General features: G+C 44.0%; 1 protein-coding gene and 1 pseudogene across 1 annotated transcript; one reads left to right on the top strand and one right to left on the bottom strand.

Moving 5' to 3' along the window:
• Positions 1 to 1,530: 1,530 nt before the first annotated feature.
• Positions 1,531 to 58,661, bottom strand: NSG2 (neuronal vesicle trafficking associated 2). The gene is made up of 5 exons (XM_060006786.1): positions 58,498 to 58,661; positions 57,456 to 57,606; positions 41,560 to 41,643; positions 4,082 to 4,192; positions 1,531 to 1,808 (listed from the first exon to the last, which is right to left on the bottom strand). Exons 2-5 carry the CDS (start codon positions 57,582 to 57,584, stop codon positions 1,617 to 1,619), a joined length of 516 nt encoding a protein of 171 aa, XP_059862769.1. The 5' UTR covers positions 57,585 to 57,606; positions 58,498 to 58,661; the 3' UTR covers positions 1,531 to 1,616.
• A 2,328-nt stretch (positions 58,662 to 60,989) lies between these two features.
• On the top strand, positions 60,990 to 61,560 carry LOC132421938 (large ribosomal subunit protein uL11-like; annotated as a pseudogene).
• Positions 61,561 to 72,089: the final 10,529 nt, after the last annotated feature.

Below are 72,089 nucleotides of genomic sequence, written 5' to 3' on the forward strand. Positions count from 1 at the left end.
CCCAGACACATCTATCTTTATTTGTTTCCTGTCAGAAAAGTCCAAGGATTACACCAAAAAATACTTCAGCCTCTGCTACCTACCGACAAAAATACACCACAAAATTATAAAGCGCTCAGCAGTTTTGCTAGGGACAACTTGTTATTCCGCTTTAGATGACCAATGAATTTACAAGTGACTCGAGGTGACTGAAGGGTGGGGAGGGAGGAAAGGTCAGATGATAGCTTTCAGCAGACTAGTTTGAGCTACGCTTGTCTTATTACCCAGCTATTATGTACGATGATTTCAGCATCATAGCAAAGCCACACACAACAAAATGCCCTTTAAACGGCCTGTTTGAGCTTCGAGGGGAGCCAGTACCACATCTCATACAGCCTCTCCCAGCCAGTGCTGGTTTGCTGGACCTGAAGCCAACGCCACACAGAGGGGCTCTCCCCAAAACGTTTGCGGGAGCGCCTGAGGTGGGACCAGGGCCACGGGAGGCCTGGGCAATGTCGGATGCTGCCACCTGGCTAGGAGCTTCCAGAACCAGACTGCGGAGTTTGGACGGTGCCCCCTGTCAACACAAAGGAGTGGCCAAAAGACGGCCACAGGTCTTAGCTTCCTTTAGAAATGATTTGGCTTTGCTGCAGCTCCAGTGAAAAGTCTCCCTGGCTGTCACCTGAGGTTCCTGGTTAGGACCCTTCCTGTTCTTCCTCGTGTTATTAGCACTTTGGGAAACAGCAAACAGACACAGATTTTAAACTTGGTGCTGTGCTTATAGCTTGGCCAAATGTCACATGCCCACGCTGGGCTTTCTTCCCGCAGCCTCTCCTTTCTTCTCTTTCTACACTTTCTGTCTCCTGGGCAGTACCCAGGTGTAGGGCTAGAAACACAAGAGAAAGACAAAGGAAGTCTGTCCGCTGCTCAGTGTTTCTTATGCCCTACACATCCCTAGGCCATGCAGCCCGGCCCCAGCTCCGATGCCCATACAGATGAGTTTGTGCTAACTTTGCAAAACACACGACGTGGTGGAGGCTTTTCTCTCTGGGTTGCATGCATCCTGGGCTTATAAATGCCAAAATCAGTCCTTCTCTCCAACTCAGAAGTTCCTAACTTCTGGTATTCCTCCCCTGCAGACCGGAAGCCAAGGCAAGCAGCCCGCCTGCATCACTCACAAGTTCTGGACCTTCCGAAGCTCACACGGAAGCTACCCTCTCTCGTCTAAGAGGCCCAGAGCATCTGTGCTCTTTACTACCCTTCAGTGTCTTCCAGGTGCAGCCAGTCTCACCCTTTTTTGTTCATTTTCTTTGTTTCTTTCCTCTTCCGTTTTTAAATTTTCCTAACAAATAATAAGCAGTGGCTTTGAAAATATCTTACATGGGAACAGTCAACACGAAACATGCCTTTGTACATGAGCCTGACTCGGGGACGAATCAACCATACCAAAGGACGAAAAGAAATATTGATTCAGACAACTCCAGTGCAGGAGATTTTCGGTGAGATACCCCCACCCCCACCCCCGGCCCCACCCCCGCCCCCATATCCCGGGAGTACAGTGTTGTCTTGTAACTGGAGCTTGGCTTAGCCCGCGGGGGTCCCCCTCTCCGCCCCCGATTCTGGCTGGGGGTGGGCATCTAATGGCCCTGGGTCTTGGGCGGCTTGGGCTCGTGGATGACGGCGGCTGCCGACAGCCACGGCCCGATGGCCCGGGCAGTGCTCTGCTTGGCCACGCTGTAGTGGCTGATGACCGTGTAGAAGCGGCTTCTGGAACTGGGGTCCTGGGATGAGTAGTAAGCATCCAGGGAGGCCGGGATACAGCGCTTGTGCTGGGGAAGAGAGAGACAGAGTCAGGGGTAGCTCGGTGGACTGCTTCCGACCCGCCCTGCAACACGGCCACCCCACCTGGGGCCCACAGGCACGCCAGGCTCTCAGCCAGAGGGCGGGGGATGGTACCTGGCCTGCGCCTGGCCCTCATCAGGCCTTCCCCAGCGTCATCACCATCATCAAAGCTGCCACCTACTTGAAGCCAGAAGAAACTAACCTGATGCTAGGTTGTAGGTTCCCAGAGGTGGAGAGGTGGTAGGAGAAATGGGTGAAGGTGGTCAAAAGGTACAAATTTCCAGTTATAAAATAAATAAGTCCTGGGGATGTAATGCATAGCATGGTGACTGTAGCTAATAATACTGAAAGTTGCATTTTTGAAAGTTGCTAATAGAGTAGATCCTAAAAGTTCTCATCACAAGAAAAAAATTTGCAACTATGCAGGGTGATAGATGTTAACTAGACGTATAGTGGTGATTATTCTGCAATATATACAAATATTGAATCATTATGTTGTATACCTGAAACTAATATAATGTTATATGCCAATTACACCTCAATAAAAAGTAAAGAAGAAAGAAAGAAAGAAAGAAAGAAAGGGAGAGAGAGAGAAGGAGGGAGGGATGGAGGGAGAGAGAGAGGAAGGAAGGAAGGAAGGAAGGAAGGAAGGAAAGGAGGGAGGAAGGGAGGAAGGAAGGGAGGAAGGAGGGAGGGAGGGAGAAGGAGAGATGGAGGGAGGGAGGGAGAGAGAGAGGGGAAGGAAGGAAGGAGGGAAGAAAGAGAGAAAGAAAAAGAAAGAAAGAGAAAGAAAAGAAAAGAAAGAAAGAAAGAGAGAGAGAGGGAGGGAGGGAGAGGAAGGAAGGAAGGAAGGAAGGAGGGAAAGAAAGAGAAAGAAGGAAGGAATGAAGGGAGAAAGAGAGAGAGAAAGAAAAGAAAGAAAAAGGGAGAGAGAGGGAGGGAGGAAGCTGCTGATGATACTAATTCAAGGTCAACATCCTCTGCTTACTGACTGTGGGGTTACAGTAGACACTTGGTAGCTCTTTACCTGGCTGATTCACCCACCCCCAACTCCTCCTCTGGGCCATTGCCTGCAGCCAACTGCTGTCCATTTCATTCCCTTGATTGGATAGTTGTAACTCTTTTCTCTTATACCAAAAGCTTTGGTTCCTGACAACATTAATATAATTATATATTTGCATTATCCTACAATATATATCAAATGGTCACAAAATAACAGCAATATTATGAGTAATAGTTAGACTACTGAAGGAACTATAGGATTTCTCTGCAGCTCTCTGTGTCCTTAGAATATATGCCACTAAGGGTGTACAGTCAATATACTGCATTCTACAGTCATTTGGAATATTTATTTTCTTGGTAAGTTTATGTTCCCAACTTGATATACAGCTAGATTTTAGCTTGTTTTTAATTTCAGGAATTATTTTTTTTTATTTATTTTTACAAATACATCAAACACTGATACACATCAAGGACGAATGTAGAGTAAGATACATCCAGAGCAGCCTTGCTCCCCAGCCCTATTCTTTCTGTCCCCTCTCTGCCACCTGAGTCACCATTTTTCTTAGTTTTTTTAAATTTATCCATCCAGCATTTCTTTCTGAAAATAGAAGTAAACATCCCTGACCTCCCCTTTTCTCACTCCAATGTAGCACCTTTTTTTCTTCACTATTATCCTGGAGGGTATTCTGTGTCCATGTCTGGAGCCCCCCCTCACTCATTTTCACAGTTGTTTGAAATTCCATTGTGCGGATACATCGTAGTTTATTCCACTGTCTCCTATTGACAGTTGTTGCCAATCTTTCCGAACCTCAGCTTCTAACAACTAAAAATGTCATCTTAGGAAGTCATGTAGCATAACCAAAGGACATGTGTTTTTTTGTTTCTTTGTTTTGTTTTTTTTGCAGTACACAGGCCTCTCCCTGTTGTGGACTCTCCCGTTGCGGAGCACAGGCTCCGGACGCACAGGCTCAGCAGCCATGGCTCACGGGCCCAGCCGCGCCGCGGCATGTGGGATCTTCCCGGACCGGGGCACGAACCCGTGTCCGCTGCATCCGCAGGCAGACTCTCAACTACTGCACCACCAGGGAAGCCCTCAAATTAGTGTTTTCATTTTCTCTGGACACACCTTACATTTTAAACAGTCTGTAGGGAGGTTGCCATACCCAGAATTTAAATGCTGATGAAAAGAAGACATTGATAAACCCTTTAATTGAAGCTGACAGTCACCTGGGCCACTCCCCTGCCAGAAGTCCCTTACCTTATAGACAAATCCTTCTGGGCAGCTGTGGTCATAGGTGAAGGCTTTGTAAACCACCAGGAACACGATGCAGGCGAGGAAAGCTAGGGCCAGGCTGACGAGGATGGTGACCTGGAGAAAACAAAACAGAATCCTCCAGCCTCAGCTTGCCTGACTTCATTTCACGTGGTGCAGCCTTCGAAACCCAGAGCCGATAGGCAACCTGGTATGTTAGAAAGAGTAGGGGGTGGCCAGGGGCCCAAAGAACCAGCTCTGTCTCAGCTCTGTCACCAACTTGGAGCGTGAGCCTGAGCAAACCATCTGCAGTCTTTGGGTCTCGGTGTCTCCTTCTTCCAGAAACTCTCGGAAGCTCCGTCTTGGCCCAATGTGTGATTTCCACCTCCTCCCCATTTACTTTTCCTGTTAACTCTGTGGGGGCAGAGGGATGACCATTAAGCCCTCACTTACGGTGTTCCTGCCTCCCATCACCTCCCTCCCTGCCACTGCTGAATTCCAGTCTCAGGTATCAATGCTCATTCCACCTCCACTTGGATGTCCAGTACTCACCTGAAGTGCGTTCTCAAACAAAACTCCTGCCTCCCTCCCATCCCAAACCTGCTCCACGCCCTGCATTTTTACCCATCTCAGGAAAGGTCAACCTCACCTTTGCAGTCACTCAGGCCAAAAAGTTTGAAGTCATCTCTGACTCTCTCTTCTTCTCACATTCGACATCCTAGTTACTGGCAGAAGCTGTCATTTCTGCCTTCCAACACATCCATAATCCAATCACTTCTGACCCCCTAAATCATCTCTTTTGCAGCCAAAGCCATCATCACCTCTCACCTGCAGTACTGAAACTGCCTTCTAACTAGGGGCCTCCTCTACCACTACATGTATTCACACACAGCAACCTGAGAAGTCCATTCAGACTTGAACTCAAGGCATGTTCCTTCTCTGCTCAGAAGCATCTAATGGTCTCCAAATTGCTCATAGTGAAAGCCCAGCTCCTAACCGTTATCAACAAGTAAGCTTTAAAAAAAATACAACACCAAACAAACTGAAGTCACCAACAGGATTTACCAGAAAGGACTAAGTAGCTAATTTCAGGGGCACCTCCAGGTTCGCACTGGCCCCATCCCACCGCCTGTGTACAAAGTGGTAGGGTAACCCCCATGATGCTGGGCACCTAGTCTTATAAGCAGACTTTTTTCATGTTATTTTTAAAGCTGCTGGGCTTTTGAGTCAGTTGGCCTAGAAATATGGTAGAATTCCTATCATGGAGAGAAGGCTTACTGTGATTCAGAAGAAAAATAAAATCAACTTTGGAGTGTCGGGGGTGGGGGCATCCCTATCCCATCTCCTTCCCACCTCAGGACATGGTTTATAAGGACAGGAGGAGATGGGATTCTACATTACTCCAAATGGAGTCATTGGTTAGCAGCTGTAAATACTGGATGGAAGGAATTTGAAAAGGAAAAGAGGAAGATGGGTGTGGGAGACATCCATCTGAATCCTATGGGCAGACATTGTCCGTGAGAAGTTCCTGTGCATGTGTGTGTATGAAGTTTTAGGACGATGTGCTATTGTGATGTAAGAAATATATCTATTTGGTCTTGTTCCCAGTTCCTGGCACAGAGCTAAAACACTTGTAATTTCCTAAGTGATAAGAGCAGGGTAGCAGCATCTTTTGTTGTAATATTTGGTTTTTGTGCCCAGTTCCTGAAATAACTGATCCATAAAGGTGAAAGGAGCAGCTTCTATTATTCATAACAACTCCTTTTCAACTACACCTGAGTTAATGTTATGTTATATTATGTTATGAGGTGACTTTTGGAAAGTCCCTAAGTATGGGGGCCAGTTGCCAGAGGAACTAACCATTGATTGGAGGGTTGTAACTTAACTGCCTCCCCGACCTCCAGGGAGGGAAGAGGGGCTGGAGATGAAGTTAACCACCCATGGCCAATGTCTTAATGAATCATGAAGCTTCCAGAAAACCCTAATCGAAGGGACTCAGAAAGCTTCCAGGTTGGTGAACAAGAACACATCCATGCCCCTGAGGGTGGTGTACCCCAAACTCCACTGGTACAGAAACTCCTGTGCTTGGGACCCTTCCAGACCTCACCCCATGTATCTCCTCATCTGGCTTTATCATCCTTCATAATGAACCAGTAATACTAAGTAAAGTGCTCTCCTGAGTTCTGTGAGCCATTCCAGCAAATTACTGAACCTGTGGAGGAGGTTGCAGAAGCCCCCAGTTTATAGCCAGTCAGTCAGAAGTTCAGATGTCAGCCTGAGATTTGTGACTGGTATCTGAAGTGGAGGCAGTCTTGTGGGACTGAGCGCTCGACCTGTGGGGTCTGTACTGACTCAGGACAGTTAATGTCAGAGTTGAGTTAAGTTGTAGGAAATCCTCCACCAAGAATGGGAAAAGTGCATGGTATGGAAAAAAACCCCACACATTTGGTGTCAGAAGTGAGAGTATAGAGAAAAAATGTTTTTTCCTTTTACATGGTGACACATAAAATTCAGTTCTAAACTACTGTCCACACAGTGTGCTGTCCACCCTCTCCATTCACATCCCAAACCCTCAGCTGCAGCCTGTTGCTCACTCATCAGCCTCCTCCCCAGGACTAGGGTGGTGACAACATGGGGTGAGATGGTACAGAGGTCAGACTGGAGTCACCCAGCAAGATGTGGAGAGAGATGGAGATGTCAGAGGCCAGAATTTGGAGCAAGAGGTACCCCCAAAGACGCATGCACCCCTTAGAACCTCCAAAGATAGTATTTGATTAGTACAGGGACAGGAGCCACCCAAGACCACTACTCATTGCTGAGGACCTAAGAACACCCAGTCAGCAGGTGTTTGGCGTATAGATGTAAAGAATTTTAAATGCCCAGTTTTCCCAATAGCCAAAAGGTAGAAATAGCCCAAACACGATCAACTGATGAGTGGGTAAACGAATTATGGTCTATCTGTACAATAGAATATTATTCAGCAATAAAAAGGAATGACGTTCTCGTACAAATGTGGATGGGCCTCAAAAACATGCTAAATGCACGGCCACCTATTGTATGATTCCATTTGTACAAAATATCAAGAATAGGTAAATCCGTAGAGACAGAGTGCAGACTGGTGGTTGCCAGGGGCTGGGGTGCGGGGAACAGGGGATGACTGCTAATGGGGATAGAGTTTCCTTTGGGGGTAATGAAAACCTTTTGGAACTCGATCGAGGTGACAGCTGCACAGCATCGTGCATGCACTCAATGCCACTGGGCTTTTCACTCTACGTTCTCAACTTTATGGTATGTGAATTTTACCTCAACTTTCTAAAACATGCCCAGAGCTCCGGCTGACTTTGTCAAATGGACCTTAAACTCCTGCTAGCACCCCCTCATCAGAGCTGCCCCCATGACAGGGACAGACACGCTCACAGTCGCCTCCACGGTCGCAGACCTTGAACATGCAAAGGAAAAGTCGAGAGCTGCAGCCCGCCCTGCCACCACCTGAGGCAGGATCTGGGGGAACCCTCAGAGAGCTCCCCCTCCAAATGACCCATACAGCCCCAATCTCCGACTGAGCAGAGAGCCAGGTCTCTTCACTGACTCGGAAGCAGGACAAGACTCCAGTGTGGGCATCCCCAGGCAGGGCTGGACGCTTCCCCTGGTGCCCAGCAGGCTGGTGGTGGAGCTGGGAGCTGAAGCAGGGCCCGGCAGGCTGGCTGTGAGACAGTTTCCCTTTATGGTGGGTTTTTTTGGTGGGGGGGGAACCTCTTTCATTCCTAACAGCCCTGAGTTAACAGCCTCCACCTAGGAGGGGCAGGATCTGATTCCCCATAGCACTCCTATGGCTTGATGGGGTGAGCATAGCAAATGTTTCTGAAAAAAGAAAAGAGAGGGAGGAGAGGAGAGAGAGAGGGAGGATCCTAAAGGATTCAGTGCTGATGCCTAGATGGCCACTACCCCAGTGGATTCTGATTTATCTGGTCAGGGATGGTGGGTCCAGGACACTCTCCAGGTGATTTTAATGTACAACCAGACATGAGACCCGCTACTCCAGTATGACTGTGTATGAGGGTCCTTGAGCTTAGAATCACCTGGGCAGCGTTTTAAGCGATCCTGATGCTCTGGCTCCGTCTCAGACCAATTACATCAGAATCCCAAGGCAGTTGCTGTGTGCGGGCAAGTATTGAGAAGAGTGCGGGACACAGACCCCAGGCAGGGTGGCCTATATGACCATCAGAGTCAAGGTCTGATGCTGACTGGGACGCCAGGGGTGCAGCTCACCTCAGGGCATTCTTCCGAGCAAGGCTAACTTCTGCCACGTGTTCCGTGGCCCCAGCACGAGGGTGATGGGAGGCTGTTTTAGGCGAAGATAAGTCTGCCTCCCCGCCCTGAATCTTGGTAACTTCTGCAACAACTAGAGGTCGGTCATTCCTTAAGAGCCTGTGGAGGTCAGAGAGTTCAGGGCTGTGAATCGGGCACAAGCCCTCCCTCAAGTCTTCACAGCCCACAGGGCGGGGGAGAGGTGGACAGGAGGACACAGGCACCTTGTAACACAAGGTTGGCACCATGAGTGAGGACATCAGTACAGAGGGCTGCTGGGCCTAACCAGCCTGCGGTTGGGGAGATCAGGGAAGGCCTCCTGTGGGAGGTGACTCCGGAAGTAACTTCAGGGAAGAATGCCAGGATAGGGGAGGAAGAAGGTTCTGAGCGGGGAAGTCACACCTGCCACAGTGCAGAAGCTGGGGCTGTTCTGGAAACATCATATAGTTTGTCATGGCTGGTCCGGAGGATGCAAGTGAGGGAGAGACAGGCCTCAGGCAATGGGTAGGTAGGAAGAGAATAGATAAGGAAGGACCAAGCTAAAACTTGGGCTTTATCTCCAGGGTGGCAGAGAGCCCCTGAAGGTTTTAAGCAGGGGAATGACAGGATTAGAATTACGTTTTGGAAAGATGGTATGGTGGGGTAAGGGAGGAGTGAGGTGGACATGGAAGCAGGTTTGCAGGGGCAACGCCGGAGGCAGGGAGGCTGATGCACCAGGACATATGCCCTAAATAGGCCAGACCTGGGGCTGTAAGGGTGGAAGGGGTCAATGGCTTGAGAAGGCCTGGGAGGTGAGCAGAGTGGTGTGAAAAGGAAGGAGGAAGGAGGAGGTTGAGCTGGGTCTGGATTTCTATTCTTAATGACTGAGTCAGTGTTGGCTATTGGCTGGGGTGGGAGGGGGAGACCAAGGTTTCTGATTGGTTCCAGGGTGAGATTTTTCCTGAAGGTGGGTCTCCGTGGGGCATCCTGAAGCTGGCCTCTCCCTTTCCGACAGATTAGATTCTTGGAAGTCAGAGGTCCTAGTGCTTGCTCCCTGCAGCAAAGCTCCCGATGTGGCAGGGGAGCCTCAGAGGACCCGGGAGAGCAGTCCCCACTTCCCTCACACAGCACCTCTGAATGTGAAAGCCAGCAGCACATCAGTATTGATTGACTCAGTTTATATAGCCTTGTTGCTTGGAAATATTCTAAAGCCCTTGACTTTACCTCCTGAACGTAACAGCCTTGGATTAGAAATAAACAAGTTTTCAATGCTGATTTGAGTGTTTCCTTAGAGATTGGGTCCTCTCTGCTCCCCATCTCCCTGCTCATCCCTTCATTCACTCAGCACATGTTTATTAGAGGGCCCACTGTGAGCCAGATGCCGCCATACAGTGGGAGTTTACAGCAGGGAGAGGGTCAGACGCCGAACTAGCAAATCACCAAATAAATAACTTCAAAACAAGACCACAGCAGGATCTGGAACATTGAATAGGAGGGGAGCCTCAGATATGGTGGGCAAGAGTGGGAGAAAGAGCCCCACCCAAGAAGACCCTGGGCCAGAGCCACCTAGACCGAGGCGCAGCCCCAAACCCCTAAAAAGAAGAGGAGCTCAGGGTCTCAGTGGACCTGGAAGAAGCGGTCTGACTGAGATGGGAGGAGGGGCAAGGGGGAAAGAGTGCTGAGGTGAGACCCTATAGGCCTTTGGAGACCAAGATCACCCTTGTCCTGCCCAGGAGAGGAGCTTCCTCCAGCTTCCATCCAGTGTTTTCCAGGTAATGTCCTGCTCAGCCTTGCGTCCCTCTGCCACCCTCCAGCCTCTTAGGCCACCGGTCCCTGGCTCACAGTTTCCCCTCCAGCCACCCCCCACCCCCAGGCTGCTGAGGGCTCCTTCTGTCATGCTTATCCGTGCCTTGCCCAGCCCTGGAACACATCATCCCCACTACCGTGTCCTTCCTCATCAACCTCCTGGTTCAGCCCTGGGGCCCCTTCCCTGAACACCTGATCCTGCCCTGCTCTGTACCTGGGGCCTGCTTGGGCTGCCCTGATGGGATCCACCATGTCATCCTTACCTCCTCATACCTCTGAACCCTCCCTCTGCTGGGAGTGCACTGGGCAGCCAGCAATCTCATCCTTTCCTCTGTACCCAGCATCATGGCTCCCACGGTGGGGGTCACCCGTAAACACTTCCTGAACTGAAATGCTGAATTGACTTAAGACCTGGAGGATGAACACACCCATATACACATGCACACACACACATGCACACCCTTACTCCCCACATACACACACGCAGACACTCAACCTGGTCCAAACCACATCACATGGGATGGGGTGGGGCACTGAAACATCTGTACTTCTCCAGCCCCTAGTCTCAACCCCTTCCACCACCCGCCCATACACATGCTCAAAATAAGGTACCTTAACCTTGAAAAAACTCAGGGTTTGGGTTAGCATCAGCTAAGACCTCCCCAAGATCTCTCCTCCAGCTTTTGGGCATAGGTCAGGGAGACAATAGAGGAAGAACTGAAAACAGAGTGTGCAGCCAGGGCCTCTGGTGACGGTGCACTGAAATGGCAGTCATCGTGACCACCCTATGATCCACACCTCCATCTAGTGATAATAGCAGCAGCAGTGGTAGTCACAGTAACAAAAGATGCCAAGAGTTATTGGGAGCTTACTATATACTAATATCACCACCATCATATGAAGAAAGTAGAATTCTTAACCCCATTTTGCTGATGGAGAAACTGAGGCTCTGAGAGGTTAGGTGACTTGCTTCAGGTCCCACATTTAGTAAAAGGTAAGTCTGAACAATGCTTCAAGGTACCTCAAGGGCACCTGCTGTCTTCCCCTCAGCTGTGGTGGGAAGCAGCTCTGCCCACTCGCCTCTGGACCTTGCAGAGGTCCAGAGGCGAGTGGGTTGTCCTGCAGCCAACCCTGCCAGACCTCCCACTTCTGTCCCCAGCCCCACCCGTCAGCCACCGGTTCCTGGAGCTTCTGCCTCTGGTGTGGTTTGTTCATTTCTCTCCACCATCTTCATCATAACTTCCCTGGGTAGGACCACCATCACCTCACCCCTGCATGCAGTGGCCTCCCTGCTGCTCTCCTGGCCTCCAGCCTCCCGGCTTCTAAGACCACCCTAGACTTTCTAACAAACCAGCCTGAGCATTGCTGCTTCCCTGGTGAACGAGCCATCACACCTACAGGGTCAAGTCTGAACTCGTTACGGAGCAGACAAGGCCCTTCCTGACGGAAACTCGATGTGCCTCTTCGGCCCCGACCCCTCCCCCTGCTGCCTGACTGCACGCTCATTTCCCCCACCTCGAAGCTCCGGCACTGCTGGGCCCTCTGCCCGGAATGCCAGCTTCCCCTCCCAAGTCCATTAAGATCCTGCTCATCCTAGACCCAGGTCAAGTTTCTTCTCTTCCCCAGAGTCTTCAGGTGGTATTTAGCCACTGCCCTGTCTGCTCACCGCTCCTGACACACTTTTCCCAGAGCACTCTAATTAACCACCACCTGTATGCCTCCCCTCCTGAGAGGCAGTGTGGAATAACACAACACACTTCCGTTTACTAAGCACAGATTGTGTGCCAGGCACTTTTCTCAGCACTGGACGTGGATTTATTCTTTTTTTTTTTTTTTTAAACATCTTTATTGGAGTATAACTGCTTTACATTGGTGTGTTAGTTTCTGCTTTATAACAAAGTGAATCAGTTATACATATACATATGTCCCCATATCTCTTCCCTCTTGCGTCTCCCTCCCTCCCACCCTCCCTATCCCACCCCTCTAGGTGGTCACAAACCACCAAGCTGATCTCCCTGTGCTATGCGGCTGCTTCCCACTAGCTATCTATTTTACATTTGGTAGTGTATATATGTCCATGCCACTCTCTCGCTTACCCTTCCCCCTCCCCATATCCTCAAGTGCATTCTCTAGTAGGTCTGTGTCTTTATTCCTCTCTTACCCCTAGGTTCTTCATGACATTTTTTTTTCTTAGATTCCATATATATGTGTTAGCATACGGTATGTGTCTTTCTCTTTCTGACTTACTTCACTCTGTATGACAGACTCTAGGTCCATCCACCTCACTACAAATAACTCAATTTCATTTCTCTTTATGGCTGAGTAATATTCCACTGTATATATGTGCCACATCTTCTTTATCCATTCATGTGGATTTATTCTTAAAACAGCCCTACAAGATGGTCCATTTTCACTTTTTAGACTAAGGCACAGAGAGGTTACATAATTTTCTCAAGGTCACACAGCTAATTAAGTAATATAGTCAGGAGTCTAACTCTCTAGAGTATGGCCTGGGCTCGTAGCCTATGCTATACTTCTCGTAAAGCATGTATTCACTAAATATTAAGCGCTTACATGTGCCAGAGAGGATTCTACACACTGGGCGTACAGTGCTGAGGAGGACAGTGAGGTTCCTGCTCTCGTACAGTTTACCTTTAACTGTTTCAACAAGTGTCCACTTCTGCAAAGGGGAGTAATAGTAGCATCTGCCCCTCAGAATTCTGAGGATTAAATCAGATAATGGATGGGAAGCCCTATAGTGCATTGAATGGTGGCCTCTCAAAAGATATGTCCACGTCTTAATCACCAGAACCTGTAAATATGATCTTATTTGGAAAAGACGTCTGTGTAGATGTAAGTAAGCTAATGCTCTTGAGATGAAATCATCCCTGGATTGTGCAGGTGGGTCCTAAATCCAAGGACAAGTCCCGTTATGTGAAACACACAGAGGGAGACAAACACACAGAGAGAAGAGAAGGGCATGTGAATAGGGAGGCAGGGATTGGAGTGATGCAGCCACAAGCCAAAGGACACCTGGAGCTACCAGAAGCTAGAAGAGGCAAAGATAGATCCTTCTGTAGCCTTCAGAGGGAGCATGGCCCTGCCAAAACCTTGATGTTGAACTACTGTTCTCCAGAACTGGGAAAGGATGAATTTCTGTTGCATTAATCCAGTGTGTGGTCATTGGCTGTGGCAGCCCCAGGGTGCTTTCCCACAGTGTCTGGCATATGTGCTATATAGATGTGCACTCCTCTGTCTCGCCGTATCATCTGCCATGCTTCTCAGCAGGTACTTCAAAGGCTCCAACCACTCAGGAAGACTGCCATTTCTCAACATGTATTTCTCTTGTATACCTTTTCAGCCCTTTTTTCCTTGGAGAACTCCTAGTCATGCTTCAAAGCCCAACTTACAACATCTAACCTCCTCTGGGAAGCCTTCCCTTGCCAATTTGTGTTCTCACCACACTTTTTTTCCCTTCACCACTTAGCACGCAGCCCCCTGTATCACGACTATCCATTCTATTGTATGTTTGCCTCTGTGGTCCCAGCTCAAGACCTGGCACAGAGCAGAAAGTACATCCCACATTCCCTACCCCCACACCTCTTTCTTCATTTTTGGCACAAAACACTACCAAGAGTGAATTTTAGGGCCCCTTTTAACTGTTCCACACCTGACAGGGTAACTGGATAAAATCATTGCATTGGGTCATCTGAAGTAGTCTGTATGATGCTGGGAAATGATTAGTTTTGCCCCTGAAACAATCTCCTTGTCTGCCTGCTATGCCCTAAAAGACGGGAAGCTCTTCTCTGATGGCTGGGTGAATTAGACCTTCATTCTAGTCAACGTCCGTGCAGTTCTCTGCAGTAGCTGTGGCCCCATCCCTACAAGGTTCCCATTCTGCTTCTGCCTCTGATGAGCTGTGTGACCTTCAGCAAGATGCTTCACCTCTCTGAGCTCCCGTCTCCTCTTCTGTTAAATGGAAACAAAAATCCCACCCCACAAGATTGGTGTGATGATTCAATGAGATGATGTCTATAAATTATCCAGTGCTGTCCTGGCCCCTGGGCTTAACCAATAATAGCAATCACTTATTGACTGTAATAGTGCACTGGTACTGTGTCAAGAGCTTTTCATATAATATCTCCTTTAATCCTCATGATAGCCCTACAAGCCTAAGTATTACCCCCATTTTACAGTCCCCCCGTGCACACGAAGGCACAGAGTAACTTGTCTGAGCTCACGTGGTTATTGAAGTAGCAGAGCCTGACTGGAACTGTGGAATATCTGATTCTGTAGCCCTCAATCTTAAACACTACCTTAACAGACTTTCTGATAAATATTCCTCAGTCCTGCTGCTGCATTTGCTTTCAGTAGTGCAATGAAGCAAGGCGATGTATACTGTAAACTTATTCTAGGAGGATGTGTCACCACAGACATGAAACCCCAGGAGTTAGGAAGAGAGAGGAGAAAAACAAAAACCCTCCCACTTCTGCCAAGCCAGGGTGCTGATCTAGGACCCTCATTATGCCAGCAAACATGAACTTCATTAACATTCACGTACTGCAGCATCTCGGCACCACGATACCGAATAAACCGTCCTTCTTTATGAAGAATGCAAACTCTGGAAATCTCAAAGCAATAGAACCACTCATAACAGGGAAATTAAACTTTGTGGGGAGATAAAAACAGAGCTTCCCAACAGACATTCATCTTTTGTATGTGACAGCTGGAACCTCCAGAGACAGAATTAGACCACCCGGCACCCTGCTCCTGGCTCTGCCCCAAAGATCCTGACAATAGGGCTTAAGAGGAAAGTGCAAGAGAATCACGGAATCCATAAATCCTGCCCAAATGACACCCTGGTTTCCCTGGCCCTCTCCCTAGCACCCAGTAATGAATAGAGTCGAGTCTTTGGAGCTGGATCGTCAGTCTGAAAGCCCAGCTGTGTCACTTATTACTGTGTTCCTGGGCAAGCTGATTGTCCTTTGGAATCCTCTGCCTACTTCTCTCCACCGGCTGTTGTGAGGCAGAACGTGCTAGCGTCTGAAGCCCTGCAGCATAGGCCTGGCCCAAAGTAATGACCTTCGTTAGCATCCAGGGGGAGCACACACACGTTACATCATTTTGTGTCCTCACAATTCTATGGGGAAGGCACTATCGATGTGCCCATTTTACAGATGGTCTATCAGAGGCAAATGGAAAGACTTTCCCTATATGAGGTGAGAACTGAGTATTTGAACTCAGGTCTGTCTAACTCAGAAGTCCAGCTGCCTAACCATATGCTATATTGCCAGTAAATCTATAACTATGTTAGAGTTCATTTTTATTAAAAATGTATTGTACCATTATAAGAACAATATTGGAAATCCAAGAGGAGAAACGCCCATTACAATTCTGCCACCATCTCCAGTCCGTTTTTACACGCTTGTTATTTGTTCCTATCCACGTGCCTCCCTGCATAAATCTTGATTCCTTCTGCTTCTTCCCATTTCACCCATTTGTGGCCCATCCAACTTTCTCTGATCACGTAGAATATCGTCACAAGCCTAGTCTGAGCCACCCCAGAAGAAGAGAGGCCTCAACTTCACCATCTGCAAAGTGGCCCCAAATCATTACACTGATCTACACAAAACTGTCGTGAGGTACAACCGAGATGAATAACGCAAACAGCAAATTGCCACGTAAAGGCAAAAATGATAAGCTAATGCTTCTTGTTGCCACCACTGTTATCCTTACAATTGTACAACATCAGAGCTGAGTGTGGTTCAGTTATTTCCTCAGCACGAGGACCTTCAGCTGTTACACTGTGTTACCATCACCTGTGACCTGTCCTCCCAGACCAACTAACAGCCGCCCCTACAGGGCAGGGCAGTGTCCTCTGTCTTTGGGCTTCTGAGGGCCTGAGGGTCCTACTATTTAAAGGATTTGCTGGTGATTCATGTTGATGGGGGAGAAAAGCATCTCTGCCATGGGCCATCTCCTCCCTAGTCTCTGCTGCTTCTCACTCCCAGTCCACCGTCCCTGCTGGCCACCGATGGGATCTTCCCATATTAAATTACCCCTCTGAACCTTTCACGGTAGGGCTGAAGATCCCACGTGAGCCTGCTTTGGGGCAGATTTTGTGTCCTGACACAGTGGGTCCAGGACCTTACTGAGCATCAGAGCCCTGATGATCAAATAAAGGCGATCAATGAGATGCAGAGCCCTGGACCCTGCACCCAGAGATCCGGGTTCCCTCGGTCAGCCCAGCACTCACAGGTCAGCATGTCCACACCAGTCCAGGAGGTTTGGATGCAAGTGACCTGGAAACTGTAGTTAAATCAAGATGAGGGCCAAAATGCTTTGGCTTCTGAGGAGAAGAAAGCAAGGATCTCACATCCCTGATGGTCAGATACTCAGCATTTTCCATAGATGATCTCACTCAGTCCTACCCAGTGTCCCATAAAGTGGGTACTGCCCATATTCCTGTTTCTCAGATGATGAAACTGAGGATTGCAGAGGTTGCATAACTGTCAGGATTTTCCAGACCATCAGTGGTGAAGCAAGTCCCAGAAGCCAGGTCTGTCTGGATCCAAAACATATTTTCTTCCCTCAGCACTGCACTGTCTTCATCCTCTGGCCCCCCACTTACCTGTCCAACAGCACCAATTGCTTCGACCCTAGGAGCCCTCACACACACACAGAGAAATGCACTGAGACACACACAGAGACACACACAAACACAGACACACACAGACATATATAGACACACACAGAGACACATGGGCACAAACACACACAATAACAAAGACACACAGACACAACAAACACACACGGACTCACATAGACATATCACACAGACACACACAGACCTATGTAGACACACACACACATACACACACACAGTACAGTCTTAGTTCCTGAAAGTTCTAGGCTTTCTGCCACTGGCATGCCTTTCCACTGTCTTCCCCTGGAGGGTGTCACCCCCACACACCAGGCAGCCTCCGCAGATCTCTCCCTCAGGAGTGAGGTCTCTCTGGGTTCCCCCTCGCTCCATCCTCACCACCGTCATGTGTTGCTCTGTGTTATGACGACTTCTAGACCTGTCAGCACGCCCTACTGCACCGTGAGCTTCTCAAGGGCGGGGATCGTACCTCACTGACCTGCCAGCTCTCAGCTGGGGCTCAGGACCAAGAGCACATGTGTGAGCTTCGAAGGCCTCACATCCATTTGCTTCAGCCAACCCAGAGCCAGGCCCCAGTGCAGGGCAGGTGGTCTCCTGCCCCAGATGGCCGACTACACGCGTGCTGGCCACAGTCGGAGGTGCACCGCTGCCTCACCACATCCCAGGCGAACCTTGTCTAGATGCAGCCTGCATCCGCATCTCCATGGAAACACCAACCCTGCAGGCCAGATAGCCTGTTCCATTAAGCTACTTTCATTTCTCAATCCCCTTTCTTGGCAGAAGAATTGATAAAAAAAAAAAAAAATCAGGTCAACAAAATTGGTTTGGAAAATTAGAAATCATCTTCTCCAAGTTCCAATGTGTAGCACTGCTAGGCGTGCCAGCGGGGGGTTCTGAGCCAGATAAGCTACTCCGCGTCTTCCTATAATTCCTGCAAGGCTGAGAACGAATGCCTGCCAATGACACAGCAGCACACGCAGCAGGATCGCCTCTGGACAGAAGGTGGCCATCTTTGGGGGAGGAAGCGTTCCTGCCTCTCCTCAATTTCTGCCTCAGAAACTACTCAGAAGTAGTAGTTTCTGCTACTTTTGTCCATGAGGAGGAAGGAAACTCTATCCAACCTTCTACCTCCTCACGCCTCCCGCCTTACACACGTACACCCACACAGACACAGACACACACTCCCTACCTGGGAGGAGTCCTGGAGTGTTTTCACAAAAGAGTTAACACAGCAGACCCGAGACAGCTGCCCTTGGAAAAGCCCGCTTGGGAGGCTGAGCCCTGGCTGGCGTCCTGGAACTTGGACGTCGGGAGGGCTCCCACGATTCCCAGAACTAATAAAAAGGGCTCACCGTACGTAAACCGTGCAGACAACGTGGTTTAGGCTGAACACCTGCCTTCCTTCTGGAGTCCGGAACTTGGGTACGTGCTAGGCAGTGGGTGCCAGCCCCCAGCAGAAACCTTGGGCACTAAGCCTCTAATGAGTTCCCCGGTCCACCACTCTCCATGAGTGCGCTCACAGCTCGTTGCTGGGGGAAGCGAGCGTGTCCCACGTGACTCCACTAGAAGAGGTCTCTGCAAGCTCCTGTCTGCTTTCCTCTGGAGGTCGCCCCCTGCACCTTTTACCTTTGCTGCCTGTGCTTTGTACCCTTCCGCTGTACTAAAGCGTAGCCAAGACTACAGCTCCACCCTGAGTCCTGTGAGTCTTTCTAGTGAATCATCGACCTGGGGGTGGCCTCAGAGACCTCCAACACAATTCCCCTTGCTGTCCCCTTTTTGGTTTCCCCTGAAGGAGAGACACCGTGAATCTTATGTTTCAGAGGCTGGCAGCAATGGCTATGCTACACGATGGATCCTGTGCCTTAAAGGCAGCACCAGCTTCTAGCTGTGAACTCTTCCCTTCCTGCGCCCCAGAGCCCAGGCCCCATGAACACCTCTTCTCTGACTCCTTGCCTCATGGGTCAGGATGGCTGTAAAGTTCTCATTCTTCCGACATGGAAGAAGCCTGGGCCATCTCTTTCTCGTCCATCCCTCCCCTCCCCTGCAGCATCTTGACCAAGGTTATCACTAGGTGAACCCGATATTAGGAATTAGGAACAGACACTCTCTCTCCTACCTCCCACCTCAATTTTCCCTCCAGTGATGAGTATCCATCAGTATGAGATCTCTTCCTGGGGTGAGGGTGGAAAAAACAGGGTGAGAAGCTAGAGAACCACTTAGGCCTCCCACTCTGAGCCTCATGCCCAGCTGTGCTCATGGGAGAAGATGCTTCTTGGGTTATTGGGTGCCCACCAGGTGAATAAGGCAGTTCTTCATCTGCCATTTGGGGTCCATCCTTATGTGCAGACCTCCTTGGCAGGGAGCCTCAGAAGGAAACAGCAGAAGGATTCCGGAACCAAAAACTCTTCCAACCCCTTGTCAATCTACAGCTGTGGGTATGTAGGCTGACCCCTCAGCTACTTGGCCCTGTCAAGGGCTCACCATTCTCACCGTCAAGCAGCACCTAGAAGGTGAATCTACCCTCCAAGCCCAAATGTTCTCAGATCAGCTATGCCTGTGTCACTGTGGCCTCAGATGGAAAATTTTCCATCAGTCTGTTCCGTTGCAAGAAAGAGAGAAAAATGGGGTGGTGGCCAGAGCCTTGGCTTGGAAGCCAGAAATGTCCATGTTTGGATTCTAACCCCAGCACCTCCTGGTTCTCTTATTACATTTCCTGGGCCTCAGTTTTCTCTTCTGGAAATTGGGATCCTAATAATTATATTGAAGCCCCAATGTAAAGATGAAATGAGATCGCTATGTGAAAACACAGAGGGCAACACCTGGCACAGAGCTGGTAGCCGGAGATATTCGTCCCAAGGATCTGGAAAGAATGAACACGCCTCAGGATCTAAAACCACGTGCCCTCTGCCTGTCCCATGGTTCCATGCTTTGAGTGATTTCTTTTTTCATGCCAAACAGATGGCATTCGCTCCATGTTAATGAATTCATTCTCCTATTTTGGACACATCAGACTCACGCACATAGCTGTGAATGGGAAATAACCAGAGGGGCCAAAACAACAACCCATGGTGTTTTTGTTGGTTTGTTTGGACTAATCAGGAGAAAAGAAACCATTTCCTTTGGGTTTTATGAAATATTGGGACGAGGCTGCAGACGGCCATCACTACTAACCAGAGCCAGTCTGGAGCTAGTGCAGACTCTGAGAACATACATGCTCTCCATTGGCAGCTCCACCCCTCCTATCTGTGTGACTTCAGACAAGTTCTGTGACATCTCTAAGGCTCAGTTTCTCCATCTATGAAATGGGAGTTACGATGATCCCTAGCTCCCAGAGGCTCTGAAAGGCAACATGAGGTCATACAGATCACCTGCCTGGCTTTGGTCCGAAGCAGTGTTCGGTAAGTGCCTTCTAAGTGAATGTATCAGAATGATTTCTGTTGAGATGTTATCTCTTGGGTAGAAAAGCAAACGCTGAAATGGCAGGTCAGGTCTGGAGGGTGAGAATCCGTTCTGTTTCATTCCTCACTTGGGGTCAGTTCCTGAAGAAGGAGTTGGCTTTGCTTATGGTTTTGCTTTATTTCTTATTGAAAACGTTTAAAACCAATCCTATAAGGTAGGTCTTATCATTTTTCCTGTTTTATAAATGAAGAATGTTGTAAGACCCAAAGAAGTTAAGTCACTTGCCCAAGTAAACTCAAATAATGAGTGGAGAAGAAGCTGAACTCAGATGTGAACCCCAAGGTTGTGTGTACATACGCTTCCTCTGGAATGGCTGCTACCAGAGTGGCTGTTTGGAATACAAAGGTTCTCTCCATCCCAAATCAAAAAGATTATGTTTGGTCAGACTCTTTGGTCAGCTTCCCATGGAAGCCCCCCAAAAGCCATTAAAGAAGCCCATTCTCTAGGGCCCCAGTGAATCCCGCTGAGGTAATTGCCTTTTGAAAGGAAAGGGAAAATGAAACATCTGTGGCCTCAAACTTTATATGAGCAAAAATTCAAGAGTCTCTTTCAGAACCCAGAAAGGGCAACTCCCCACGGAAGGTGGAGCAGTACAGAAGTGTGATCCCGGCCAGAGCCAGGAATTCATTTATATTAGTGGAAACCTTGAAAGAGAAAAGGCACAATTTAAATTGGAACATTCCAAAGCAATAGCTCATTTTCCAATTGAATTTGCTATTGGCATAATCATTAGAAAGAAGAAACAGGGGCCCTGGGGCCCAGGTTATGCAGGAGATAAATCTCTGGACTCCTGAGGTATTTTTCATTTTGCAAGGGCAAACCATTGTTCAGCTTGGGCCAGAGGATATTAAGACCTTTGAGAGTAAACCTTTTACAGGTTGGAGAAGCTGAGGCCTTACTTCACAAGGCTGTGTCTTTATCAGCCGATAATCAAAGGCAAATGCAGAATAGAGATCTTAACCAGGGTACCTAGATCTAAACAGCCTATCAAAGAGAGAAGCCATCCTTTCCTGGTCACCTACTATGTGCACCCACACAGCAGACAAGCCACATAACTGAGGCAAGAGGGCCAGGGGTGGAGACTGGAGGGAATGGAGGAAACATGTCCCGTCCACATGGGGTAGTTGCTCAGCCCCAGACAATTGTCAAGGATGGGAATGAGACCCTAATTGGCTGTTCTTCTCCTTTTTCAAGAAAAGACAGAGATTCTGCCCACAAGTGAAATGTCTCAATTTTTAAATTGGGGGCAGCAGATACAACACTATGGTTTCTTTCATTATTCATTCTAAACCTTTCAGTGACTCTGTAAAGTCAGTCTTTTTAACCCTATTTCATAGGAAATAAGGTTCCCAAAAGTGGTTGGTCCAGGGTCAAACAGCCAGTAAAGGTTGAATCCAGGACTCGCTCCCAATTTGTTCTGGGAGGGAGGTAACGAGGTCCAAGGTGATGAGCTGGGGAGTGTGACTGGTCTGGGGCTGAGTGGAGAGCCAGCCCAGGTGGCACCCAGAGCACCTGTGACACTTACTGGACACGGCAGGGTGGGGGATTAGAAGGGTCTGAAGCACATGTCTAGGAAACAGCTGCAAAGAGGCCCAGCACTGTCTATCATGGAGGAAGGATTTGGGGGCACGGAGAAGGAGGACCTAGTATTTATTGAGCAACTACTAGAAGCTAGGCCCCAGGCTGTACATGCCCTGCTTTACTGAATCCACACAACTATTTGAAGATGTTATTATTCCTGTCTTCATGAGGGGACTTCCCAGGACCACACAGCCAGCCCGGGTTGAGCCTCTTTGTTCTAACATTTGCTCAAAACACCTGGACCTTCCTCCTGCCCAGGTTTTAGACAAGGAGAAGCCTGGAGCTTCCACTGCAATGTGGTCAATCACCAGTATTTTGTAAAAACCGGTCTGGGCCAGAAGGCCTCACAAATCTTACCAGGGTTATTTTGCACAAAGTGGAACTCAGTGAATTAAGATGTTGCACAAGCCTTGCTGTTTCCATGGGGAGGGATCATAGCTACAAATCTGTCCCCACGTGCAGGCAAATGGGCTTTGAGCAGATAGGTCATGAAGTTGGTTTACTGCTGCTGTGATTATGATTTTTGCTTATTATTAAGAAAATGAAAGGCATCCAAGTGTCCAGGGTAAAGGCGGTGTGGCTGTCCAATTTCAGCTCTGCAGAGACTGGGATGCAGGCATCTAAAAGGGAGGCAGTGCCAGGTGGTACAAGAGGGAGCAAGCCTGGATCCAGTCTCTGCTCCACCACTTACGGGCTGTGTGACCTTAGGCATGTGATGCCACTTGTCTGAGCCTCCGTCTCCTTAGCTGCAAAAATGGGATTAATCATAACAGCCACTACCAGGCACATTGGTAGGACTCCCAAGGACTCTGGATGTAAAGCTCCCAGCAACGCTGGATATCATCACTGTCGTTATCATTAAAGTACATTCCGTACGCAGTCGCCTATAAAACCACCTGCTTGATGTCCTGTCACTAAAATAGCATGATGCCTGGCTGGACCTCTTAATTTCATCAAAACGGTCTGTTGAGTCACAGCTTTAATTAACTTTCCCATGATTTCACTGGGAAACCATGTTTCAGGCCCTTGCCTCTTGCCCCCTATCCCTGGCTCCAAACAATGGAAGTTCATGTCTCTTATAAACCAATTCTGACTCTGCGAAGACGAGCAAATCACCCATTGACACACAGGATTGCACACACAGCTAGTCTGCGATGCTGCAGAGACCTTTCCACAGAGCATTAAGGTAAGGGCTTGGAACCTAAGGAAACTGCCTTTCCTCAACGAGTTCCCCATAGTGGCTGCAATCTGGGTCCCTGGTTTGTGTGCATATTCAACTGTGACCGCCTGCTGTCTCTTCCCAGCAGTCCTGGCAGGATGAGCTGGGCATGGTGACCCAGAGCAAAGGATCATTGTGTTTCATATATATGCGAAGCTGCTCTTTGCAGTGTTGCAGAAAACCATGGGGCTGGGGGTGAGGTTCAGGTCAGGGTTGCTTCCTGGGTACAGAAAATAAAGCAGGACAGAAGAGGCAGAATGTTCTCAGCTAGAGGCTCCGTGGTGGGAAACCACAAGCCTGCTGAGAATGCCTATGGGGGACTTGAATTTTGACTGAGCTGTTTCCTCCTTGGGGGCCCCAGCCCTGAGGATTCATCTTGGTAGCCCCTGCATTTGGCCAAGGCTTGACTGCAGTAGGTGCTCAATAAATCTGTGCTTAGTAAATAAATGCCCCTAACTAGTTTCATTCATCTTATTTTCATTACACCCCTATCTTTTTCCAGAAATGATTTAAGGTGCATGATTTAATAATCATTAACATTCGCTAAGTGCTCCCAGTTTGCCAAGTTTTGCCCTGAGCATCTTATATGGTTTCCCCATTATGTCTTCACAGCAATCTTTGTGATAGGTATTATTATTACAGTCCCCATTGCACAGATGAGGAAAGTGAAGTAAATGAAGTAAACGAAAGTGAAAGAACGAAGTAAATGAAAGGAACAAGGATGGACATACATCAGAAGCAGGTGTTATAACAGTGCCTGTACTTGCAGCAGGGGGGGCAAAAAATTGGTACAAGATTTTCTGGACGCCTAGCCACAGACAGGAACTGGATCCTTTATAACATTCAAGAGTCCAGAAGATAAAAATAAACTGACTGCTCAGGAGATGCACAAATGGCTCCTATCTAACATGTGTGGCCTTGGTCAAGTCACTTCTTTCTCACCCTCCGGTTCTTTGGTTGTTTTTGGTTTTGTTGTCTGTACAAAGAGAGTGATTACAATAATGTCCCCAACACAGAGCAGTTACGAAGGTCAAAGGAGATGATAAATGAGGCAAGCCCAGTGCCTGGAACCCAGAAGATGCTCTATCAATTATTCACCCTGTCATATTTCTGGCCTTTTCTCCCCCTGCACTTATTGAAGGAGGCATCTTGGAGTGTGGGTGTTTAACTGTAACATCATCAGCGAGGCTGCCCAGCCAGCTCAGTGTTGCCTAAAAAGAAGAAAGGAGCTATGCAGGGCTTTTCAAGCAGGCCTGCTCCTAAATTTCACAAGCAGTGGGTGGCTGAATTGTTTGGTGAGTTCCAGCCTGGGCCCCACTTAAATCCACTTTAAAATGAAAGGTGCCTCTAACGTCCCATTATAGGGCCTTGCCCTAGGAAGCTCAGGAAAGTCATGCTTTTCCATCGTCTCCTGCAGCCAAGAAATGCAATTGATTCTCCTGGTCTTATTTTCATATTTTAAAGAACTGTTTCCCCCGGGCTCCTCAGAGAACCGAAATGGAGAAAATCTCGTTCATATTTTACCAGGTAACCCAAAGACTAACCATGCACCTGACAACAGATACTAGTGGAACACCTGGTCCATAGCAGGTCTAGGCCAGGCACATGGGATTCAGGGATGACATATGTGTGGTCTCTGCCCTTAAGAAAGACTTTAGAAGACAAAGTGAGAAGCACTGTGCTGGAGAAAGCACTGGGGAAGGGGTCCTTAAGCCAGCCTGGAAAGAGATGGAGAAAGGGTGATTCAGGCAGAGAGAACAGTCTGTACAAAGATATGGAGGTGTGGGTGGTACATGAAAGATGACGCTTAAAAGGTAAACAGAGGCAAGCTCAAGAAGGAGCATGGGTGTCAGACTAAAGAGTTTATTGTGAGCACTGGAGAGCTAACAGATGTTTGACATCTGGTATTCACTGACATGGCTCCATTATTATTTTAAAATGGAAATTAAATGGATGGGTGGAAATTGAATTGGACGGGATGAAATTGGGAGGTAGGAGAATCAGAACGAGGGCTCTAAAAATAGTCCAGACCTAAACGAGTATTCCATGAATGTCTTCTTCACAGCCCAGTACTGAGCTAGCTACTTTGGGAAATACCGAAAGAAATGGATGCCAACTGTGTTTTGATGCTTTACATTTACATACTCATTTAACTATCACAAAACAGGATTAGTATCTCCATCTTACAGATGAAAAAGTCTAAAGTTCAAGGAGGTAAAGAGAAGTGAGTCACACTGGGAAAGCCCGGGAGTAAGGCAGGTCTGACGGGCTCCACTCACTGCTGACCAACGTGGCCCTACCCTGCAGACCAGCATCAGAAACGGAGCAGGCTCAAATACAGAAAGGAAAGACAAATTGTTACATCTCTGTGTGCAGCCTGGAGTGAGATGTTTTACTCTAGATCCAAGAATAACTAATGTGTGCCTAAAGGGTGATCTGTAAATACAGAGCCCCGAGCTCTATTAATATTCAATGATGAATGATGTTTCTTTCAAATCAAATTCACATGAATGGAGGTTTCAGCAGTATGCCAGCTCCTGGGAACATTTGACTGTGGGCCATGTCAGGTACTTCCATGAATCACCTGTACCACCTACCTCAAGGCCAAGGACACAGTGGCTACTCTACAAATACTTGTTGACTGAATAGGGCCACTTTGAGAAAAATCACTGAAGGGAGTTACAATTAGGAGAATGACAGTGGGTGCATTTCATAATGTCATCTTTTAAAGCTTTAGAGAGGTAGCTGGGTACAAATGGAATTTTTTTATTAATTCTTCGCATATTTACTGAAAACTACCCACACCCTCCCAATAACACTAAGCCAGAGGATTTTGTGAGTTAATTCTGTTTTATAAAAGACTCAAAGAAACATTATTTCTCTACTCTTTCCAATTTTCTAGAACATGGAGAAAGGAAAAGCATGTATATTCTCTTTACAAACACAGCATAACACTAACAACCTTACCTGCCAAAGACAGCGCAGAAAAGAAAACTCAACACAACCTCACAATATTATTAAAGCAACAATTTAAAATAATATATTAGCAAACAGAATTCAGTGGTACACCATGACCAAATGAGGCTATGTAAGAATGCATTAATATTTAAAAGTCTATCAGTATAATTTACCATAATACTAGGTCAATGAAGACAAACCATGTGATCATCTCCATAAATGCAGAAAGGGCATTTGAGGAGAAAAAAATCCATCAAAATTTAAATGGTGAAATGCTAGAAACAGCAGATCTGAAGGTATTCACCAATGCAATTAGATAAGAAAATGACATTAGGAGTCTAAAAATTTCAAAAAGGAAATAACATAAGAAAACGAAGTTTCAGAAAAGGGAAGCTATATTAGTATTATGGACAGATGATACAATTATATATGTAGAAACCCAAAGAATCAAAATTTTTAACAAATTATTTGGAACAACAAGAGAAGTTGGTAACTGCCTAGTGGCAAATAAAGGTACAAACTTCAAAAACATTTTTATTAAGTATAAATAAAAACTTAATAAAAATTAAATTAGAAAATATAATGGAAGAAAAGGGCCTTTTACAATACCAACAAAAAATAGGTAAAATACTTAAGAATAAATTTTTTTTTTTTTTTTTTTTTTTTGCGGTACGCAGGCCTCTCACTGCTGTGGCCTCTCCCGTTGCGGAGCACAGGCTCCGGATGCACAGGCTCAGCGGCCACGGCTCACGGGCCCAGCCGCTCCGCGGCACGCGGGATCCTCCCAGACCAGGGCACGAACCCGTGTCCCCCGCATCGGCAGGCGGACCCCCAACCACCGCACCACCAGGGAAGCCCCGGAATAAATTTAATAAGAACTGTAAAGATGATTTTAAAGAGCAGTTGAGAACCTCAAAAGAAGATGTCAACAAATGCAAAGTTAAATCTTGTCTCTAAATAGACTCAATACTTTAAAGATGTAGCTTCTCTTCAAGTTAATCTTTAATTCATGTAACCCAAATTTAAAAAGTTAACAGGAGTTTTTTGGACCTAAAATATATGTTAATATTTACCTGGAAAAGTAAATGTGCAAGAATGGATTAGGAGTTCCTGAAATGTAAAAGGAATAAGAGAAGAAGACTTTACACAGATTTTAAAGTGTATTATAAAACTACGTAATTGAGACAATTTAGCATTGTCTCTGTTATCAATAGCAAATAATTGTCAGATCCATGGAAGGAAAGAGAGCAGAGAAGTAAACTCAAATACATATGGGAACGCAGTATCTAAAAACTGTGGCATGTCTAGTCAGAGAGAGAAAGGATTAACTAATAATCATCGATCAACTGTCAAACTGCCATTCAAAAAGAAGTCAAGTTGGATTCCTACCCTGCTCTTTACAAATTCCAGAGGGATCCAAATTTTAACATAAAAAAAAAATCATAAACGCAGCAGAAGAAAACATGACGTTAGGGTGAGAGAAGGCTTTGATTTTTATAGAGTCAAATGTACCCATAATTTCCTTTATGCCTCCTGGAGTGTGTGATTAATTTGAGTTATAAAGCAAAAGTAAGAATTACTGAAGATATAAAAAAGAAGTTGCACCATTAACAAAACAAAAAGGCAAAGGACAACTGAGAAAATACTGAATAAGTGAGAATGACTAAGTTCTCAGCTTTTGGAAGAGGCCACGCAAATCAACAAGAAGGAACAGCAAGTGATCCAACCAAGTAGGATGTTTTCCGGGAAGGACACAAACAGGCAACTGGTACATGGAAAGAGGCTCGATCTCACCAGTAGTGAAAGACATACAAACTTAAGCAAAGGTGAAGAGCCATTTTCTATATATCAGATTGGTGAAACTTTTAAAGTTTCTTAAAACAGGTGCTGGCAATGTGGGGAAGAATACATTCGCAGGCACAGTGGAGGATGTATATGTGGTGGAAAATTTTTGGAGGTAATTTGGCAAAAGCTATTAAAACTGAAAATTCATATTCGCTTTGGTAAAGTTTTTAAGATAAAGATTCTCATACCTTACAATTATACTTGTAAAATATATGAAAGATGTGTGTGTGTGTGTGTGTATGTGTGTGAAAATACACATACTAGGAATATTACTGAAGCAGAGTTCTTAGCAGCAAAAGACTGAAAGCTAAAACAATAGGGGACTGATTAAGAAAGATTGTGAAAATCCTCAGTCTACAGTCATTAACAAGAACAAAAAAGGATCTCAGTGTGGTGATGTGGAAAGGTCTCCGAGATATATTATTAAGAGAAAAAAAAGCAAGGTACAGAAGAATGTATATAAAATGGTCCCATTTGAGAAAATGAAAAAGAATATCAAATGTGCATAAGCATATATAAATACAAATATGCTGACACGTAGAAAACGCCTCTGGATAGAAACATAAGGAGATATTCCTAGGCTGTTCTATAGAGCTTTCTGCAATATGGAAATGTCCTATAAATCTGAGCTGTCCAATATGGTAGCTGCTAGGCTCACGTGGCTATTGAGCGCTTGAAATGTGGCTTGTGTGACTGAGGAATTAAATTTTGAATTTTATTTTATTTTGACTGATTTAAATGTATACAGCCACACGCGGCTCGGAGCTTCCAATCTGGATAGCGCAGACTTAGACAATGGATAGTTTGGGGGAGAAGGATTATGAAAGGAGAGAAAGGGAGATCTTTTTTCAGTTTATGCCTTTCTATAGTGTTGGAATTTTGTGCATGTATTATATGTGTTACTTTTTTAATAGTTTAAAGCACATTTTATTTGCCTTCAACTTATCATCTGTGTAGAATATACTCTACACCGCAATCTGAATGCTCTTCAATGGGCATTTGATTACACAGAATCTCCAAAACTTTTACTTTATTTTTTTTTCTTCCAGTTTTATTGAGATATGATTGACATACAGCACTGAATAAGATTCAGGTGTACAGCATAATCTTTTGACTTACGTACATTATGAAATGACTACCACAATAAGTTTAGTGAACATCCATTCTCTCATATAGATACAAAATAAAAGAAAAAGAAAAAAAAGTTTTTCCTCGTGATGAATACTCTTAGGATTTACTCTCTTACCAACTTTCATACATAACATCCAGCAGTGTTAATTATATTTATCATGTTGTACATTACATCCCTATTATTTATTTATCTTTTTATAAATGGAATTTTATTCCTTTGACTACCTTCATCCAATTCTTACTCTTATTTAAAAAGTTACTGACCACCAAGGTCCCAGGGTCGATAGTCATAGTAGAGGATTTAGAAGTGAATCAAAGGTGGTGTCTGTCCTCAAGAGTCCAGGCTTTCTTAGGGCCATGGGAAAACACATGTAAGGAAATAACTGCACAGAGGAGGTCAAGTTGACAAACTCCCCAGTGAGTAAGGTCCCCAAGGAAGAAAGGGTCAGTTCCACATGACAGTGGGGAAGAGAGGAGGGGCTATGAGAACAGGCTTCACCCAGAAGGTGATGTGTGAGCCAGCCTACGAGACGAAAAGGTGCCCGCTAGACCGTGGGGGAGAAAAAAGCACTCAGGGCGGAGGAAACAGCTATTTGGAGGAGTGGAGGCAGGATAGGGCAAAGTATGCCTAGGATTCCACGAGTAATTTTGGTTGGTGGGAGGGGTGTGAAGTCAGAAAGGAGAGGAGGTTGAAGAGAGAAGAAAGAGGTTCTGAGGATCAGGGACAATAGACTAAGGAGTTCAGATTTCACCCTGAAGGCCAGGGAAGCCCCAGAATGGCTTTAAGCAGGAGAGAGAACTGATCACACGTGACTCTCAGAAAAGACGTCTGTCTGGCTATGGCTTGGAATGTCAAAATCAAAGACAAGCTGGAAAATGAGGGATGCAATTGAAATATTTTTATCCTATATATATAGAAAAATAATAAAGCTGTTTATGGATTTAAAATTGCATTTTGTACATTTTACTTTGCCCATGAACAATCACCTTTGAGCCATGAAGAGTTATGCAGAACCAAGGGGAACGAAAATTCAAAGGAATTAATTTTTCCCACCTCCTGTGACCATCTCATATTTTAGTAAGTCCCTTAGGACCTTGAGAGGTCTTTTGTCTTTTTACTAATTTTTCTAGGGCTTCAAATCTCCAGGAGATGGCTAAGATAAGAAACTGAATATTCAACAACTCTGACATGTCGTGGTGGGACATAATTCCTATTTTCAGGCAAATAAATATGACGATAAATCCTAGGCCAAGGTTTTCTCAGCCTTGGCACTATCGATATTTTAGGTAGGATAATTCTTCATTGTGGAGGGCTGTCCTGTGCATCATAGGATATTTCACAACATCCTTGACTTTAACCCACTAGATACCAGTACCACATATACGTACAAACACACACACAGAATGGTGACAACCATAAATGTCTCCAGACATTGCCAAATGTCCCCTGGGGAACAAAAGCATCCCTGATTGAGAGCCACAGTCTTAGAACATCTCACACAGAAGAGCCCTTGGAGACTGTCCCACCCAACTTCCTCATTTTACAGATGAGAAAACTGAAGCTCTGAGGCTGAGACCAGAAACCAGGTTTCCTTACTCATTTTAGAACTTTTTTTTTAGAGATCAGATATATTTCTTTTTTGCTTTTTTTGAACTTTTTCTCCAGTTTTACCGTTTATTTTATTTATTTTTTGGTCACGCCGTGCAGCATGTGGGATCCTAGCTCCCCCAACCGGGGATTGAACCCACGCCCCCTGCATTGGGAGCATGGAGTGTTAACCACTGGACCGCCGGGAAGTCCCGAGATCAGATGTCTTTTTCTTAGCCTCAGAGAAATGCAATTTTCCACAAAAAAAAAAAGTTGGAGGAATTTTAAATCAAATCAGTTGCACATGGATGGACCTGGAGATTATCATATTAAGTGAAGTAAGTCAGACAGAGAAAGACAAATATCATATGATATCACTTACATGCAGAATCTAAAAACAAAAAATGATGCAAATGAACTTATTTACAAAACAGAAACAGACTCACAGACTTATGGTTACCGGGGGAAGGGTGGGGGGGAAGCTATACATTGGGAGTGTGGGATTGGCCTGTACACACTGCTATATTTAAAATGGATAACTAATAAGGACCTACTGTATAGCACAGGGAACTCTGCTTAATATTCTGTAATAACCTAAATGGGAAAAGAATTTGAAAAAGAATATGTGTATGTATATAAAAGAATATATATATACACATATATATACATATATATGTGTATATATATGTATATATATAACTGAATCACTTTGCTATACACCAGAAACTAACACAACATTGTTAATCAACTCTGCTCCAATGCAAAATAAAAAAAATTTTTAAAGATAAGGAAAAAAATAAATCAAATCAGTTTTATCTAGCTGAATATTCATTTATTTTTTCTCTCTCTCTTCTCTCTTTTCATCTCTCTCCTTCTCTCCCTGATATACATGACTCAGCCTAGAATTTCGATTTACTAACTTGTTTTTCTAGCTACAAATGCTACCAAAATTAATAACAATAATGATGATGATAATAATAATAAAAGAATATGAAAACATCCATCCTTCTCTAATTTAGCATTTTTCTTCTTTCATTTGTTCACAGTGAAGAGGTGAATGGGAAGACGTCTAGTATATATCAGAGTTCCTGTGTGTCAGGCACTCTGCCAGGCGCATCCTAAACACAGTTATTACAACAACCCTCCGAAGTGGGCGTTGGCATACCCATGTTACTAAAGAGGAAACTGAGGCTCATGCAAGTGAGATGACTTGCCCACGTAGCCACTGAGTTCTAGAACCAGCATTCAAACCCAGGTCTGTCAGATTGCATAGTAAAACTGAGTTCGGGTTGTGGAGTCTTAGAGTGCATTCATGATTATCGCCCAAGTGAGAGTTGAATCCCCTCTGAGAACCAAATCCACCTGCAACTGCTCAGATCACAGAGCCGAGGAGCTTGCCAGCATCTCCAGGAGGAAGCCAGGCCTATGTGGCAGTTGCTATGACGACTAGTTTTCTTATAATTATAGAACATGATGGTGACACAAAAAGCCACACAGTCACTTTGTTAGGACCTGTCTTCCTCTGACAGTTCCAGGAGCTTAAACATCATAAATTTTTTTTTAATCCTGTTTAAAATAATCACACATTGCAGCAGCAGAGGCCCAGAGAGCAAGACAGTCAGGAGATTAATCCTCCCACTGCGTGAGGGGACCGTGAGACAAGCCACATGACAAGCCATGAGGAAAATGGCATGTCTTCCTTGGGAAATGTTTGCTTCTCTCCTCTCTTTTGGATCCATGCATTTAGGACTTGGCCAAACAGTGTATTTAAAGAGAAAAAAGAAGAGAGCCAAAGCAAAATTGGCCTAATGCTTGGCAAGTAACAGGGATAGGCAGCAACATTTTAGTATTCTAGCAACCACTTTTCAGTTTAGTTTAAGTTAGCCAATTACCCATATGTACAGGGTTTCCTGATTTGGAAGCTGACAGAGACAAAAGAACACACACATACTCTCATATACATACCATAGACATACATACCCCTCTGGTCCAGAAAAGCCTGACTCTTGCCACTTATTGGCTGCATGACCTTGAATACCTTCATTAAACTCTCTGACCCTTGGTCTCCTCATCTGGCTATCAAAAATAACGCCTACTTCAAGAGTTAAAGATAAAATAGAAAATGACTAGCAAACTACCCAGCATATAATAGGAGCTCAGTGAAATGGAAGTTATTGTTATTAATTAATTACAAATAATAAATCTTGTTTTACTTTCCACAAGCATCTTCCTTTCATTACCCCAACATGGGATGTGAGAAACCTTTATGAAGCCCTACCTTCTGCACTACTTTCAGCAATCCAGCCAGGTAGCAGGAGAACTCTAGTTGAAGCCAATGTGGCATCTCAGAGCAGTGGTGGGTTCAGGCAAAGGCTGGGACATTCTCCAGATGAGAAATTGACTTGGGGAATCAAGGACAGGTTTCTGGAGGAGGTGAGCTGGTCCACAAGGTGGAAAACGTGGGCTGGCAATAGAGCCAGAGGAAACTGCACGGGCAAAGACCTGGAGGGGTGAAAGGGCATGGTGGTTTTACAGAGCCATGAGAGGCCCGGAGCACTGAGGACACAGGAATGGTGGAGGGACTTAGCAGCAAGGACCACCTTTGCAAGAGCCTGCAATATCACACAAAAACCTCACATTTTTGCCTGTCGGAGTGGGGAGCCATCAGAGATTTCTCAAGCAGGATCTGATGATCATTCTGACTTCATAACAGGTAGAAAGGGGAAGATGGGATGAAGCTGGAAGGTCAAAAGCTGGCCCGGCAGGAATGGTGGGCGAGGAGGAGCAACTGAGCCAGGGCAATGTCAGTCGAGACAGAGGGCCTAGTGAGATGGAGCCAGGCGTGGCTTCCCACTGAGACCCACCCTGGGTGGAAGCATTCCGTCTAGCCGGATGACCAACACCTCAGCAATGAAACTATCATGTAACGACAAGAGGCAGCTCACATTGATCAAGCTACCATGGGCCTTATATTATCTCATCTTGTCCTCAGGCCAGGCCTATGATGTAGACAGCATTATCTCATTTTACAGATTGGGAAACACAGGTTCAGAGAGATGAAATGACTTGCTTTAGCTCATACATACCCACAGTGTCAAACCCCCAGCCCATGTATTTCCCCTTTTCCATACTGTCCTTCACACAAGTGTGCTGGTAAACCCTCCTGGGCTGAGAAAGGGGGGTGATGCATGATTTACACTGTTTGCTCATTGCCATGGTGTAAATACTCCCACCATGGTTGGTTACAAACTTCCAACGGTTTAACGAGCAGTGTGCAAACTTTTAATCAGCCAACTCCTACAGGAGTCCCATAGGAAATAAGAATATTCACTAAACTCTAGAAGTCATCTACACTAAACTTATAAACAAGTGACTTGCTTTATTACAGCATTTATTTGCCAATGTTTGAGTCAATGAGAATGAGAACCTGGCAATAAAAGCAGCCCAGTCATTAGGTTGTGGAGTGGTCATTGAATCTCCCAGTCCCACATCCAAACCCTGAGCCCATTCCTCCTGAGATAGCACCACAGATGTTTTCTCTCCCAGGGAAATGTTTTGTTAAAAAAATTAAGCCACATTTGCTTTTCAGTTCTCAATAATATATGTTTTTGAAGGTCACTCTAATAGTACCATTCCATGAGGCCAGGAGAAAGCACCCAGCCATAAACATAGGCCTACATCTTTATTCTGATTTTTGATAAAACCCTAGCCAGAAGTGCGATCATAAACATCAAATACTATTGCAGATTTTCTCCACCAAGCGCTCACATGTAAATTCTTTCTGTTCCAGATGATGACTCTGCTCCTAAGCCAGCAGGCAGTGTTTTTAATAACTTACCTTAAATGTTCCTCAAAAGTTAAAAAAAAAAAAAAGAGGGCAATAAAAACCAAGACAACAGATAATAAAGTAAAATCGCTTATCCCCATTTGCTGCTGTCAGCAAATATTAGAATCCCACCAATGGAGGGCAGCCCCTGGGGTTTTGATGAAAAATTGGTAGAAGCAAATGGCAAAGCTATAAATGAGGTCTCACCTCCCAGGGAATGTGACACCAGGAAGAGGACATTTATGAGAATGTGTCATCGGCAAGAAGCTTAGAAGCAAAGATAGAGCCCCGATTTTAAATAAAGATATTGAAAATGAGGCAGCCAGAGCTCTGGTGTTTATCAGTGTGTAGTTTTCCATCAGCCAGCTATTTTTGCTTGCTCATTAACCTGTTTATTTAGTTATTAAAGACATCATTTGCTGCCAAGTGTGGGCCGGCACTGGCTAGTTTCTTGGGGAGCAAAGATAAAGAAGACACCATCCCAGCCTCAAGTCAGTGGGAGACAGAGCAGGTAACGTTGATGCCAACACTGTATAACTGGAGGGTTATATAGTAGGTGCAGAAACCCCGAGGAGGCAGGACAGACTGCGCAAGGGCTGGCAGGCAACCCCTCACAGGCCAGAGCCATTTGAGTTGGGTGCTGAGGGATGAATAGGGAGTTTGCCCAATGATGGAGGTGGGAAGGGCATTCCAGTGGGAAGGGACAGCACGAACAAAGACAGGGAGGCATACGAAGTATGGTGTCATAAGGGAAGGACCAGGGCTTCGAGCAGGTCAGGGAGAAGGCAGGTGAGCAATGGAAGCTATGGCAGGGTTAGAGGATGGCAGTGTCCTTGCAGGATATGCACGTTAGAAAGAGTCCTCCTTTGGGGAGGTGAGAAGAATGGGCAGGAGGGGGCTGAGAAAGGAGGCAGAGGGACCCAGAAGGAGGATGGGCCAGGAGATGATGGGTTAGGACAGAGACCAGAGAAGAAAGCACAGTTACCAGAGACTCTCAGGAAGGAGAGGGGCCTGGACTCTGCCGGCTGTTAGATGTGGCCACCTCCCGACACCCAGCCGGGGAGGCTGATTCTGGTGTTTTGCCATGTCTTTCCCAGGTTGGAGCTAGAAGGAATGTGAACAGAGTTGAGGCCTGAGACAGAGTGCAAACACCCCCATCCCCTGGCTGGGTGGAAGAGGAAGAGAAGGAAAGAAACATCTGGCAGGTAGACTGGCCCAGCAGCATCCCCCGGGAGCTATTCACTGGTAGTCAGGCTCCCTTCCACTGACGGCAGCTTCCCTAACCTCTTACACCCGGCCACGGCCCCCTGCTTTGGACCTGCGAGTACATCCCAGCTCCACAGCCTCCTGGGCGTGGAACTTGGGAAAATTCCCAGCCTCTCTGAGCCTGGTTCCCTCACCTGCAAGTGGGGTGACAGTCTCGCCCGCCCAGTTTGCTGGGATCATTCAGTGGGATACCTTACATAAAGCGCCAATCACAGGTCAGGTCAGGAGCAGAGCACAAGCCCCCAAAAGTTGAGTGGATCAGTGAATGGATGGAACACTGAAAAATCAACACCCTATAATATTAGGCCTGAAGCTTCAACTGGATTTTCGTTTAGTTTTGTTCTGTTGGTTTGTTGTTGTCGTTTGTTTCTAATAATAGCCCACAGACACCAGCTCCTTAAAAATTGCTAAGCTCTCGCTTCTAGTTCTCCCCAACCAGCTTTATTTTAATGCGTCCATTTGCTTGACGGGAATGGTGGGTTCTGGTCCCTTTACCCTAATGCATCCCTCCCATTCTGGATTCTCCCCACTGACTGTGCTCAGGGTCTGGTCTGTAGGCATCCCCAGGATCTTTCCCCATGTGCCCGGACACCCTCTAATCTGAGCTTATCCAGACCATAGCCACCAGAGTCAAATTTCCTGAACCCAGACTCAGCATGCTATCGGGGATGAATACTGAGGCGGTCCCCAAAGTCTGGGGCTCACGTTGCAGCACACGTGACACCCACTCTATGCCAGGCCCTCTTCTGGGAAGTAGGAACACATGAGTGGGCCAGTGTGATCCTACCCTCCAGGGACCAGAGGCTGGAGGGGGCTGAAGATGCCAGAGTAGCCAGTTACAGTACAGCAGCATTCGAGAACCCCATATGATCTGCAGAGCCCAGAGGAGACACCAAACCCAGCTCAGAGGATCAAGGGAGGCATCCCAGAGGAGGTGACCATACAGGGACAGTATTCCAAGAAATTGGCCAGGACACTCTTGTCTAATCCACACCTTTGCAAGCTCCTCCAGAGCAAGGATTTTGTCTTGCATATCCGTGTGTCTCCTAGCAACAGGCATCCAGCCCAGCTCAGAGCAAATTTGATAAAGACAAAGAAGAAAGGGGAGAAAGGGCAGGAAGGGAAGAAGTCGGGCAGGAAGGGAAGAATTCAGACAGGCCACAGTTTGGCAAGGACAATGGCAGGGTGGCATCAGGTGTAGCAGAGAGAGTGGGATGTGGAGCCATAGGGCTGGGTTCTTATTTTGTTCTGACACGTCCTCGCCGCGTGGCCTTGTCAGACAATTCACTTCTCTGAGCATCAGTTTCCTCGTCCGTAAAATGGGGATAAGAATAACAGTGACAAGTACACAAGGTGGTTGTTAGCCTACAAAGTGGACGTTAAGGCATTTTTAACAGGTACTAGGATTATTCATTTTATAATGGATGTGTTGAGAAGTAGCCTACCAAAAACTATTGCCTACACTCCCCAGGAGGCAAAGAGATAGCTCTCTAGGTCACTGTAGAGAGCCAGAGGCCACCCATGGATCCTGACATTGAACTGGCTACATTTAGAACAGTTCCTCCAGGTTTTCCCAGCCACATTCCCAGGGAGAAAAAGCCAGGAGAGGGAGGACCAGGTCTGTCTCAACCAACACACAAAATTCAGCTAATGAGGTAGCAAGCGAAGAACCCAGGGTGAAGGAAAGGGATCTGAACAGGAAGAGAATAAAATGATCATTCATTGAGCGCTAGAGTGCACCAAGGCCTTACACTTTGTGCTATTGTGTCCCGGTTTACTGATGAGGAATCAGGAGCTCAGAGAGGTGAAGGGACTTTCCCAAGGTCAGGAAGCTAAGCTAAGAGGTGACAGGGCTGTGACCCAAGTTGCCAAGTGGATCTAGCCCCAAAGTGCAGGTGTTCCCTGGAATACCTCTCATCAGCTTGGCACCAACAGCCTCCAAATGCAAGACTCAGTTCCTTCTCACAGGTGAGCCTGGGGACAATCAGATCTTAGGGCATGGCCGGATGCACCAGCTCCTTCGATGGCATAATCAGCTTTAGAAGAACCTCCGGCTCCCAGGACTAAGAAAGAAGGAGGGGCTTCTCTCTGCACGCTCCCATCTTCTCAAAGAAGCCTGATGAACGGTCTCTCAAGTCTGTGGCCCTTGGCAATGACTGCAAGAGGCTTCATGTTAAAAAAAAGTTCCAGGCGATTCTTTCAATCTTTCTCAGTTCGTCTCTCCCTCCCTGCTCTCTCCTCTCATTCTCTCTCATAGAGAATTGCTATGAGCTGATCTCCCCAGGTCAGATTTGAGATGTGAACTCACAAGCTGTGCCACCTCCATGAAGATATTGGAACGAGGGAGGGAGGCATCTTTGCCATCCCTGTGGTTACTTCTGCCACGGGCAGTATCCTGGAGGGGCAGCCCGGCCACTGTTTACCAGCGTTATGCTCTCTAAGATGAACTGGGAATTCTCTGACTTCCAGCCCCTGTGGTCTAGCCGAAATTTCTATCCTGAGCTCCAGACCCGTTACATCCAAGGGTGGCCAGACTGCCTCTGCCCCACCCCTCCCATGGTCCCCAGGCACCTCCCAGTCAATGCATCTCCCACTGCCCGGTCCCCCACCTCCTACCCAGTGGACAGCATCCCACTCCCCCCCCACCCCCCGGCTCAGTCAGCCAAGCCAAACACGGAGGAGTCCCTGATGCCCCTTTCTCCAACCAGGAACCATTCTACCTCCATAACAGCCCAGCTGGACCCCCGAGTCCCACTGCAGCTGACAGCTCAGACCCTCAGACGCTTCCTTTTTTTTTTTTTAACATCTTCATTGGAGTATAACTGCTTTACAATGGTGTGTTCGTTTCTGCTGTATAACAAAGTGAATCAGTTATACATATGTTCCCATATCTCTTCCCTCTTGTGTCTCCCTCCCACCCTCCCTATCCCACCCCTCTAGGTGGTCACAAAGCCCCGAGCTGATCTCCCTGTGCTATGCGGCTGCTTCCCACTAGCTATCGGTTTTACATTTGGTAGTGTATATATGTCCATGCCACTCTCTCACTTCGTCCCAGCCTCCCCTTCCCCCTCCCCGTATCCTCAAGTCCATTCTCTAGTAGGTCTGTGTCTTTATTCCTGCCTCAGACTCTTCCTGCCTCAGAATCGCCAGCAGCACAACCTCCTCCCTAGGGTGCTGCATCCACCTTCACCCCAGCAGATGCATCCTTCACGTGGCCCAGGGGGAGCTCTCTTTAAGGAAGTGAAAAGCCAGGCTAATAAATGCTCACAGCTCTACAAAAGTAAACAATTTTGCTCCATTCCTCCCATTTTGTTCCAAGCGGCAGGGCCCTCCGCCCACACCTGACAGTCTGTGCTGACAAAGGGCTGCCCCCAAACCCCAACGCCCTTTCTTCCCAACCCCCAGGGCCAACTGAGTCAAGCTGTGTGGGGCACTTCCTCAGGCCCTGGACCCTGACAAGCCACTCATTTTCTCCTGGCTGACTCACTTCTGTTCTAACCCATAGTTACCCAAAGCAGGCAGCACAGATGAACAGAAAGGCGGGGGGTGGGGCCGGCTTTCAGCACTGGCCCTGCCACTTGCTAGTGGGTGAGCAGGTCACATCACTGCTCTGAGCCATAGTTCCCCTTGAAAAAAACGGGATTATATCAGCTTCTCAGGGACTCATGGGCATCAAATATGATAAAATTGCCACATCATCAAAAGTTGCCAACAAAGAGGAAAAAAAAAAAACAATGACAACATGGTCCAACACCACGGCTGATAACACAGCCACAAACGACATTTTGAGACATTTCTTTCCATGTCCTTTTTCCTCTGTGTACTTGTGGTTTTTTTCATAGTTCCAGCCATAGAAAACATACAATTTTAACCTCTGCTTTTTTCACTCAGCTTCCTCTATGAAGCATTTGCCCAAATTATTGCATGTTTTCATAACCATCATTTTACATGATTGCTAAATAAGGAATAATTCCATCAAAAACTGTAACACTCTATTTGGCAAAAAGAGCAAATTTTTAAAATATTCTGATTTTTTTCTGATGATTGTAACAATTCATGCTCGTGTAAAATTGAGAAAGTACAAGAAAGATGAAAATATCTCGTTAAGCCCATAATTCAGAGTAAACGAAATACTCTCCCTCCAAAAGTGATTCCTAAGAAACTGCTGAAACAGTCCATCCTATGCATGTGGTCTTACATATGGAATCATGAGAAAGCTGCTGAAAATCTAGCATCGTTTCCAATGCTTCGATTTTACAAATAACACTGCAATAAACATTTTTGTGCATGAATCTGGGCATACTTCTGATGATCTCTGCCGCCAGGAGGACAGGTCAGCTTTACTCCCTGGCCTGATGCTCATACATTATGCACCATGATACTCCTACCCTCCGCTCACAGCTACCTGCTGGTTCTTGCAGATACCTGCATGCAGTTCAGGCCAGGTCAGCGTTCACTGGGCCCATGCTGTGTGCCAGACGCTAAAGCTACAGCCAAAAATAAAAGCAATTCCTGCCCTCAAAGAGGGGGTCAACATCCAGGGAAGTCCCACATTCTGGGGGGGTGTACACAGACGTGCCACATTCCCTCCCAGGCTCACACACCCAGCTGCTCTGACACATGTAGCAGGGAGACAGATAGGGACAGAAACGGACCAATATGCTTATCCATGTATAACACGTACTCCAACCAAGTATGTATTATGCAAATACATACAGACAACCAACCAATGGCTGTTTTCACTTCCAAAGCCCTCAGCCACAGTTGATACAAAATAGTTACTATTAATCGTGCACTTATCACGTATAGATCCAAGTGCTTTGCATGTATTCTATATTCCATTCTCACAGTAACCTTCTATTATCGCCATTTGATAAATGAAGTTTATTGACTAGCTTGTGGCCACATGGCTGGTATGAGGTGGAAACAGGGCTCAGACCCAGCCAGACTGCGTCAGTTTCCATCCACAGAACCACTTATTCTACTGCCTCCATGGCTGATATTGCCTCCTAAGTATCTTTTAGGCCTCTCTCCACTCACCTTCCTTTGCTAAGCCACTACTGTTTTTTTACTTGCAGTAACCCAGCAGTCTTCCCTATTACTCATGTAAAAGCCAGCATGCGTTTTCCAAAAACCCAGTTTAATCATATCCTTCCTCTTCTTGAAGTCCTTTGGGGTTTCTTTCATGCTTCTAGCCTAAAATCATAATTCCTCCATACAGCCTACGATGACTGGGACTGTCTGCCCTCTGCCCACTTTTCATACCTCATCTCTGTCTGGTCCCCACACCCCTCCTAGAGCTGAGCTTCACTGCCCTTATTCCTATTCAATGTTGGGTTCAACTTCCCTCCAGCCTCAGGGCCTTTGCACAAGCTGTGCTCTCCTTAGCCATCTAAGTGACTTCCCCAGGGTACTTCCCTGAGCTTCCTCCATACATCCTCACAGAGCAGCCTTCATGGCTCCTTCACGCAATTCATCACAGTGATATGTATTCACCAGTGCTCCTAGTGACACGGCCACCAATAAATAGAAAATCAACCATTCGGTTTTTACCACTAAGAAGTCAACTTTTCTCTCCCTTTGTCTTTTTTGTATTTGTTGCCATCAACCAATGTCTAAACTTTGAGTTTCTTTATACATTTCTATCACATTTCCTGAAGATTGTGATGGAAAGGCAGAGAGACAGGGACAGGAGGAAAAAGAAGAAATGAGACACATTTATCCATTATCAAATTGTCTGAACATTTCGGAGTAGGAGAGAGGATAACTTGTCCTCAAGAGGCAGAGCTTTAGTTATGTGATTAGACTCAGTGACCCACACCCAGTCTTTCTGTTACACCATCAAGACACTGACCGTAAATTCAGCGATTTTCGGCACCCGGAACTTCCCTTTGTTCTTCTGTTCGGGCTGATATTCCGTTCTTGTCTTCACAATCACCTGAAATGTTCAACCAGTGTTAGCATGCACAGAGACTTGAAAGACTTTTCTGTTCCTTTTCTTTAGTAACTAGAATTTACCGTATATTGCATAAAGATCAGAAAATAAAGAGCCTCCCACTCAAACAAACACAGGAAAATAGAAAATTCAAATCACCCATAATACTTTCCAATTCCAACAGACAGCCATAGGTGACAATTTTGGTCTCACCTTTCCAGTTTTTATATGCATATATATGCACATATTCTGCATATGTATTTGCTATTTATGCAAATATATACTTTATGAAACGGATTCATACTTCATTTTATCACACAACACTCTACTAACATTTTCTCCACGTAGAAAAATATATGATTTCATTTTGCCTTTTGATGTAGCTTAATATTTCGTTGTGTGCATATACCACAATTAATCTAACCGGTCTTGATGGCTGAACACGTAGGTTGTTTCTACAGTTCAGGGTATATAAACAAGTTATGATGAACATCTTGTAGCAAAACGTTTGCACATATACTTAATTCCAATTTCATTTAGGGCCTTCCACAAAGAAAAACAGAAAGGTCTACTGAATCTATTGTATCATCTTATTTTTCTGAAGTCTGAATATTTTGCAGAGGTGGTTAATATCTTTTCCAGATAAGCTGTCAACCTGCCAAGACATTTATGGGACTCCATCCCACTGTGTAGGCAAAGTGGAAGAAAAAAGAAACTTGACAGACAATCAATAACTATTGCCAAGTGTCACAGTGTCATGGGTAACACAGAAGATGTCTGAGTCTCGGGGCCTCAGCTGTAAAATATGGACAATAATCATAATCATAACCCCTAGTTAAGAAGGCTGTTTTGAGGGTTGAATGAGATGATAGTGGGTAATACTTTTGGAATAATTTATTATGTGCCACAGCTAGATCAAGCCCTCCATATACTTTATCTACATACCACTGCTATTTCCATTCTCCTGAAAGGAAAACTGAAGCACAGAGCTGTCAAGTCACTGGTCCAAGGTCACACAGCTCAAAGGAAGCAATCTTCTAACTATGATCATTCTTCTCATTAGTGCTTAAATTAACCAAATTTTCACTGAAAACTTTCACCAAGTTTTCCTAGAGACAATAGTCAAGTGTATGAACTCCTGCAAGAATTCTTCTATGAAGAATTTTCTTTAATTTAAAGAAAATTTTAATTTTCTTTCCTCAAAAAGGAAAGGATGGGGAGGAACTACTATTATTGAACATCTACGGTGTGGCACTTAAATATGTTAGTTAAGGAGGATCTGGGTCCCAGCCCATCTAGAACATCACTCCTTTCCTGACATTTAGAACTCATTTGCAAATGTAAATTCTGTTGTTTTGCTCCACCCCCTTTGGATTCTGCCTCTCCAAATATTAAAAAGTGAGCCCTGGTTTCCTTAAAGAAATGGTACAGCTAAACAAGGATGAGGGTTTTGCGGGGGAGTGGGGTGGGGAATGTTCTTTTTATTTTTTTCTATCTCCTGTTCCAAAGAATAGGAAAGCAGAAGCTTCTTTGCCACAAGTAATAAAAATATCCCTCATGCTTTGCAAATTTACTATACAGCAGACACTGAGTGCTTGACATGCACTATCTCACTTAATTCTGTGCTGTGGGGCAAATACTGATACTGTCAATATTGTAGGGAGAGGAAACATCGTGCTTTGGGTTTGAATCCTGGCTCAAGCTCTACACCTTCTGTGTCTTAGCTTTCTCTTCTATTAAATGGGAAAATAACCATCACTACCTGGTTGGGTTGTTAGGAGGCTTAAATGAGTTAATGTAAGTTAAGCACTCAGACCGTTCCTTCAATAACAATGTTTTTTTGAACACTGCCTCTGAGTGCTGCCAAATGTTCTTCCAATAGGTGTCTGAGGCGGATATGGAATCGGGCCTCTCTTGCACCTGTCAGCCTGCAGGTCCTCCCTGTCCAGCCCTTCGAGAGCAAGGCAAGGATTTCTCAAGAACAATACTGTTCAAGCATGGTCTGAAAAAAAAGGTTTCAAGGATGAATAGAAGTTTCCTGGGTGAACAAGACAAGATACTTTATGCAAATTGAACCACATGGTCAAATAAACAAAAGTGTAAATTAGCATGTAATCTACAGATTTGGCCGTTTTGGTGTTATGTGAACTTCAGTGTGTTAGTGAGAGTTAAGAGCTAATATAAATGTAAGAGTAAATGCCAAGGCACGGTTCACAGGCTAAGTGTTTCTGTTAGAAACTCACAACATTCTGGGAAGGGCCAAATGAAACAATGTACGCGCAGGTGCTTTGTGAACTTAAAAGATATTCTACAAATTGTAATGGTTAAAAATATTTGGAATAGCACTAGATCAACTGACAGGCTATGAAGTATATTGAAAATTTAGATGTCTGATCAGTTCTCTGAATCCACATTTTTAGAAATATTCACAAACTGGAAATTATAGTTTCTTCTCCCAATTCCCCATGTTGTGTGTGTATATATATCTAATGTCTGTATGTATATATATAAATATATTATAATCCATCTCAATGTCTATTTCTAAGATAGTGAATTTCCTGGTCAGTGTGCCATGTGACCTATAAGCCTTAGGGCAAAAACTGCCTTTGCCTTTTATGATAGACAGCATTCTAAGACGCTCCCCAAGCTTCCCACCCCTGTGTACATGCACTGTATAATCTCCTCCCTCAAGACTGAGGACAGGACCTGTGAATATGATGGCATAGTCACTCCCATGAGTATGCTATGCAAACTCGGTCACAGCAGACTGGAGAGAGATTCTCTTGCTGGCCTTGAAGAAGTAAGTCAACATGTCGTGAGAGGGCCATGCAGCTAGCACCTGACGGTGGACTCTAGGAGTTGAAAATGACCCCAATCAACAGCCAGGTCACTCAAGAAAATGGGGACTTCAGTCCTACAACCAAAAGTAACTGAATTCTGCCAACAACCTGGACCCTAAGAACCAGATGAGAATGCAGCCTAGCTGACAGCTTGATTTCAGACCCAGGAGACCCCCGAGCACAGAACCCATCTAAACTGTGCCTGAACTTCTGACCTATACAAACTATGAGATAATAAACGTGTGTTGTTTTGAGCCACTAAAGCTTTGATAATTTGTCACATAGCAACAGAAAACTAATATGCCTTCCCACATTGCAAAGTCCATCTCAACCATCTCTTAGCTTGAGTCCTTCATTTCTAGATCCTTAGCCATCAGACTGGTCTCAAGCATAACACCTCAAGTGTTAAGAAGCATTTAGCTTCTTAGTTCTTAGCTTCTTCTTAAGCTTCTTAGTCTTTCCCTCTGCCCCTTTATTTTTATAAACATCTTTCCCAAAACTTCTCAAAAAGCCCTAAACCATTTATATCATTCCATGTAACTTTTAAAGACCTCATGCAGTGGCCAACATGTTGAGATAGGAGCCAAAACTAAACAAATATTACTGTTGGAATGAGACAATGAATAACCATTACAGCCAATATCATTATAATTGTCATAATAAATATTTTGTGGTTGCTTCTCTAACATCCATTTCCTTCTTCAATCCAAAACCCCCGCCCCCCACCGCCCGATATTGCTTTCAAGAACTCACCCCTGTCCCATGTGGCAGCCATGTGGTTTGGTGGAACTGATGACTTCCTTGATGGCGGGGATGGACCCTAATTAGGTTAAACCAATCAGAGCATATTATTCTATTGATCACAAAATTTGACTGGCTCAGAGATGGGCATGTTACCTAACTTGAATCAAAGAGATATGAGGCAATACTGACTGAGAACTTGGGGGAAGACACCTCCTTGCTCTTTATGAGTGTTCCCGAAAGAACATGTTCTTCCTCTGGATGGTGTGGTGAGGACTTAGTTCTGAAAGTGCTGAAGCAATTGTTGCTACTATGGGGAAGAGCCAGGATGAGGTCAAAGGCAGCATACAAAAGAGGGCAGAGCCAAGAGGAACCCAGAGAAGTGGAGATGAGCCCTGATGACACCCTGCCCTCTAGATCACACCTTGCCTGAAACCAGACACATGCTGTACCCTGCAGTCATGGGGGTGGGGAGGGGGACAAATATATACTCTTTGAACCTTAATCCAATTTAGGTTGTGTTTTGTAGTACTTGAGTTGAAAAGCTTTCTGATAGAAATGTGTTCCAAGAAAAAATGAACTGAAAAGCTATTCGAATTTAGTAAGATGTTCAAGTACTAAATAAGTATAACAAAACCAATAGATTTTCTCTGCACCAGCAAAAAATCACCTCAAAATATGATGAATCCACCAAAAGATACACACAACAATGTTCACAGCCACTTTTTTTTCATAATAACACAGAACTGAGAATAACCCAAATGTCTATTAACAGGAGAATGGATAAATTGTGGTGTATTCATAAGATGGAATGCTACACAGCAATGCTACATAGACATGGGTGACTCTCACAGACAGTATTATATTGAACTAAAGAAATCTGATGCAAAAAGTATTTTTTTATGTCTTGTGTGATTTCATTTATATCAAGTTCAATGTATATAAAATAATTTATATATTATCTGAATAAATATATATATTTAATATGCCATTTACCATTTGCAGGAGCGATGCTGAGTTTAAGCAGGGTTGGGGTCATAGCCCTCCTTCAAATCCATATACTACTTTGCCCTGAACCCCTATGAGATGTTACTTATGCCCTGAGTGAGTTTCTAATGAAAACACTTCTTTTGGCTTCAGAACACTTCTCAAACCACTGAGTTCAAACTAGGCCAACAGACAGGTTGACTGACCCTGCGTCAGTCCTCAGTCATCTGCTCCTCTCTTTAGCTATACCATATTTTCTCCAAAAGCAACCCAGGTAATATTTTACCTTTGCCCCTAAGGAAGTGTTGGCTCATTAGAACCCCTTCTCCACGTCAAAAGCAGGTCTTTGCCTACTTGCCTGGAACAAATGGGCAGTCCGCTGGCCTCATCTTCTTTGACCTCTCAGTAATATTCTTTGACCACTCACTCCTCCTTAAAAGTCCTCCTCCCGGGTCCATGGTCTTCTCCCCGCTCACTGACCAGCCCTCCTCAGGTTCCTCCCGCCCTGCTTGACTTCTCAATGTTAGAATCTCTCAAGGCTAGGTCATGGGCATGCTTCCTTCCTACAAGTCCCTTCTGAGTGGTCTTACTCCCATCATTTCCAAGTCCATCTTTATTCTCATAAGTCTCAAATTTACATCTCCAATTCGGACCCCACCCAGCACTCAGATCACCCTACTAGACATTTGCCCTTGGATAGACACACATAAATTTACCATGTCCCCAGCAAAGCACTTGGGTTCCCTGACCCACTTTCCCCAACCATCTTGCCCTCAACATTCTCTTCCCCGTGTAATCGCCAGATAAGAAAATAGCAGCATGATATGTCATTGTTTATGTCAAGTCATATACAGAAATCTCTCATGACCCGTCCCTTCCCTTCAGTCTCCAAATCCATTCCAATCACCAGTTCCTGCTTCCTCAAAAATTTCTCTCAAATAAACCCATTTGTCCAGTTACATTGCCAACACCCTAATCCAGAGCATCATCTTCTCTCCGCGAACTTTTGCTCTGAGAGCTTCCTCGTTTCCGTCCTTGCCTCCCCAAACCCAAACAAAAAGAGATTTCTAGACCAAGACAGCATCATAAACCAGCAAACATTCAGAAGACATCCAGGAGGCTGGACCTGGGAAAACCACAAAGAGGTAGTTTTGAGTGGCCAGGGAACAGGGCAGGTGAAGTGAGCGATAAACAGAGGCTCTGAATGCCATGCCTAGCATCTTGAAGATGAACTTGAGAACAGTGAGGAACTGAGGAAGGATTATAAACCAGAGAATGGCTTTCCAGGTGTGCATTACACGTAGAAGAAAAGCCTCTGGCACAGTGAAGATACGCTGGAGAGATGTAGAGAGCAGGAAAAACCAGCCCTACAGTTACTGGAATCAACCAGCTATTGGGCATGTCATGGAGCGTGGTGTGCTGCTCCCATGGACTGGAGCCAGAAACAATTCCCTTCTATAAAAGGAGATATAGTAACAGTCAATTTTTTTTAGTACTATGAAGGGGAAAGCATAAGAAATGTTAGCCAATCGTTATTAATTGTACCTTGGAGGAATCAGCTTGCATACGCAAAGAAAGAGAGAGAAGAGAAAATAAATTTGCAAAGAAAGGGTCTATTTTCTGCAGTTGAAAAAAAAAGTGGAGCAAAACAGAGCCCTGAGCTCCTTGATTAATAACAGAAATGGGAGGAAAAAGTGGAGAGAGGGGAGGAAAAAATTCTTTCTACTCTTGTTATTATTAAAAGTGGGGTTTTATAGACACTTGGGAGAATGAAACTCCAGGTTTTCAAATATCATTGTGGATATGGGCAAAGAAATAAATTTGTTTTCTTTTCATATCAATACATCAGTCCCCATTGTTCGGTCAGCAGCTGATATGAAGAACATAATTTAACATAATTGGCATTGTGAAAATGGGATAAATTATTCATCCCAAAAGGACCCCTCATCTGGATATATTCCCCCTTTGCTGGCAAGGCCAGATAATACATGGTGGTTCAGATGGTGCAAAGTACAGATCATAAAAATTTAAAATACTACTTCCCAGGATTATCAATAATGAAGAGGTTCGTACATGGAGAGGCCCCAGGATTGGCAGGAACAATAAATAAAAATGCAGAAGTGCTGACAAGGAGCATGATTGTATTTTTATGAGCTGGACTTGCACAGGCCAAAAATAGACCTAAGCTGTATCCTTCGGCTCATTCCTGCAGCAAAGAGAGAAGTTCGGGGCAGTACAATGAAAGGCTAGCCCCTGAGCACCTCTTGTGTGCCAGACACTGACCTACAGGCCCTACTGATGTGTCCTCAGTTAGTTCACACAACCCCCCTCTCCGATCCTCACATCTCTCCTTTAAGATCATTATTATTCTCATTTTTCAGATGAGGAAATGTAGCCTCAGAGACTTCAGTCACTTACCTGCGATCAAGTGACTGGTAAGTGGTTGAGCTGGTATCCAAACTCAAGAACACGTTGCTTTTTTCTATCATTTTTTTAAGGTACCCACCATGTGCCTGGCACTGTACCAAAAGCTTTACATCCTATATCTCAGTAAATCCTCTCAATCACTCTGAGGTAGGACTGATTATCCCCATTTCATAGGAACCTGAGTCTCAGGGAGCAGAAATGACTTCACAACCTCACATAACCACTAAGAGGCAGAGTCAAGGCTTGAACCTGAGCTTCTGGCTCAGATCAAGTGCCGCTAGTAAGGTCATCATTCAAAACTCGTAACACTCGAACTCTGATCCTATGGCACCTGATGCTCCCTAAATGCTATTAACTGAATGAACAAATGAATGAATCCTTCGTCTAAAGAGACCAGGTGAAGTCACCCCAATGGGGCCTGAGTACATAGTTGGGAACCTTCTCCCATTGACTGCCTCACTCTTCAACCCACACTCCATCTCTTTGCGTTCGAGTCTTTCCCTGGACCCTTGAAGTTTGGTAGTGGGCCCAGAACACAAGGTAAAATGTCAGTGCTCAGAGTACATCAGTGACAGTGTTGTCCAATCCCACCCATTCACCGACGGGGACATGGAAGCCCAGAAAGGGAGAGGGATTTGCTGCAGGTCACACAACAAGGCAATGTCAGAAGTAGGACTCTAGTATGGACCTGCTGACTCCCAGCCCAGGGCTCTTTCTGTGGCATTGAGTCTCTTTTACTTGCTGGGCCTTTGATTTCTCAGGGCAGAATGGAAGGCTGGCCAGTATGGCCTCAAATGGATGGTCTAGCCCAATAAGTCTATGACTCTCCAACTCTCAGGCAAGGCACAGAATTGGGCAAGGTGAGCGACTCTTCATTGGCTCCTACAGGGACGGCCAGCTCCTGCTCTGAGCAGAGGCTAGCTGCCCGGGGCCGGAGTCACTACAGCAAGGCTGGCCCACAGCTCTGCCACCCAGGCCTGTCCCCTATAGGGCAAGGCCCAGCCCACCTCTCTGCTCAAGCCTTCTTACAGCCTGGGGCCAGCCCCGTGCACTTCAGGAAAAACAATCCTGATTCTGGGACTGAACTAATGATGATGATAACAGCAACAACCATAATAGCAACCTGGCATTAAGCAGTTACTCTCTGCCGGGCCCTGTGATAAACATTCGATATGCATTTTCTCATTTTACCCTTTAAACAATTCTTAGAGGAAGATATTGCTGTCCTTGTTTTAACAACGAGAAAACAGAGAAACAGAGTGGTTAGTAAACTGGCCCAGGGTCACACAGCGAGTAGGTGGTGGAATTAGGATTCAAATTCAAACTGCATTGCTATAATGCATGTACATCTATACAGACCTCCCTCTACATGCAGGGGCACTAGCTCCTTCCACAGTGGTCTCTCCGTGTGTGAACGTGAGCAAGTAAGTAAGTCACTTCAGCTCTCTGAGACTGTTTCACCATCTGTGAGATGGAGGTGATTTTTTAAAAATAGAAAATTTGATATATGCTCATGGTAAAAAAATGTACGAAAATTGTAGAATAAAAGTTTTCAAAGGGACCCCAACCACTCCATCCATACTCTAACCATCTAATGGTTTCTTGTGTGCCTTTTCAAGACTATTTTATGAATTATAAGAATGAAACATACACACGTGTTTCCACAAATGGGATCACTCTATACCACACTCTTTAAAGTTGTTTTAACAGAGCAATGTGTCTGTTGCTTTTTCTACATTAGCACAAACACAAGCAAATCTGTCTCATCCTCATAACAATTGCTTACTATTCCACATCCATGCACCAGGGTTTGTCCAACCACTCCAATCTCATGGAACATTCCAATTGTTCTCTCTCTCTCTCTCTCCCTCTCTCTCTCTCTCTCTCTCTCTCTCTATATATATATATATATATATATATATGCCTTTGCATACTTGAAAAACATACCCATAGAATAAATTCCTGCCAGTAGCAAACATACCAACTAAATAGGATATACAGTTTAAATTTATAAACAATATCCAAATACCCTCTAAAAACCATTGCATCCCATTATATAACCAACCAGAGTGCAATGAGAAGATCTGCTTTCTCCCAGTGTTAGCAACACTTGGCACTATTACTTTTTTTTTTTTGCCAATCAGATAGGTAAAAATTTATATTTCATTAAAATTATATTTTCAAATTATAAATAATTTTTAATATGCTTATAGGTCATTTTTTGTCTATTTTCTGGAATCACCTAGTCAAAGCCTTTGCCCAATTTAGGGTGATTTATAATCTTGTGAGTCTCTGAAGAGCAGAACGAGGGGGCTCAATGAGCCTGGAATCGGCAGAGACGTGCATTCTCTGCTCCCCAGGGAAAGGCTGACAGTTCTCTCATCCTGTGTATCAGGGAGAAAAAGAAACCCTCTAGTGAAGCCATGAGAATGACCAAGAGGGCATGGAGGACTCAGTGACAGGAGCAGCATCTCCTTTGCCCAACATCCTTCCAGATCCGTCCTGTCGGACCCCTGCTCCCCTGCTGTTGAAACCCCATCCTTCTCAGCATGTCTCACGTTTACAGTCATCCTCCAAAAATGTCACCTTCGGGAGACATATTCCGAATATCCAGTGAAAGAAAGGAAACTCTATCAATGAACACCATCTTTGTGCCATTAGACAATTTTCACTTTTTTTTTTTTCCTCACAGTAACCCGGTTAGGTAGCTATTATGTTCATTTTACAGAAGGAAAAAAAAAAAAGCCCAGAGATGCCAAGCAACTTGCCTAAAGCCACACAGTACATAATTAGTTTAGCTGAGAGTTGAATCCAAGTCTCTAAGACAACCAAGCACATGCACTCTACCACACAGAGTGAAGGGTGCTAAACATCAATAATTGATATTTTAATGTCTGCGTTCCTTTCCTCCCACAAGCAGGTGAGCCAACGTCCTCTAGGATGTGTAAAGACTTAGTAGAAAGGAAAGGTACATTTGCTTAGAGCCTGGCAGCTGGCTTGATGAATACACAGTTCATCTGGGGCTTTGCCAAGGTGGGGTTGTGCCGGTCTGTGGCTCGCTTTCCGCAGACCAGCCATCCCTTAGCTGGCATTTCCCAGCACTCTTGGGTGCAGATCTTGGTTGCACTGTTTTCTTTTGGTGTGTCCTAGGACAGCATTCCCCTTCTCTGAGCCTGTTTTGCATGGTTACAACCTCACAGAGGAGTTGTGGGGACATCTGGGTTATCGTGGTCACTTAGGTAAACCAAAGGCACGTCCTGGAAATTGGTATCTACAGACTGATGTTCCAGCTTCTCGAGAGCTTGCTCCCATGACCTAGAGAGAGCCATCAGACTGCTTAGATTCAAGTGGAAAAATTAAGCCCAGCCTTACCCTAGGCAAGGGGCAGGGGGCCTCGTTCAGCCAGCATTTCCTGCTGCCCGCCATATGCCAGGACTAAGGGTACAAAGATGAGACAGAGCCAGGACCCTCAGGCCTAGTAGGAAAAGCTCCTCAGTGCTGACCCAGCACCAAGTCTCCATCAATCCATCCACCTCCCCATTTCTGCTGCCGCCGTCCTAGAACCCACCACCACCATCCCCTTCATGAGCACAGCAGTAACCTTCTAGCTGATCTCCTGCCCCCCACTCTTTTCTTCCACCATACATGGCCAGGGCTGGGAGGTTGGTGGTACTGCAGGAAACCCAGTAGCCTCTGTTTTGGGGACATTTCTCTAGTGCTGCCTCATTTGGAAGATGGATTGGAGAAAAGAGGAAGAAGAGACCAGGAGACCAAGCATGAGTCCCTTGGCCCTAGGGTGGCCCACTGCAGCCAAAGGAATCTTCCTAAAATAGAAATCTGATCCTGTTACTCTCTTCTTTAAGCCTCTTCAGAAAAATGCACGGGGCCCCTCATGAGCTGGTGCCCACCCCACGTCATCTCCCAAGTCTCTCCCCCTCCCTCAACTGACCCAGCCAACCCAACCTCCGGACTGTTCCTCCCATTCCCTCAGTGTCTGTCCACATGCTGGTCCCTCTGCCCCCTACTCCCTTTACCAACTCATCCTCCATCTCTCAGCCAGGGCTCCCTCCTCAGAAGGACCTCCCCTGACCATCCTGCCATCATAATTTAATCCCCTTAAGTCTTTTTTTTTTTTTTTTTTTTTTTTTTGCGGCATGCGGGCCTCTCACTGTTATGGCCTCTCCCGTTGTGGAGCACAGGCTCCAGACGCGCAGGCTCAGCGGCCATGGCTCACGGGCCCAGCCGCTCCGCGGCATGTGGGATCTTCCCGGACTGGGGAACGAACCCGTGTCCCCTGCATCGGCAGGCGGACTCCCAACCACTGCGCCACCAGGGAAGCCCAATCCCCTTAAGTCTTAGCGTCTCTTAACAATACAGCACCTTATTCTTTCCTTAATAGCCCTTCTTGCAGTTTGCATCTCTGTATTTCTATTTGTGTGCCGGCTTGTTTGAAGTCCCTCTGCCCGCAACGGCCATGCCTGACTTTTCATGGCTGTATATGCATAGCTTAGCATAGGGCCTGGCACATAGAAGTGCCCAATAGACATGCTGGATGAGAGAGTGAGTACCTTCCAGTGTAATAAGTATAACCTTAGATATAATTATGGGTGGTCAGGGAAGGTATCCAGGAGAGCTGCCATCTGAACTGGGTTTAGAAAGATGAGCACTGGCTTATCAGACAGGCAAAGAGGCAAGGAGAGCACTCTGGGCAGAAAGAATGGCGTGGGCAAAGAGGAGGGAGCAAGAAATACCCTGGAGAGTGTAGAAAATTCCAGGGCAGGGTTTCTCAACCTCAGCACTGTTGACATTTTGAGCAGGGCAATTCTTTTTTTAGGGGGATGGGGGGGTGGAATTTTGTGCATTGTGGGATATTCAGCAGTATTCCTGGCCCAAAACATCCCTCCTCCTATTGCCACAACTAAAAACATCTGCCAAATGTCTCTCTGTGGGGAAAAGTCACCCCCGGTTGAAAACCACGGCTCTAGGTTAGTTCTGACATGCTGGTGTTCAAGGTACAAAGTGAGGAGTGATAGGAATGGAAGCCAGTGGGGCAGATAATGGAGGACCCGGAGTGCCAAGGTCAGGATTTGAGGACTGTACCCTGTGCGGGTGACTGGACAGGCTTTCCCTGGGAGAAGGACTGGTCACAGCTCCAGAGGCACTACTGCAGGTGCGCTGTGGAGGATTGATTAGCGTGAATAGAAGAGGTGGGGAAACAACCACGAGGCCAGCCAATCTCGTCTCCTAAGGCATGCACAGTCCCGCTAGCACTGGGTAGGGAAGGAGCCCTGGAGGCCGTGACATTCTTTCTGCAGGATCGCCCCAGGCCCCACCTGCACATCCAGGAGAGCTCAAGAAGAAGCCATGACCATAGATGAGGGAATGCGGAGTTTGAGGAAGCACTGCCTGGGGATGGGAGGCTTCTTGTTATCGAAGGTAGCACGGTGCAGAGGGGAAAGCTGTGGTGTCAGGTGCACCGGGGTTCCAACCCCAGCTCTTCCACTCTCTCTGTGAAGCTTGGACAAGTCACTCCATTGATCTGAGCCTCAGTTTCCCCAGCAGTGAAATGGGTGCACTAACACCCACCTCACAGGGCTGTTGGGAAGATTAACTGAAACGACAGCTACGAATGCCCTGCATGGCCCATTCCTGGCCCAGAGCAAGGGTTTCAGACATGCTCTTCCTCACTGCTTAGCCTCCGAAAGCTTTTCCCCAGAAACTCGCATTCCATACTAAAGAGTATGTAGTGAACAAGATAATTGTCAGTATTACACACCAAGCACACTCCGTATTTTACATTTTCAAGAGGAAAACCCATGATGTAACATTGGGGCTAAATATACTTCTTTCTGATAACCTCTTTAGCTTCAAACCCTCACCATCTGGCTGGACATAGTGAGAGAGCTGATAACTGTGTCAGAACTCACCTTGCCTTCTCTACAGCCCCTTGAGGTTGAGTCCCCCCTCTACCCATAAGGAGGCTGAGGGTGAGGCAGTTAGAGAACCTCACTCAAGTCCTCAGCCAGGGTAGGCTCATAAAAGGTAGAGCACTGAACCCCCCAAGAGAGGGGCTTCCGAGTCTGTGCTGGTAAACACAACACTGCTCTCAGCATTTGGCTTCTTGAGTGGAATTTACTGTTAACACATCTGTTCTAATGTCAGGGGAAAAAGCCTGGTTTACCCTTGTAAATATTATAAAATCTAAATCCTAGCACAGAAAACTCACAGGAGTTGAGCTGAGGTTGGTGACGGAGCTCTTGCTAGAGTCCAAGTTTGGGGACTCCCAGACCAGCTGGCTCCCTATTCCTGCTGAGGTGGAAGGTTCTAGAACAGCGCTGCCTGGGCTCTGGGTTCTCCAGATTTTGCCAGGAGGCTTACCAACTCTGCGCTTTGGGAAGTGACTTTACCACTCCATGCCTGAGTTTTATCGTCTTTAAAAACTGGATCAAAGTAGCAACTCCCTTATTAGGTCTTATTAACTATTGAAAGGATGAAAGAACATTGTGTGTGTGTGTGTGTGTGTGTGTGTGTGTGTGTGTGTGTGTGTGTGTATGTACTTGTGATTTACAACAGCATCTAGCATTTAAGAAGCACATGAAAATGATAATTTTTATTCTCTTATGGTTAGTTTTGTGCCAGGCACTTTATTTATAAGACCACATCTAACTTTGCCCCAACCACTGTGAAGTAGGTGTGATCCTCCCCATGTCATAGAGGAGAACACTGAGGTCCGCCTGGTACAAAGACTTTATCATGAACATCAGAGTGAGTCTGTGATGTGCCCCTGTGGCAATGTGTCCCTTTAGGGATTTGCATCTTACAGGATACTTTGGTTTGCTTTCCATGCATGCAAGTCCACAATGTATTATCTTCGGGCTTTGGGACATCTGGACCAGATGCTCAGTGGTTATCAGGTGTGTCTCCTCTCTCAAGGAAAGAAAGAAGCCCTTGGAGGTGGGAAATGGGGTGGGGAGAAAGGGGAGACAGAGGCCATGATATCTCTGGATGACCCGCAGATGTGTGTAGAGCTAAGAGGAGAAGTGACCTCACCCCAATCCCTTTTCCTTGCATACCTGTCAGGGACATACAGATCTTCGAGACTGTAAAGGGTAAAGATTCTTCCTGAAACTTCACGAAACCTTGAGAGAATATTCCCTCTGCTTCTCCTCAATCTCCATTACATCTGGGATCAAATTCCATCACTGCCACTTACTCCTTCTGTGAATTTGGATAACTAACCAAATTTCTCTGGTCCTTCACCTTTTGCCCACAAACGTGGATGTATAACCACTGGGTAATGTGCATCTAACACAGTGGCGCTCAACTTTGGCTACACACAGGAGTCACCTGGGAAGATTTAATTAATATTGACACCTGGGTCTCACCCCCAGAGATTCTGATACAATTGCTCTGATACAGATAACAGGATTTTCAAAGGCTCCCTGGGTGACTCTAATATGCAAGTCAAAAACTGAGAACCTCTGCTGTACAGGTAGCCAATACCCAATTAATACTGTTCCTTCACATGTCTTTAGTGCTAACTGCCTGTTCAAATTTTATTTTCAAAAGGTCTTACCAGTTTCTCAGAATGGCTCAAGGATTCTTTATTTCTGCCACCCTTATGCACATTTTCATACTGACAACCTCTGCACTTTCAAAACAGATGACTCAACCCTTAGCCAATCAGCCAGGACGTCTATCTAGCTTCGGCTCCTCTTCTGTTCATTGGATAGAGCCAATTGGTTAAGACACACAATGCCCTCCTGGAGATGCCGATGAGAAAAATCAAACAAATGGAATGGTCCATTGTTCACTCTTCAGCAAGGGAACCTCATCATTTGCCTCCAAAGCTCTCTCTTATGGGAGGTGAAAGCTCACATTGTAAAACCCCAGGTTCTCTCAGAGGGATCTTAAACAATATCCTTTCTCCCACCTGTGTCCGTGGGATAACTCCACCACTTTTGTATAATTGCTCACCTTCATTCCTCATGGACTACTCCCATGTCAGGAGACGTGCCATCAGCCAGCCACTCATTTCCAGCCACACCCCCGCCAAAGACACTCCACTTCAGTCATGCTATTTCCCCAAAGCTCTCCATCCTTTGCATATGTGTGCCCTTTGCCTTAAATGCCTTTTCCTCCAATGGTCTACCCGGGAGGTTTTTACTCACCTTTAAAAGCCAAATTCAAATGTTCTCCTCTGAAGCTTACCTAATCTGTCCTCCCAGTCCCCTCTCTGCCACAACAGGGTTTAGTTTTTTCCACTCCTGTGCTCTCACAATCTTTGTAATGCTCAGGCACTGCATTTACCATGATGCTTTATATTAATTTAAGCGTTATCCTGAATAGGGATTTCGTAATGTGTCTTTTTATAACCAACTTGCAGCATAGCAATGGGGCCTTAGGAGGCGCAAACTAAATGCCTGCTGGACTGCATCCAATTCTCTGTCCTCAAATCTGTGGCAGTCAATTTTTGAAACACCTTCCCAAAATAATCAAGACAATTTTCTCTTTCATCATCTAGAAGCTTATTAGTATTCATCTACTATGATGGAACTTTTAAGAGGAAAGATTATTTTCTTGCCCATGTATGTATATGTGAACAAAAAAGAATGAATAAACACTTACCATAAATCTGAAATAACATAAGAGATGTCATGTCTCTGGAAGGAATAACTACATTTTACAAGATAGGGAATGTATTTGGCTGATGAGGGAATGAAAGGGTTTGGGGGAGGTGGAATTTTTTGCTGCTTTATTTCCTGGGAAGGGGGGAGCATGAGGGGGGGGGGCTGATGAGGAAAAGAGCACCTGCTTTACCTTTTCCGGAGCAGGTAGCTGTAAGTGATTAACCTCCAAGGGAGTGATGAGAGGGACGGTCTGGAAGCCATCCTCAACCGAAGGCGGCTTGGTTCCCTTCTCACTGGGGTTACTGTTCAGCTTCACCATCCTTACGCCTTTCTTCCCAGACCTAAGGCAAGCAGTGGGATTCTAGTTACAGTGGGAAGTGAGGCAGGAAAACAGAGGGCTGACGACAGAGAAAATAGCGCTGTCCTCAACAGTTCCACTCCAGCAGCTTCAGTGTACAGATCAGTCATCGATCTTCTGCTAGATTTCCTGACATGATTCCCATCATCCAGTAAAACTTCTTTAATCATCCAGATATGCCACCTACCCATGGCACTTAAGAGCCTTCAAATTTGAGAAACTCAAGGAAAATCCTAGGCTCACGTACAAAACATACAATCTTAAAAAAATATCCAAGACACTAGAGCTAACATAATCATATAATCTCAGTGGAAAGCTTATTCTTAGTGCAAAAATAAATCCTATTATTCTGGGTCGCCCTGCAGTATGATAAATTGCACCTTACCATCTTGGTTGCTATTTTATTATGTTGTTGTTTTTTTTCCATTAATCTCCCTAGAATACAATAAATACATTCAATGCCCCTATGTGTAGTGTACCCTTTGACTCAATATGTAGGTTGTACAGGAGATACAATTTCCTAAAACAAAAAAGGTTTGGCTTGAACCTGATCCTGTTATTCAGCCATGGAATGCCTCCATTTCCTCAATAGCAAAGGGCCATTTTTTTTTTTTTTTGGTTCCATGGAAAGTTAGCAATCCCAATATTGCAAGATTGCCAACTAAATAAACAAATCACATTTATTTCTTTCCAGCTCCCTTGGAAGTGAAACGGTGATCCCACCCCAGCCCCAGAAGCCCAGCACAACTGAATTTTTCTTGTCAATCCTGCTGATGGAATGTTATTAGACAAAATAGGATTGTTGTGGAAGTGAAAGGGAAAGGGTTGGAGGACATTGGGGAGTGGTTTATAGCAAAAACAAATGCCTACTTACTGCGCTGCACTCTTGAGGGGTCAGAGCAGATTCAAGCCAATTTGAAGAGGAGGAGGACGGCCAGGAGTCCTCCCTCCTCAGCCGGAGCTTGTGGTGCTGAAAGGACAGCGCCTTGCGTGCGTCTGGAGTGAGAGCTTCCGAGAGCGAGGCGCAAGCGAGCGGGCTCCTCGCAGCTGTCTGCCTGCTTGCTCGCTCGCTCGCTCGCGCCCCCTCCCACCGGGAAACGGGCTCCCACACCATCTGTCATCTGGCACCACCTGCTGTTTCTCATGCATGGCCACAACCACAGGATGGAACAAAATGGTTTCAAAAAAGTGGGAGGGATTCTGGCCATAAAAAATAAAAAATTAATACGCACCGTATTATAAGCAATCCTTGAGCCTTTAGAAAAACTGGAGAAGGAGGCACATTCATTAGGAGAACGGACCACTCCTAAGATCCTCCAGAACAATATCATGAAACAGAATTGTTCAGGACCTGCATCGTGCTCTGACCTGTGTAAGGAGAGAAGGAGAACTAATATTCATTATCTCCCACGCAGTGGGGACTTTTCCAGGCTCTTTCAGACTATATCCCTCATTTGCAAATTGTGATTTCTAAGAGTACCTACATGATGGGGTTAGTGTGAAGTGTGAATGTGATAACTTGGGGAAAGCATTTAGCTCAGAGCAGGGTGCTTGGCAAGCAATGCATAAACATAAGCTCCTATTCTCACAATGCTACTGTCATCATGCAGGTCAGCTAAGGTCACAGAGCTGGTATAGCACCAGGAACTGGGATTTGAGCCCCAATCCATTGCTGTCAAAGTCTGTATGCAGTCCATGACATTACGGGGCTTCCAGGTTGGTGTGTGGAATCAGAGAGGGCAAAGTCCTAGTGTCAGCTCTACGAAACTCTGGCTGTGGGGATCTTAGACATTTTGCATTCACTCTCCAAGACTCCCTTTCTTTATCTCTGATAATAACACCTCCCTTGTAGACTGGTTGTGAATATGAGAAGAGATTGCACTCAAGGGAACCCCTTTTAGTTCAGGGACAGGGATCTGAATGGCTGAATTGTTTCATCCCTGGGGGTTGCTCTTACATGCTCTTCAAATCCTCCGAGGTCAAGGCTGTTTCCACTGGTTTCTCCCAGCTGTGTCCAAATCACATTCGGCCATTCATTCCCAGCTTCAGTGCTGTTTATGAGGCACTTCATGAGGTCTTGGCATTAGTAATAGCAACCCCTTTCACTTTCAAAAGTATCCTGGCTTGCACGATAAATTATTTGGTCACCTTAGCTGGTGTTCACATACTGAGCATATAGTCTCCTAGCTAAAAGGCCAGGAGGAAACATATACATTACCTGTACTGTTTAGGAATGAAGTGTGTGTGTGTGTGTGTGTGTGTGTGTGTGTGTGTGTGTGTGTGTAAAAAGACAGAGATGTTTCTGAGACAATAGAGGCTCTACTACATCAGAGCTGCGTAGGGTACTTCTGTTAATAGAGGTATGCATATATATGAGAAGGAGGTATTCCAATAAATGTTAGTCCCCCACTCCCTGCTTTTCCAAAGACCTGGAGGATTTTCAGGTGTAGGCATTGACTAAGGACAACAAAATGTAGACAGCTACATGGAAACAATTGTGAACACTTGTATTTGATTCTATTATTGCTGCCTCCAAAGGAAAAGGGAAGTCCCTTCAACACCGCTTGTGATTGATTCACAAGCAGAAACTGTACCTTTAATAACTCTAAGCCACAGGCCCTGAGAGTTTAGTAAGGTCCAGGATAAGGGCCTGTCTCATGGAAATGGAAAATCCAGGCTTCCTTATACGTGAGGACAGGAGAGAGGGTGCAGAAAGAAACAGGGGGCCAGAGTGATGTGGAGAAGCCCCTTGTTGAAGAATTATATTGAGGGGTGCTAAATATAATAGACTATTATTCTCCTGTAGAGCTCTGAAGAAGATGTTTGACAACTGAAAACAAAAATTATGATATTTTCTGATGAGGTTCTCCAAGTATGTAGACGTAGATGTAATATATTAGACAACTGCAACATAATAAGTGAAGGATAAAGGGACCAATCTGGTGGTAATATATATTCCACTTGAAGTGGTAAAGTACTGATTCCAACTAAACTGTGAAAACTTAATTATGCTATTGTAATCGCTAGTATAACCAAAAATATACGGAGATAAATTCCAAAATGTGATATATAAATTTAAATGGAATACTAAAAAAAGTTCAAATAGTCCAAAAGAAGGCAGAAAATGGAAAACAGAGAAACAACAAAAAAAAAAAAAGAAAGAACAAGCAGAAAACAAATAATGAAATAGTAGACTTAAATTCAAACATATCAATAATTACATTAAGTGTAAGTGGTCTAAACAAACCAAATAAAAAGAAGAGTTTGTCAAAATGAAGGAAAAGCATGAACCAAATATATATTATCAACAAGAAACTCACTTCAAATAAAATGATATAGGCAGGATAAAAGTACTGGCTCAGACTTTCAGCTCAAAGGAAGACAAGGTGTAACTCTCTTCTGTCCTCCCACCTCTGGGTTCATCTGACACTAGCTGCCTCTGTCATGCAACCCAAGTGTGACCTCAATGAGATCAAAGTCATGAACCTCAGGTACACCTGTGAGGAAGTCAGTGCCACATCTTCCCTGGCCCCCAAAATCATCCTGCTGGATCTGTCTCCAAAAAATGTTAGTGATGACATCACCAAGACAACTGGTTACTGGAAGGGTCTAAGGATTATAGAGAAACCATTCAGAACAAAGAGGCTCAGATTGAAGTAGTATATTCTGCCTCTGCTCTGACCACCAAAGTCCTCAAGGAACCACCCAGAGACAGAAAGAAGCAGACAAACAGTAAGCACAGTGGAAATATCACTTTTGATGAGATTGTCAACATTGCTTGACAGATGCAGCACTGGTCTTTAGCTAGAGAACTCTCTAGAAACATTAAAGAGGTGCTGGGGACTGACTAGTCAATGAGCTGTGATTTGATGGCCTTCATCCTCATGGCATCATAGATAACATCAACAATGGTACAGTAGAATGCACAGCCAGTTAAAAACTACAAAGGAAAATATTTCACTAAAGGATTATTTGACAACAACAACAAAAAAGGTAATGAGATGGAAGAAGACGCATCATGATAACGCTAAGCAAAAGAAAGCTGGAGTAACTATGTTATTATCAGACAAAGTAGACTTCAGAGCAAAGAAAATTACCAGAGATAAAGAGGGACGTTACATGGGCTGAAAGGGTCAATTGACTAAGAAGACATAACAATCCTAAATGTGCATGAACTTAATAACAAAGCTTCAAAATACATGAAGCAAAAACTGACAGAACTGAAAGGAGAAATGGACAAGTTCACAATTGTAGTTGAAGACTCAAACACTCCTATCTCCTTAATTGAAAAAACAAATTAAAAATCAGCAAGGCTATAGAACAGAGTTTCTCAACTTCAGAACTATTAACATTTTGGACTGAATAATTATTTCTTGTGGGGGACATGGGCTGTTCTGTGGACTGTAAGATGTTTAGCAGCATTCCTGGTCTCTACTACTACGTGTCAGCAGCACCTTCCCCCAAGTTGTGACAATCAAAAATATCTCCAGACATTGACAGATGTCCCCTGAGAAAGAAGGGCAAAACCACTACCAGTTGAAAACCACTGTTATAGAAGAACTGAACAACATCATCAACCAACTGGATCTAATTGACATGTATAGAAAACTTCACCCAACTACAGAAGAATATGTATTACTTTTAATTGAACTTGGAACACTTACTAGGATAGACTATATCCTGAGTTACCAAGATATACTATATCCTGAGTTATAAAACAAGTCTGAACACAGTTTTTCAAATTTAAAATTATATAAAGAATGTCCTCTGACCATAATAGAATTAGACCTGAAATCAATGACAGAATGATAATGGGCAAGTCTCCAAACACTTGGAAATTAAACAGCAAACTTTGAAATAATCCATGTGTCAAAGAGAAAGTCTCAAGGGAAATTTAAAAATGTTTTGCACTGAACAGAAATGAAAATATGAGATATAAAAATTTGGGGAGTGCAGCTAAAATGGTGCTTAGAGGAGACTTTACAGCATTAAGTGTGTATAACATAAGATAATAAAGGTCTCAGATCAATAATCTAAGCCATCACCCAGTAAAAAAGAAGAGCAAAATAAACCCAAAGCAAGCAGAAGGAAAGAAATAATAAAGAGCAAAAATCAATAAAATTGAAAGCAGAAAAAACAATACAGCAAATCAATGAAACCAAAAGCTGGTTCTTTGACAAATTAATAAATCAGATAAACTTCTTGAAAAACTGACAAAGAAAAAAGAGAGAAAATACAAATTACCAATATCATGAATGCAAGAGGGAATAACACTACAAAGCATACAGACATTAAAAGGATAATAAAGGAATAATACAAACAACTCTATGTACATAAGTTTGATGAACTAATTTAAATGGACCAATTCCTCAAACACCATAAATTACCAAAACTCACCCAAGATGAAAGTATAACCTGAATAGTCCTAACTATTAAGGAAATTGAATTTGTAGTTAAAAATCTTCCAGAAAAAACAAATCTCCAGCCCCAAATGATTTCACAGTGAATGCAACCAAATATTTTTAAAGAAATAACACCAATTTTACACAATCTCTTCCAGAATATAAAAGAGGAGGGAAACAATTCCTAATTCATTTTGCAAACCCTGCATTACCTTAATACAAAAACAGACAAAGACAGTACAAGACAAGAAAACTACAATTCAATATACCTCATGAACATAGGTGCAAAAATCTTCAACAAAATGTTAGAAAATCAAATCCATCATTAGACAAAAAAAATGAAACACCATGAGCAAGTGGGCTTTACCATGGGGATGCAATTCAATAAGAAAATGATTTTAATAAAATTTAACATTCATTCATAATAAAAACTCTCAGAAAATTGTGAATAGAAGGGAAGTGCCCCAACCTGATAAAGGGCATAAGAAAGAAAGAGATAAAGGCAGGAAGGCAGGCAGGAAGAAAGAAGGGAGGGAATGTGGTAGGGAGAAGGGAGGGAAGAAAGGAGGAAGAAAGGAAGAAGAAGAAAGAGAAGGAGGGAGAGAGGAAGGGAAGAAGGAAGGAAGGAAGGAAAGAAGGAAGGAAGGAAGAAGAGGGAGGGAGGAAGGGAGAGAGAAAGAAAGAAGGAAAGAAAGAAAGGAAGAAAGAAGGAAAGAAGGAAGGGAGGGAGAGAGGGAGGGAGGAAAGAAGAGAAAGAAAGAAAGAAAGAAAGAAAGAAAGAAAGAAAGAAAGAAAGAAAGAAAGAAAGAAAGAAAGAAAGAAAGGGAGAAAGAGAGAGGAAGGAACAAAGGAAGGAAAGAAAGAAAAGAAGAGCTAATGTCATAATTAATGGTGAAAGACTGAATGTCTTTCTCCCAAGATCTAGAACAGGCAGGCAAGAATGTCCATTCTCACTACTCCTAGTCAACAGCATACCTGGAAGTACTAGACATTGCAATAATGCAAGAAAAATAAATAAGAGGTAAACAGATTGGACAGGAAGAAATAAAATTATCCTTACTTGCAGACAATATGATTATTTACATAGAAAATTCCAAGAAATCTATTTTTTAATTCCTGGGACTAAATGTAAATTTAAATCTCGAGTGTAGCAAAGTTGCAGACACATGGATGTATGCAACTTAATATTTCTATATTTTAGCAGTGAACAATTAGAAACCAAAAGGTTTTTAAGACATCATTTAAAATATTGTCCCCAAATGAAACACTTAGGTATAAATCTAGCAAAATATGTACCAAATCTGAATGGGAAAAACTATGAAATACTTATGAAAGACCTCAAATACGTAAATAACTGAAGACATACCACATTCATGAATTGGAGCAGTCAACATAATAAAGATGTCAACTCTAAAAATTTATTTATGGATTAATTTTCTATTATCTTCAGTAGCAATTTTTGTAAGTAATTCTAGATCATTCTAAAATATATATGATAAAAAAAACAAACAACCCAATCTAAAAATGGGCAGAAGACCTAAATAGACATTTCTCCAAAGAAGACATACAGATTGCCAACAAGCACATGAAAAGATGCTCAACATCACTAATCATTAGAGAAATGCAAATCAAAACTACAATGAGGTATCACCTCACACCAGTCAGAATGGCCATCATCAAAAAATCTACAAACAATGAATGCTGGAGAGGGTGTGGAGAAAAGGGAACACTCTTGCACTGTTGGTGGGAATGTAAATTGATACAGCCTCTATACTGGAGAACAGTGTAGAGGTTCCTTAAAAAACTAAAAATAGAACTACCATATGACCCAGCAATCCCACTACTGGGCATATACCCTGAGAAAACCATGATTCAAAAAGAGTCATGTACCACCATGTTCATTACTGCTCTATTTACAATAGCTAGGACATGGAAGCAACCTAAGTGTCCATCAACAGATGAATGGATAAAGAAGATGTGGCACATATATACATTGGAATATTGCTCAGTCGTATAAAGGAATGAAACTGAGTTATTTGTAGTGAGGTGAATGGACCTAGAGTCTGTCATACAGAGTGAAGTAAGTCAGAAAGAGAAAATCAAATACTGTGTGCTAACACATATATATGGAATCTAAAAAAGATTCTGAAGAACTTAGGGGCAGGACAGGAATAAAGACACAGACATAGAGAATGGACTTGAGGACACGGGGAGGGGGAAGGGTAAGCTGGGACGAAGTGAGAGAGTGGCATGGACATATATACACTACCAAATGTAAAGTAGATAACTAGTGGGAAGCAGCCGCATAGCACAGGGAGATCAGCTTGGTGCTTTGTGACCACCTAGAGGGGTGGGATAGGGAGGGTGGGAGGGAGACGCAAGAGGGAGGAGATATGGGGATATATGTATATGTATGCTGATTCACTTTGTTATACAGCAGAAGCTAATACATCATTGTAAAGCAATTATACTCCAATAAAGTTGTTTTTAAAAAAGTAAAATAAAATTAAAAATAAATTTTAAAAAATAATAAGAAAAATATAAAACATAAAGTGTATATGAAAAAGCAAAAGAACTAGAATAACCAAAACCATTTTTTAAAGAAAAAGAAAATTGGATGAATCACACTGCCCATTTTTAAGACTTACTATACACAGCTACAGTTATTTATACTGCATTGTATTAGTAATGGGACTGACATATAGATTAAAGGAAGACAATAGAGACAACAGAAATAGACCCATATAAATAATAGTCAATTGTTTTTTGACAAAGTGCAAATGCATTTCAATGGATAAAAGATAATCTTTTTAAAAAATGGTGTTTGAACAATGAAACTTGACTTAAACCATATGCCTTATACAAATATAGATCATAAATCTAAGTGCAAAATATGGAAATATGAAACGTTGTGAAGAAAACATAAGAGAAAATTCTTTGTGTCCTGGGGTTAGGCAAACAGTTCATACACTTGACACCAAAATCACCAAAATCAATGTATAAAAGATTAGTAAATTAGTATTCATCACGTTTTAAAATTTTTGTTCTGCAAAAGACACTTTAAAAAGACAAACTACAGACTGAAGAAAATATTTGCAAATTATATATACCTGACAAAATACTTGTATCCAGAACATATAAAGAGCTCTCAAAACTCAACAGTAGGGGTTTCCCTGGTGGTGCAGTGGTTGGGAGTCTGCCTGCTAATGCAGGGGACACGTGTTTGAGCCCTGATCTGGGAGGATCCCGCATGCCGCGCAGCAGTTGGGCCCTTGAGCCACAACTACTGAGCCTGCCCGTCTGGAGCCTGTGCTCCGCAACAGGAGAGGCCGCAACAGTGAGAGTCCCGCGTACCGCGATGAAGAGTGGCCCCCACTTGCCACAACTAGAGAAAGCCCTCGCACAGAAATGAAGATGCAACATAACAAAAATAAATAAATAAATAAATAAATAAATAAATAAATAAACTCCTACCCCCAATATCTTCTTTAAAAAAAAAAAAACGACAGTAAAAAAGAAGAAAATGAACAAAAGACTGAAACAAATGCTTCATCAAAGAGAACGAATAGGTGGCAAATAAACACATTAAATGATGTTCAAATATCATGAGCCACTAGAGTCCTAGAAGAGGACATAATTAAGTCCATCAAACTTTGTGTGAATGAATGAATCTTTATGACCCCTTCCAAGACTTCATAGAGAAAGAAATCGAGCATGATTAAATGGAAGAAAGAAGCTTAAAATGCTTTAAAGGTAAACTTCACCTACTTCCCAGAGGCAATAATGTGAAGTGGAAAAAGCATGGATGATGAGGTCAGACATGGGGCTTTGAACCCACCTCCAACATGGTTCCAGATCTTGAAGATGTCACAGTCCACTAAGAGACTCAACTAGCAGGCAGATACATAGTCCTTCCTGTGTGCCAGGTACTGTGATAAAGATTTTGTATGCATTTTCTCTTACACTTCACAACAAACTTCTGAAATAATGATAACAATATTTAACATTTTTTGAGTACTTACTATGTGCCAAGCAATAGTCTAAGCACTTACCATGTATAATACCATTAAATTCTCACAATTACCGTATAGTGTAGATACTGTTATTACCCCCATTTTACAAGAGAAAAAAAATCAAACTCATAGAAGTGACTGCCCAATGTCAAGCAGCTAGTAAGTCACAAAATTGGAAGTCTCTCTGAATCCAGACACTAACAGGACCACTATAATAAAGCGAAGCACAGACTACAGTAAGATTACTGAGATTCCACTACCCAGTACTAGCCTAGGAACAGGAAAGATTTCCCAGAGGAAGTCTTAGCTGAGATCCGAGGACAAATAAGAGACAGGAAGGCAAAGAGGGTAGAGACATGTACTGAGTCTTGGACAATTCCCAGGAATGCAGAGTAGTTTGGTCTGGCTGGAGTTCAGAGTTCAGAGCATGGAGTTTAAGCTACAGAAGAAATAGAGGAAGTGAGCAGAGGTCAGTTGAGGAAAAACTTTCCTGTGTGTTGTCATTAATCAGGACTCTTGTGATTTCAAATAACAAGTTTGTGGAGTCACCTTATATTGAATCAGAAATGTATTGGCTCAAATAGTCCAACTGTAGGGACCACAGAGATGGATCAATTGATTAATTTGTCTATCATTTTTTCTGTTTCTCTCTGTGTTGACTTTATTTTCTCAGATCATTTTCCTCCATAAAACAAAAGTTAAGGTTAACAACAGCCTTCAGGATTACCTCTTAATGGACAGTGAGATTCCCTTTCTCCGAAGAGTACTGTTTAATGCCCAAACATTTGGGGATTTTTCTAGATATCTCTTTTGTTATTAATGAATACCTTATTGTGCTGTGATCAAAGAAAATGTTATTTAGGACTTTATTCCCTTGAAATTTATTAAAACAGACTTTATGGCTCAGCCTATGGCCAATTTTGTCAAATATTTCATGTGCACTTGAAAAGAATGAGTATCCTTGAATTGTTGGGTGCAGGATTCTGTATAAGTCAACATGGTTAGGGTTGTTTATCATATTGTTCAAATCTGCACATTGATTTTTTTCATCTGTTTGTTCTATCAATAACTTCAATAAGAATACTAAAGTTTCCTGCTGTAATTGTGGACTTACCTACTTCTTTTATTTCTGTTAGTTATTTAATCCCTTTTTAAAATATTTATTTATTTATTTAATTTTTGGCTGTGTTGGGTCTTAGTTGCAGCACATGGACTCTTCATTGTGGCAAGGGCTTCTCTCTAGTTGTGGCTCGCGTGCTCAGTAGTTGCAGTGCACAGGCTTAGTTGCCCCGTGACATGTGGGATCTTAGTTCCCCCACCAGGGATTGAACCCACATCTCCTGCATTGGAAGGAGGATTCTTAACCACTGGACCACCAGGGAAGTCCCTATTTCTGTTACTTTTGCTTTACATATTTGAGCGTACAAAATTAAGTAGATACAAACTTAGAATTGTTTCTGTTGGATTAACCCTTTTCTGTCATTATGAAATATCCTCTATCTCTACAGCTGCATCTTGTTTTAAAGTCTTCTTTATCTGGTGTTAGCATAGATGTACCAGCTTTCTTTTGTTAATGTTTGTACAGGAAATACTTTTTCAACCTTTGATGAAATCTTCAATCTCTCTGTGTTCTTATATTTGAGGTATGCCCCATGCAAGCAGCATATACCTGGGTTTAAATTTTATCCAATCTGAAAATCTGCCTTTTTACAGACTTGCTAACACTGACTCTAATTATTGATATATCTGAGTTTAATCTACCATCTTACTATTTGTTTTCTATGTGTCCTATATATTCTTTATTCCTTTCTCCTTTTTTACCTTTTTTTGGGTTATTAAAATATTTTGTTAGTTTTACCTATATTTGTTTTAATTATTTCTTTTTTTATTACTTTGCTCATTAACTTGCAGATTGCAATGTGCAACTTTGATTTATTATAGTCTAATATAAATTAATATTTTTACTTTTCAAGGACTTTAGAACAATTTAACCACACTCTACTACTTTTGTGATCCTGCTGTCATAAATTTTACATTATACATATATTGAAAACTCACCAGAGATTATTTTTTCTTTTCTTTTTTTGAATTTTATTTTAATTTTTTTATACACCAGGTTCTTATTAGTTATCTATTTTATACATATTTGTGTATATATGTTGATCCCAATCTCGCAATTCATCCCACCACCACCACCACACCCCCACTTTCCCCCCTTGGTGTCCATACATTTGTTATCTACATCTGTGTCTCTATCTCTGCCTTGTAAACCGGTTCATCTGTACCATTTTTCTAGATTTCACATACATGTGTTAATATATGATATTTGTTTTTCTCTTTCTGACTTACTTCACTCTGTGACAGAGTGAAGGTCCATCCATGACTCCGTGACAGTCTCAAGGTCCATCCATGACTCTACAAATGACCCGATTTCAGTCCTTTTTATGACTGAGTAATATTCCATTGTATATATGTACAACATCTTCTTTATCCATTCATCTGTCAATGGGCATTTAGGTTGCTTCCATGACCTGGCTATTGTAAATAGTGCTACAATGAACATGGGGGTGCATGTGTCTTTTTGAATTATGGTTTTCTCTGAGTATGTGTCCAGTAGTGGGATTGCTGGGTCATATGGTAGATCTATTTTTAGTTTTTTAAGGAACCTCCATACTGTTCTCCATAGTGGCTGTATTAATTTACATTCCCACCAACAGTGCAAGAGGGTTCCCTTTTCTCCACACCCTCTCCAGCATTTGTTGTTTGTAGATTTTCTGATGATGCCCATTCTGACTGGTGTGAGGTGATACCTCATTGTAGTTTTGATTTGCATTTCTCTAATAATTAGTGATGTTGAGCAGCTTTTCATGTGTTTCTTGGCCAACTGTATGTCTTCTTTGGAGAAATGTCTATTTAGGTCTTCTGCCCATTTTTGGATTGGGTTGTTTTTTTAATATTGAGCTGCATGAGCTGTTTATATATTTTGGAAATTAATCCTTTGTCCATTGATTCATTTGCAAATATTTTCTCCCATTCTGAGGGTTGTCTTTTCATCTTGTTTATAATTTCCTTTGCTGTGTGAAAGCTTGTAAGTTTCATTAGGTCCCATTTGTTTCTTTTTCTTTTCATTTCCATTTCTCTAGGAGGTGGGTCAAAAAAGATCTTGCTGTGATTTATGTCAAAGAGTATTCTGCCTATGTTTTCCTCTAAAAGTTTTATAGATTCAAGTCTTACATTTAGGTCTTTAACCCATTTTAAGTTTATTTTTGTGTATGGTGTTAGGGAATATTCTAATTTCAAGTACATGTAGCTGTCCAGTTTTCCCAGCACCACTTATTGAAGAGACTGTCTTTTCTTCATTGTATATACTTGCCTCCTTTGTCATAGATTAGTTGACCATAGGTGCATGGGTTTATCTCTGGGCTTTCTATCCTGTTCCATTGATCTATATGTCTGTTTTTGTGCCAGTACCTTATTGTCTGATTACTGTAGCTTTGCAGTATAGTCTGAAGTCAGGGAGTCTGATTCCTCCAGCTCTGTTTTTTTCCCTCAAGATTGCTTTGGCTATTCTGGGTCTTTTTTCTCTCCATATAAATTTAAAATTTTTTTGTTCTAGTTCTGTAAAAAATGCCATTGGTAATTTGATAGGAATTTCTTTGAATGTGTAGATTGCTTTGGGTAACATACTCATTTTCACAATATTGATTCTTCCAGTCCAAGAGCATGGTATACCTCTCCATCTGTTTGTGTCATCTTTGATTTTTTTCCTCAGTGTCTTATAGTTTTCTGAGTACAGGTCTTTCACCTCCTTAGGTAGGTTTATTCCTAGGTATTTTATTCTTTTTGCTGCAATAGTGAATGGAATTGTTTCCTTAATTTCTCTTTCTGATCTTTCATTGTTAGTGTATAGGAATGCAAGAGATTTCTGTGCATTAATTTTGTATCCTGTAACTTTACCAAACTCATTGCATAGCTGTAGTAGTTTTCTGGTGGCATCTTTAGGATTCTGTATGTATAGTATCGTGTCATCTGCAAACAGTGACAGTTTTACTTTTTCTTTTCCAATTTGTATTCCTTTTATTTCTTTTTCTTCTCTGATTTCTGTGGCTAGGACTTCTAAAAACTATGTTGAGTATGAATGGCAAGAGTGGACATCCTTGTCTTGTTCCTGATCTTAGAAGAAATGCTTTCAGTTTTTCACCATTAAGAATGATATTTGCTGTGGGTTTGTCATATACAGCCTTCATTATGTTGAGGTTGGTTCACTCTATGCCCACTTTCTGCAGAGTTTTTATCATAAGTGGGTGTTGAATTTTGTCAAAAGCTTTCTCTGCATCTACTGAGATGATCATATGGTTTTTATTCTTCAATATTTAATATGGTATATCACATTGATTGATTTGCATATATTGAAGAATCCTTGCATCCCTGGGATAAATCCCACTTGATCATGGTGTATGGTCGTTTTAATGTGTTGTTGGATTCTCTTTGCTAGTATTTTGTTGAGGATTTTTGCATCTATATTCATCAGTGATATTGGTCTGTAATTTTCTTTTTATGTAGTACCTTTGGTTCTGGTATCAGGGTGATGGTGGCCTCGTAGAATGAGTTTGGGAGTGTTCCTTCCTCTGCAATTTTCTGGAAGAGTTTGAGAAGCATAGGTGTTAGCTCTTCTCTAAATGTTTGATAGAATTCACCTGTGAAGCCATCTGGTCCTGGACTTTTATTTTTTGGGAGATTTTTAATCACAGTTTCAATTTCATTACTTGTGATTGGTCTGTTCGTATTTTCTATTTCTTCCTGGTTCAGTATTGGAAGGTTATACCTTTCTAAGAATTTGTTCATTTCTTCCAGGTTGTCCATTTTATGGCATAGAGTTGCTTGTAGTAGTCTCTTATGATGATTTGTATTTCTGCAGTGTCCGTTGTAACTTCTCATTTTTCATTTCTATTTTTATTGATTTGAGTCCTCTCCCTCTTTTTCTTGATGAGTCTGGCTAAAAGTTTATCAATTTTGTTTATCTTCTCAAAGGACCAGACTTTAGTTTTATT

This window comes from Delphinus delphis, chromosome 3, assembly GCF_949987515.2.
Source record: "Delphinus delphis chromosome 3, mDelDel1.2, whole genome shotgun sequence".
Lineage (NCBI taxonomy): Eukaryota > Metazoa > Chordata > Mammalia > Artiodactyla > Delphinidae > Delphinus > Delphinus delphis.

Coding starts and splice junctions, on each gene's coding strand:
- NSG2 (XM_060006786.1), bottom strand. CDS start 57,584: ATGGTGAAGCTGAACAGTAACCCCAGTGAGAAGGGAACCAAGCCGCCT. Junction 41,644..57,455: donor AGCTACCTGCTCCGGAAAAG/GTAAAGCAGGTG, acceptor TGAACATTTCAG/GTGATTGTGAAGACAAGAAC. Junction 1,809..4,081: donor CAGAAGGATTTGTCTATAAG/GTAAGGGACTTC, acceptor TCTCTTCCCCAG/CACAAGCGCTGTATCCCGGC.